This window comes from Taudactylus pleione, unplaced genomic scaffold (assembly GCF_031769625.1).
Source record: "Taudactylus pleione unplaced genomic scaffold, aTauple2 ptg000314l, whole genome shotgun sequence".
Classification (NCBI taxonomy): domain Eukaryota; kingdom Metazoa; phylum Chordata; class Amphibia; order Anura; family Myobatrachidae; genus Taudactylus; species Taudactylus pleione.
Window position 1 is genome coordinate 1598817 of NW_028284715.1, and position 72089 is coordinate 1670905.

General features: G+C 44.9%; 1 protein-coding gene across 1 annotated transcript; it reads right to left on the minus strand.

The window, feature by feature from the left end:
* Positions 1-9503: 9503 nt before the first annotated feature.
* On the minus strand, positions 9504-41930 carry AQP1 (aquaporin 1 (Colton blood group)). The gene is made up of 4 exons (XM_088442628.1): positions 41456-41930; positions 18868-19032; positions 14686-14766; positions 9504-10989 (listed from the first exon to the last, which is right to left on the minus strand). The coding sequence occupies exons 1-4, from the start codon at positions 41843-41845 to the stop codon at positions 10813-10815; spliced, it is 813 nt and encodes a 270-aa protein (XP_088298754.1). The 5' UTR covers positions 41846-41930; the 3' UTR covers positions 9504-10812.
* Between the last annotated feature and the right edge of the window lie 30159 nt (positions 41931-72089).

Below are 72089 nucleotides of genomic sequence, written 5' to 3' on the forward strand. Positions count from 1 at the left end.
GTCCACTCCAAAGTCCTGTGCAGTGTCCCAGTCCTAAAGGGGTGCTGTAGAGTTGTCCAGGGGGTGCTCTGTCCATCAGGGGTGCTCCCCCCAAGTGCTAAAAAAATAATATATTTTCTGTGTTTGTGAATTGTGTGCGCAGTAGCCGCACGTGCATCAACAAAGTAGTGCCAAGCGTGCGCCTGTGTCATAAGTAAAGGGCCGGCTGGCTTGACCGTTAAAGGGTGCTGTAACCCCCAAAGTACACTCCAGTCCAAACCCCCAAAAAAATTATTTTCTGTGTTTGTGAATTGTGTGCGCAGTAGCCGCACGTGCATCAACAAAGTAGTGCCAAGCGTGCGCCTGTGTCATAAGTAAAGGGCCAGCTGGCTTGACCATTAAAGGGTGCTGTAACCCCCGAAAGTGCACTACAGTCCAAACCAAAAAAAAATTATTTTCTATGTTTGTGAATTGTGTGCGCAGTAGCCGCACGTGCATCAACAAAGTAGTGCCAAGCGTGCGCCTGTGTCATAAGTAAAGGGCCGGCTGGCTTGACCGTTAAAGGGTGCTGTAACCCCCAAAGTACACTCCAGTCCAAACCAAAAAAAAAAATATTTTCTGTGTTTGTGAATTGTGTGCGCAGTAGCCGCACGTGCATCAACAAAGTAGTGCCAAGCGTGCGCCTGTGTCATAAGTAAAGGGCCGGCTGGCTTGACCGTTAAAGGGTGCTGTAACCCCCGAAAGTACACTCCAGTCCAAACCAAAAAAAAAATTATTTTCTGTGTTTGTGAATTGTGTGCGCAGTAGCCGCACGTGCATCAACAAAGTAGTGCCAAGCGTGCGCCTGTGTCATAAGTAAAGGGCCGGCTGGCTTGACCGTTAAAGGGTGCTGTAACCCCCGAAAGTACACTCCAGTCCAAACCAAAAAAAAAATTATTTTCTGTGTTTGTGAATTGTGTGCGCAGTAGCCGCACGTGCATCAACAAAGTAGTGCCAAGCGTGCGCCTGTGTCATAAGTAAAGGGCCGGCTGGCTTGACCGTTAAAGGTGCTGTAACCCCCGAAAGTACACTCCAGTCCAAACCAAAAAAAAATTATTTTCTGTGTTTGTGAATTGTGTGCGCAGTAGCCGCACGTGCATCAACAAAGTAGTGCCAAGCGTGCGCCTGTGTCATAAGTAAAGGGCCAGCTTGCTTGACCGTTAAAGGGTGCTGTAACCCCTGAAAGTACTCTCCAGTCCAAACCAAAAAAAAAATTATTTTCTGTGTTTGTGAATTGTGTGCGCAGTAGCCGCACGTGCATCAACAAAGTAGTGCCAAGCGTGCGCCTGTGTCATAAGTAAAGGGCCGGCTGGCTTGACCGTTAAAGGGTGCTGTAACCCCCGAAAGTACACTCCAGTCCAAACCAAAAAAAAAATTATTTTCTGTGTTTGTGAATTGTGTGCGCAGTAGCCGCACGTGCATCAACAAAGTAGTGCCAAGCGTGCGCCTGTGTCATAAGTAAAGGGACGGCTGGCTTGACCATTAAAGGGTGCTGTAACCCCCGAAAGTACACTCCAGTCCAAACCAAAAAAAAAATTATTTTCTGTGTTTGTGAATTGTGTGCGCAGTAGCCGCACGTGCATCAACAAAGTAGTACCAAGCGTGCGCCTGTGTCATAAGTAAAGGGCCGGCTGGCTTGACCCTTAAAGGGTGCTGTAACCCCCAAAAGTACACTCCAAACCAAAAAGAAAAAAAATTTCTGTGTTTGTGAATTGTGTGCGCAGTAGCCGGACGTGCATCAACAAAGTAGTGCCAAGCGTGCGCCTGTGTCATAAGTAAAGGGCCGGCTGGCTTGACCGTTAAAGGGTGCTGTAACCCCCGAAAGTACACTCCAGTCCAAACCACAAAAAAAATTATTTTCTGTGTTTGTGAATTGTGTGCGCAGTAGCCGCACGTGCATCAACAAAGTAGTGCCAAGCGTGCGCCTGTGTCATAAGTAAAGGGCCAGCTGGCTTGACCATTAAAGGGTGCTGTAACCCCCGAAAGTACACTCCAGTCCAAACCAAAAAAAAAATTATTTTCTGTGTTTGTGAATTGTGTGCGCAGTAGCCGCACGTGCATCAACAAAGGAGCAGCGCCAAGCGTGCGCCTGTGTCATAAGTAAAGGGCCGGCTGGCTTGACCGTTAAAGGGTGCTGTAACCCCCGAAAGTACACTCCAGTCCAAACCAAAAAAAAAATTATTTTCTGTGTTTGTGAATTGTGTGTGCAGTAGCCGCACGTGCATCAACAAAGTAGTGCCAAGCGTGCGCCTGTGTCATAAGTAAAGGGCCGACTGGCTTGACCGTTAAAGGGTGCTGTAACCCCCGAAAGTACACTCCAGTCCAAACCAAAAAAAAAAAAAATGTCTGTGTTTGTGAATTGTGTGCGCAGTAGCTGCACGTGCATCAACAAAGTAGTGCCAAGCGTGCGCCTGTGTCATAAGTAAAGGGCCGGCTGGCTTGACCGTTAAAGGGTGCTGTAACCTCTGAAAGTACACTCCAGTCCAAACCAAAAAAAAAATTATTTTCTGTGTTTGTGAATTGTGTGCGCAGTAGCCGCACGTGCATCAACAAAGGAGCAGCGCCAAGCGTGCGCCTGTGTCCCATAAGTAAAGAGCCGGCTGGCTCATTTCTTAAAGGCTGGTGTAACCCACAAAGTGCTCTACTCTCCAGCAAAAATAAAAAAATATTTTCTGTGTTTAGCCGCACGTATATATCAAATCGATATAACATAAATGGAGGACCAAACTTTCTCCGATAAAAATAAAATAGTGAAAGATCAAGAACCACTTCCTCCTAGTGCTGAAGCTGCTGCCACTAGTCATGACATAGACGATAACATGCCATCAACGTCGTCTGCCAAGGCCGATGCCCAATGTCATAGTAGAGGGCACATACAATCCCAAATGACAAAGTTCAGGAAAATTACCTTGAAAAAAACATTTAAATCATCTGAAGAGAAACGTAAACTTGCCAATATGCCATTTACGACACGGAGTGGCAAGGAACGGCTAAGGTCGATCCCTAGTATGTTCATGACTAGTGGTTCAGCTTCACATGACGATGGAAGCCCTCCTCCCACTAAAAAAATTAAAAGAGTTAAGCTGGCAAAAGCACAGCGAAGAACTGTGCTTTCTAAGAAGATATCACAAATCCCCAAGGAGAGTCCAAGTGTGGTGGTGGTTGCGATGCCTGACCTTCCCAGCACTGGACGGGAAGAGGTGGCTCTTTCCACCATTTGCACGCCCCCTGCAAGTGCTGAAAGGAGCACCCACAGTCCACTTGCTGATATGCAAATTGAAGATGTCACTGTTGAAGTACAACAGGATGAGGATACTGGTGTAGCTGGCGCTGAGGAGGAAGTTGGCGAGGAGGATTCTGATGGTGATGTGGTTTGTTTAAATCAGGCTCCGGGGGAGACAGTTGTTGTCCGTGGGATGAAAAAGCCCATCACGGTCATGCCTGGGCAGAAGACCAAACATTCCACCTCTTTGGTCTGGCAATATTTCTATCCAAATCCGGACAACAACTGTCTTGCCATATGTACCATATGTAAAGGTGAAATAAGTAGGGGTAGGGACGTCAACCACCTAGGAACATCCTCCCTTATACGGCACCTGCAGCACGTTCATAAAAAGTTACTGTCAAGTTCAGAAACTTTGGCTAAGACCGTAAGCAGTCCAGGGACACCTAAATCCCGTTGTCCTGTTGTATCCAAGCGCCTGCAAACCACACCGTCAACTCCCTCCTCGTCAATTTCCTCCTTAGTCAGGATCGGAAGTAGTCCTGCAGGCCATGTCACTGGCATGACTGACTCTCCTATCCCGTATTCCTCCGGAGGATCCTGCATTGCTACGCCTACTGCTGCTGCTGCTGCTGTTGCTGCTGCTGGGAGTCGTTCATCATCCCAGAGAGGAAGTAGGAACACCACTACTTTTACTAAACAATTGACGCTCCAACAGTCCTTAGCAAGGAGGATGAAGTACGACAGCAGTCATCCTGAAGCAAAACGCATAACTGAGGCCTTGACTGCTATGTTGGTGTTAGACGTGCATCCGGTATCCGCCATTAGTGCAGTGGGATTTAGACAATTGATGGAGGTAGTGTGTCCCCGGTTCCAAATCCCGTCTAGATTCCACTTCACAAGGCAGGCGATACCGAGACTGTACAGAAACGTCAGAAAAAGTGTCCTCAGTGTCCTGAAAAATGCCGTTGTACACAATGTCCACTTAACCACGGACATGTGGACAAGTGGAACAGGGCAGACTAAGGACTATATGACTGTGACAGCCCACTGGGTAGATGTATCACCTTACGCAGCAACAGCAGCAGCGTCACCAGTAGCAGCATCTCAGAAACGCCAGCTCGTTCCAAGGCAGGCTACGCTGTGTATCACCGGTTTCAGTAAGAGGCACACCGCCGACAACCTCTTAGAGAAACTGAGGGAAATCATCGCCCAGTGGCTTACCCCACTTAGACTCTCCTGGGGATTTGTGATATCTGACAACGCCACCAATATTGTGCGGGCATTACATCTGGGCAAATTCCAGCACGTCCCATGTTTTGCTCACACAATAAACTTGGTGGTGCAGAATTTTCTTAAAAGCGACAGGGGCGTGCAGAAGACGCTTTGGGTGGCCCGAAAAATTTCTGGCCACTTTCGCCATTCAGCGACTGCGTGCTGAAGACTGGAGCGCCAGCAAACACTCTTGAACCTGCCCCGCCATCACCTGAAGCAAGAGGTTGTGACGCGGTGGAACTCAACCCTCTATATGCTTCAGAGGATGGAGGAGCAGCAAAAGGCCATACAAGCCTATACATCCACCTATGACATAGGCAAAGGAGGGGGTATGCACCTGACTCAAGCGCAGTGGAGAATGATTTCCGTGTTGTGCAAGGTTCTCCAGCCCTTCGAACTTGCCACACGTGAAGTCAGTTCAGACACTGCCAGCTTGAGTCAGGTCATTCCCCTCATCAGGCTTTTGCAGAAGCAGCTGGAGAAAGTGAAGGAGGAGCTAAGACGGAGCGATTCCGCTCGGCATGTGGGACTTGTGGATGAAGCCCTTCATTCGCTTTGCCAGGATTCCAGGGTGGTCAATCTGTTGAAATCAGACCACTACATTTTGGCCACCGTGCTCAATCCTAGGTTTAAAGCCTATGTGGTGTCTCTCTTTCCGGCCGACACAAGCCTGCAGAGGTGCAAAGACCTGCTGGTGAACACACTGTCAGCTGAAGCGGAACGTGACACGTCAACGGCTCCTTCTTCATTTTCTCCCGCAACTGGGGCTGCCATGAAAAAACTTAGGTATCCTAAGCAACCCGCTGGCGGTGATGCAGGGCAGGCAGGACCAAGTTTGGACATCTGGTCCGGACTGAAGGACCTGGCAACAATTTCTGACATGTCTACTGTCACTGCATATGATACTGTCACCAATGACAGAATGGTGGAGGATTACATCGGTGACAGCATCCAAGTAGGCATGTCAGACAGTCCATACCTGTACTGGCAGGAAAAAGAGGCAATTTGGAGGCCCCTGTACAAACTGGCTCTATTTTACCTGAGTTGCCCCCCCTCCAGTGTGTACTCCGAAAGAGTGTTTAGTGCAGCCGGGAACCTTGTCAGCGAAAGGCGTAGGAGGTTGCTTCCACAGAATGTGGAGAAGATGATGTTCATCAAAAGGAATTATCAGCTCTTCCAGGGAGACCAGCCTCCAGAAGGTACAGAGGGACCTGTGGTGGTGGATTCAAGTGGGGACGAGTTAATACTTTGTGAGGATGAGGATGTACACACTGAAGAGGGTGAGGAATCGGTGGATGAGGAGGATGAGGATGACATCTTGCCTCCGTAGAGCCAGTTTGTGCAGGGACACATTAATTGCCAGCTTGTTTTGTGGGGGCCCAAACGAACCAATCATTTCAGCCACAGTTGTGTGGCAGACCCTGGCGCTGAAATGATTGGTTTGTTAAAGTGTGCATGTCCTGTTTATACAACATAAGGGTGGGTGGGAGGGCCCAAGGACAATTCCATCTTGCACCTCTTTTTTTTCGTTGCATTATGTACAGTTTGGGGCCTAGTTTTTCAAACTGCCATCCTGTCTGCCACTGCAGTTTCACGCCTAGATGGGTCACGTGTTTGTGCCGCCCACTCGTGTCGCTTAGCATAGTCATCCAGCTACCTCGGTGCAACCTTTTGGACATAAAAACACTATTGTGAGGTGTGAGGTGTTCAGAATAGACTGGAAATGAGTGGAAATTAAGGTTATTGAGGTTAATAATAGCATAGGAGCAGAAAAACCTACAAATTCTGTGATTTTAGCTGTTTTTATGCTTTTTTTCAAAAAAATACAGATCCAAAACACAAAACCCAGAACCCAAAACACGGAAGGGTGGTTTTGGCAAAACCAATCCAGATCCAAAACACGAAGAAAGATCCAGATCCAAAACCAAAACACAAAACACGAAAAGTGGCCGGTGCACACCCCTAATATATATATATATATATATATATATATATATACAAACATGAAGGCAGAGACTCCTTCAATCTGGACTAGCACCCCGCCCACCTGCCTCTGATGTTTTTAATTAGGGACCTATTATTTACTGACTGCACAGTCTGTATAACAAAGCCACAGGTAAGACCTAATGCGTTTAGTACCATGTAGCAAGTTAGTTAAGAGGTGAATTTTGGGGCGTGGGGCCCCTTGTACTGCTCTGGCTGGACTTCTTTGGGGCATCACCACTTAACACTTATTTTTAACACTTTATATCACTCTATGTTTGTTTTTTGTTTATGTTACATTTTCACACATTTATTTTATTTTTTTTCTAACACTTCCAACACTAAGCAGCCACTTTCACTTACCTAACACGTCACACTTGACTGCTATTTTACATTTTTTTTGTCTGGTGCCCTGGGGTGGTTTGGCTGGTGTGGATTGGGGGTGCCCCACACCCCAGACATGAACCCCCATTGTGTTAGGGACTTACCCGATGAGGTTTACCTTGACGATGGTGGGTGAGCTCATAATTTTGGCAAAATTTATGCCAAAAACCTCGCATATTATGCATAATTATTAATGGTTGTATGGTGCATCTGGTTTCTCTGTTTCCTATGTAGGTCCAAGAGTAACCTGATGATGTAGGAAACCAAGCGCTACAGATAGGAATCCTCGTTGGCGCCTTATAAATATAGGATATTAATATTTATTTGTATTATTTATTTATTAACATTTTATTATATAGCGCAACATATTCCATTGCGCTTCACATTTGGAAACTTTAATAGAACAAAACTGGGTAATAACAGACAGACAAAGGTAGGAAGGTCCTGCGCAAGCTTACAATCTATAAGGAAATAGATACACAAGGATAGGTGCTATATTGCATTTTGGTCCAAGGTTCTTGGTGGGCTGTATAATCCAGTCACACAGGAATGTTGGACAAAGGTCAGGAGGGTGTGAAAGAATGAATATGTGTGGGGTTATGTGTGGACTGTGAGAGGGGATGTAATTACATATGGAAGCTATGAAGGTTATGTGGGCGGTTCTGGATATCTGATAAGCTTGTCTGAAGAGGTGAGTTTTCAGGGAACACTTGAAAGTTTGGAGACTAGAGGAAAGTCTTATTGTGTGTGAGAGGGGATTCCACAGAGTGGGTGCAGCCCGAAAAAAGTCCTGTAACCAGTGGGAGCAAGTAATGTGTGTGGGTGAGAGACACAGATCTTGTGCTGAGTGGAGAGGTCGGGTTGGCAGATATTTTGAGATAAGTGAAGAGATGTACGTTGGTGTGGTATGGTTAATAACCTTATGTGTAAGTAAAAGAAATTTGTATTGAATACGGTAGAAAAACAGTAACCAATGAAGGGACCGACAGAGCAGAGCAGCAGATGATGAACGTTTGGCAAAGAAGATTAGCCCCACAGCTGCATTCATAATGGATTGTAGTGGTGAGCAGAGCCGTAACTAGATTTTTTGGTGCTCTGTGCCAGAGAGAGCATTGGTACCCCCCATTTTTTAAATAGAGACATAAGATAGTGCACCTGAAAAAGGGCCATAACCTCATAGGGAAGGGCCAGGGAAGAGATAGGGGTACTCCTGGGGCAGCCAGAAGATGCTGGGGATAAAAGAAGAGAAAGCTACCAGTGAGAATTATAATAAACAGGACAGGAAAATTGACAGCCCCAAACAGCGCCCCCTGCCCTGCGGTGCCATGGCACAGGCCGCACTACCCTAGTTACGGCCCTGGTGGTGAGAGCCTGTTTTTGGGAAGACCAGTAAGGAGAGTATTGCAATAATCAATGCTGGAAATAATGAGTGCATGGATTAGAGTTGTTACAGTGTCTTGTATAAGATATGCACAAATTTTGTATATGTTTTTTATATGTATGTAACATAATTTTGAGACAGATTGAATGTGGGGAACAAAGGACAGTTCAGAGTCAAGGATGTGGGGTAGGGTGGATTGTCGAGTTACCAACAGAGATTGAGAGATCAGGTTGGTAGCTGTTATTGGCTGGTGGAAATATAATTAATTCTGTTTTAGAAATATTAAGTTTGAGGTGGCGAGATGACATCCAAGATGAAATGGCAGAAAGACATTCATCGACATGGACCAATACAGATGGGGACAAATCTGGGGAGGATAGGTAGATCCATGTACAGATGATACTGGTATCCAAAAGAGCTGATTAGTTTACAGAGAGGTGGTGTAGATTGAGAAAAGCATATACACATCTATTTCTATGCAAGCAATACAGGAGCACACATGGCAAATTTGTCCCCAAATCAGACCAATTTGCGGACGGTTTGTCCTATCATGGCATAGGGCGTGCCACTTGGACCATTGTTAAGACCTCGCACCTGCACTCTGGAGTACTGTAGCTTTTCCCAGGCTGCAGCAGTATGGAGCTACAGTATAATAGAATGGTTAACAGTGTCAGGCAGCTTAATATGTCCACCACAAGGGGGAACTCTTTAGTTGTCAACTCCTGTGCAGAAATCCAATTTTATTTGTACCTATACCAAGGGAAGTCTACCACCTACATATAACATGAAGCCTTGGATAAGACAAAGTTGTTGTTCTAAAAAATATATTTTCAAACCACACACCTTCCCGTTGTGTGCTCCACTTCTATGTACACCAAGGGTAAAAGCAGGGTTTCCAAATCCTTGATTCTAGAGCGAGTGTGGCCAGCCTATGACGGGGGCATAATTGTCACACAATAAGCTATTGTCTGCCTCATACAAAGTGTAGTGTATGTAATACGGTACTTCAGACATATACTCTTTAGCCTGCTCAGATCCACACACATCAGACTTGGTAGAAGAATCTGCTGCCACTGGGCATGTGCTGGAGCTCCGTGCCTATACTGCATGCCGTGCCTCTTGGCTGGGCTGAGTGGGAGAGGGGTTTCTGGGCAACTGGAAATCCCCCCTGTGTTTTTATATGTATATATATGTATAATAGTTTTATTTATCAGAGGAGAATAAACAAGAGGCCAGAGGTGTGTTAGTAAAAGCTTATTTTATTCTGAAATCCAATTTATTTACAATACTGAAATGTTTGATAATGCAAGATAACGCAGCTAAGAAAAAAAATGTGTAGTGTACTGTATAAGGTTTAGTCATTTTATGTGTTAGAGACTTTTTATTCATATAACACCTACTGTAAAATTGACCGACAAATGATTAAATATATTAATTCTGATCAAATCCTGAGTTTATTTTTAATTTTTATTTATTAATATTTGATTTTTCACCCTTTAAGGGACAATGGTTCCTGTCGCTCAAAGGGTTACACAAAGCAAATTTAAAAAGAAATTCCTACAGGATATGTACAGATAGAAAGCTAGATGGAGAGCTTAGTGTTAGAGTAACTGGGGCCGGATGACGCCGTCATGTGATTCAGTAACGTCCTCTCGGGTTAGTGCATTTGTCTTCACAACACAGACATATAAACATTTAGTTCTAATGCATTCTTGTTAATATCTGTCCTCCTAACCTACAGCTGATGTTTCTTCTTCTTCTTCACCTGGGTAGAAAATGTCTGAATAGAGCGACTATTACAAATTTTTTATGTTGAATCTACAGTACTTGTTGTTAGATCTCATCCAATATCCTTACATTTCCTGTTAGTTCCGTCAGTTAATTATTTTTTCCTGCTTCATATTAAATACAAACCTGTTTCTTTCGTAACTTTTGTTGTACTTTTTGTTATTTCTTCTATAGCAACGTACGATCGCCACCTGGATGAAAAAATTCATCAAATTTCGGCAAAAGCATTCTTAAGTCCCAGCTATTTTTTTTTTTTTGTCAATCAAATTTAAGGGTCTGGAATTGCAGGGAACAGTGGTGGCCTATATCGATAAACCCTTTGTCCAGACATTTATTAATACAACGAAAAATTATTTTGTTTTTTTAATCCTATTTTTTTCTGCTTATTGATTTAGAGGGGGCGCTGTGTTTGTTTAATGTTCTTAAATAATTTTTCTTTTGTGTAACGGTCAACTCACCCCCTGAGTTTGCATTGAAACACTGTAAAGTTTAAAATAGTTTCAGGGTGGACTAGCAAACTTTTATTGGTAACGCAATGTCAGTGATATGGAAAATTGCATGCGGTTGTCTATAAAAAGTATAAAATATTACAGTACATCTTCTGTATGCGTCATGAGGTTAGGAAATACATCGCAATAGGCATAAAAGCAAAAATTAAAAAAAAAAACTGCAAATAAACCCATTTTGGATTATTTTTTCTTTACAAGTAAGTCCGTAATACTGATATCTCTCCATAAGTTTTTTTTTGTTGTTTCTTTCTTTATTTTGGTTTCATTTCCATCCTGGCATTGTCATCTCCATCCAGCTCGTACTCCTCCACCTGTCCGTTGGTCCACACCTTTAAGCGGTCTGTTAAGTCGCTGGTCCTCGGCGCCAAGATGAAGTCATAAATAATGGCAGCAGCTGCTCCTCCAATCATGGGTCCCACCCAAAAGATCTGATTGGGAGTAGAAAAAAACAAAAACATGAGCGATGTGTTGTTCAGATTTATATCCATTTTTACGCATTTGCACAATTAACAAAAATAATGAAATCTATAACACAGAATTGTCCAGTTAGACATGGGCCTGAGCCAGGGCGGTATTAAGAGAGGAGGGGGCCAATGTGCATTCACCATCCAGGGACCCCCTCCTCTCTCCCCGGCGGCCGGAAGTCCACTGACCGCAGCAGTAGATTCTGGGCACTAGTCTGTACCCAGAGTCTACTGCGCCATTTTCACGGCGATTTCCCCACTGCGCATGCGCAAAACACTGGCGGCCATTTTCCAGGCGTTTAGTGCAGCGCTGCTACAGCCAACATGGGACTTTGGAGAGATAAGTATTAAAAAATATGGGTGCAGGGTGTGTGGTGTGGGCCCCTCCTGGACCCCCCAGAGGCCCATGTGCACTGCACACCCTGCACCCATTATAAGTACGCCCCTGGCCTGAGCGATCTGGAAGTGATAGTGTTAAAAGATGGGGAGTGGGGGGGGATAATTGTGCAGGGTTGCACTGAACAGCTTCTCTGAGTGCAGCTTAGCATTTGGCTAATGATTTAAGGGCCTGATTCAGCACGGATTGCAGCTGCGTAATCTGTGAAAATATGTAATGCTTGCCACATCGCAGCCAACGTATAGACGAGCCACTGCTGCTTTCTCACATCCGTAATACCTCGCAATCGACGGACATGGGCCCCTCACGCACAATTACAGCAGGTCTGACCCATCTCTGAAACTGCAAGTTGCATGCAGTGAGTACTCAAGCTGTGTATGCCATCGCAGTGGCTAATTTATGCACGCCCATGTAACGGTGTTCCAACGGCAAGGCACTGCTGGGTTTTTCCGACCACTCTCCCGTCACCACCCCCACATGCTCACAGCCTGTCGCTCATTCTGCGATGGATTCCTATCTGTCTATAAGTCTTTGCACTTCCAAACTATTGTCCTGTAGAATTTCTTTCTCAGGCACAAGTCCACTGATTTTATTTTTTATTATTTTTTAATTGTTAAAATTAAATAGGGCTCATTGAATAGGAAACAGGTTAAGGAACATTTATGAAAAATAGTGCAAAAGGAAAAATGTTGTCTATTACCTGTCAGCCAATCAGATTGCAATCGCCATTTTTGGGGGGCAAAGAAGGAAAGCCTCGATTTTATGTTATAGGCAGCATTTTTAATGTATCCTAATGCATGTCTCTTATTTTGTTAGAACCTAAATTTTTTACATTCCCTCCTATGTCCAGTTACACATATGGAAATCATAGTTATACGATGTTGTTTCTAAACATAGTATATTGATTACTATGCTGCAGCAGTGCCCCAAGTGGCTAAAATGAAGAATGGCTTTGTAATATTGACAACAGCAGTTATACTGTAAATATTCTCTCAAGAACAGATAGGTTTTAGAATAGTTTGTACGTTTTTATGTGAGACTTTTCTCCTCAAGCTGTCCTCATTGCCAATTATTGCAGAGCAAATGTTCATCCATTCTTCATTTCAACCACTTGGGGCACTGTTGTTGCATTTGGATGATATTTACGTTCACCTTGGCAGGATAATGGTTGATCTTGTTTGTAATAATAATCAATCTATGTCTAGAAACAACATTGTATAAAAATTATATTCATATGTTTAACTGAATATAGGAGGGAAACTAGTGACATTGCTGAGTCACAAAGAACCTGACACAGCTTCGCTAGTTCCCAGGCTGAGGTTACACACACCTGCCATTGTGATTAGATGATAACTCTGCTCTTTAAAGCCAAATAGACACAGAAACTTTAATATTTGACAGAAGTCTTTTTGATTTTTAGTTATTAAACAGCTTATTGGCTAGGACATAATTATATAAAGTTGTCAGTTTAAGGACATATGATTCAGTTTTGGATAATGCTTTCCTGTAGCACTAAGTTATGACTGTCCTATAGTAAGCAGCCATATGTTTTATATTAAGGTTATGAGAAATGACAGTATCTCCAGTCACCTGCTTACAGTAGTTCTTCTGTTCCCCCCCCCCGTCACCACTTACCTGGTCAAAGTGGCTGGGTCGGGGTGCTGTTGACGCGATTCGCGCTGATTCGCGTCATCGTGGCCCTGCCCCCGGCTACACAACGCCGATAATATATGCGTTGTGAAGGGGGACGGGCCCGCGATGACACGATGATGCAGCCACGCCCCCTGTTCCACCCCCAAAATGGGTCACGCCCCCTTTCCCCCCCCACTGCAGTGCCGAGCTGGCTGCCTCCTCCCGGAAGAGATAGCCAGTTTATCGGCAAGTATGCCTTTATTTATATAGTGTGGCCAACATATTACACAGCTTTACCGAATGTTTGCTCATCATCATCAGTCCCTGCAACAGTGGAGCTTACAATCCAATTTCTACCACAGAAACACACACTCTGGCCCCCATTTATCAATGAAGCATAACTCCTCTAGCGCTCGCCACCCTTTCTGGATTTATCTAAAATTACCGCTGCTTGTTAAGCATCACTCTCGTCATCTTTAGATGGCGAGAGAGATGCGCTCCCCATTGCCGGCAATGGAGAACCGGCGGTGCCATTCCAGCTTCAGCGAAGCCTTCCAGGCACTGCTGGGTCCCCGTGTCATGCACATGCGCAGACAGACCATCGCTCATACGCATTTCACAAGACCCCTGTCGCTGCCAGCAGCCCAGAGGAGGACCTTGCAGAGGAGGAGGACCGCGTCAGAGGGGTAAGTATTGGTAAATACCAGTAAATTTTTCATTTGTATCACAGTGATACTAAAGAAAAATTGCACCGGTGTTTACCATCGTTGATAAATGGGGGCTTCAGACTCTAGGGCCATTGTAGTTAGAGTGGGAAGAAACCGGATCACATAGAGGGAACCAGCATGGGCACATGGAACACATATAAACTCTACACAGAGAGCGTCTTGATTGGAATGAAACACAAAACCCCTGCTGAGCTCCCGCAATACTGTGACACCGTGCCAACATACCTCAGTAGTTTACAGGCAATGCTTTGTATGTTATGCTGTGGCACTTCCGTCTCCAGACCTACACTACTTTCCATTCTGTTGCAAATCCAAATACTGTAACCAGTGGAGGGAGACCAGGGGCTTTGGCCACTAAAGTACCTGCAGTCAATTGTATCTGGGCACATGGTCAATAGTAACCATGTCAACATTCAACGGTTAGGGTTAGGCACCGCCAGGAGGATTCGGGTAGGCACTATGGGGTGCTTAAGGTTATGCTGCGGAAAGGGGGGGGTGGATAGGCTGTGGTGGGGGCAGGAGGTTAGGCCCTATGGGGAGGGTTAGCGGGAAAATACCATAATGCCGATGAGTCACGTGTCTGTGCCTGAACTGCTGATCACATGACCATCGGGACACCAAAGACGACGCTGGAGATGCCACTTCTGCCGGGACCAGGTAAGTGACCGATGGGCCACCAGGGACATTAGGTCAACATTCTATTAAGTCAACATATCATCCATGTAGACATTCTTATGTCGACCATATGCATGTTGTAGTGAGAACTGTTGAAATATCATGCCACACCAAGAACCAAGTCACAACCCCACCTCCACCACAAAGGTCCCTCGCTCTTCTTTTCCTCTTAAAACCCTTAATTTAAACCGCAATATAGTTTCCGAGGGGACACATGTGGCTTCTTACCCAATGATATTGGAAATTATTAGCAACCACTGCAGAACCGAAAGACCTTGCAGGGTTCATTCCGCAGCCAGTGTAATCGATCTGGAAAAATAAACAAAGCAGTGAATGTTACATGTCAGTATTGCTCTAGTGACTTTAGGGTTCTATTATTATTATTAGCGATTATTTATATGGCGCCACAAGTGTTCCGCAGCGCCTTACAAGGTACATAACCAAAAAGTGACTTACAGTACAATACAATGAAGGACAAGGACATGGATAATATACTTTGATACATAGGTGGCCATAACACCCAATTAAGCAACAAAGCATAGGCACCAAGTGTTAGGTGACCTAGTGGTGAGTAAGAAGTAGATGAACATAAAGTAAGGAGAAGCACAAGGGGGTAGAGGGCCCTGCTCGCAAGAGCTTACATTCTCAAGGGGAGGGGCAGACAGACGGGCATGATACAGATGGAGAAGACAGGGAGGAAGGAGCATGTAGTAGCAAGTTAGGATGAGAGCTGGAACGCATTGATGAAGTAGTGGGTCTTGAGAGCCCGTTTGAAGGATTGTAGAGAGGTGCAGAGTCTGATGGGGATAGGGAGAGAGCTCCAAAAGGTGGGGAGCAGCGCGGGCAAAAGTCTTGAAGGTGGGAGTGGGAGGAAGTAATCAGTTGGCATGAGAGGTGGTGTGCATTTGTTGAATGAAGAGGGCGGACAGGAGAGTGAAGGGAGATGAGGTCAGAGATGTAAATGGGAGAGGAGTGTGTGAGGGCTTTGTAAGCGAGTGTGAGAAACTTGTATTGGGTTCTGAAGGAGAAGGGGAGCCAGTGTAGGTCTTGTAAGAGAGGGGAGGCAGATGAAGAGCGTTTGGAGAGAAAGATGAGTCGAGTGGCAGCATTGAGGACAGACTGGAGCGGAGAGAGATGGGAGTTAGGGAGGCCAGATAGGAGAAGGTTACAGTAATCCAATCTGGAGATGACCAGTGAGTGTATTAAGGTCTTAGTAGCATCCTGGGTGAGAAAGGGTCTGATCCTGGAAATATTTTAAGATGGAAGTGACAGGACTGTGAGAGGTTCTGGATATGTGGTTTGAAGGAGAGGGAGGAGTCCAGGCTGACTCCAAGACAACGCACTTTGGGTCTAGAGGAGATAGTTGTGCCATCAATTGATAAAGAAATAGTGGTAGGGGAGGTTATGTTAAAAGAGAGAGGGTGATGGTCAGAGAGGGGGAATGGGGAATTGGAATAATCAGAAATATCACAACGGTGAGTAAAGAGATGTACTAAGCCTTGGAGAGAGATAAAGTGGACGGAGATAAAGTACCAACCAAACAGCACCTAACTGTCACTTAACAGGCTGTGTTTGAAAAATGACACAAGCTGATTGGTTGGTACTTTATCTTCATCCACTTTATCTCTCCCCAAGGCTTAGTACATAGACCCCATCTGCAGGTTCAATGATTTCTGTGTTTTATAGATGAGTAAAGAAATCTAATGACTTTAAACATTTTATGGACCATTCACTGGTTGCAATAGAATAGACTGACCACGTGGTAAGTTGTACTGTATGTGCCAGTTTAAACCAGTGGCTTTCCAGTTATCTGAAACTACAAGTCCCAGCAAACCTGGACAGTCAGTGATCCAAAGCAGCTGGAGAGCCACAGGCTATAGTAACAATTTCCTAACTCTCAATATTTTAATTAAGCACAATAGTGGCCAAATTAAGATCACACTCTACCTGATAGTAGACCATGCCCCTTTTGGTTTCTGTAAATCAAGACAGACTTGCTACAATTGGAACAGACATTGGAGCAGCCATACCGTAGGCTCATCCAATAGTCACAAGTGTACGAGATTGCAGTCTCTCAGTTTGGTAGAACCTAGTGATCATTGAGTCCCTTCACGACAAAACAGGAGACATCTGTCCTGAGTGACTGATTGATTGCATTAACCTCAATATTGGTTCAGCCCACAAAATGGCGCTCTCACTGGGATAGTTGCAGAGTCAGCCTCTTCAAAACAAGTTTGTTTCTAACATTGAAAGTGCATGATAACTAACATTCAACTCGGGAGACAGAAGTTTGGAAAAATAGCATAATGACTAGTTGGAGACTCTGGTTCCATAACCTGACTTATGGCATTTTAATTCATATATAGGCTGAGACTTATCAATGAGTGATATGCTTGTACTCACTTGTTAGTCCTTGCTAATCTTAAATGGTGCTTCAACCAATCAGCTCCTGTCATTTTTCAAACAGGTGACAGTTATGCGGTGATTGGTTGGAGCACCATTTAAGATTAGTAACGAGTAACAAGAATAAAACTCATTGATAAATCTGGAACTAAGCTTGTCGTTTCTGATTCATACATGATTAATGGACGACTGAACGATAACGATGTCGTTATGTGTCATTTTTCAAACAGATGCAGTTGGGAGCTGATTGCCTGGAGCACTATTGTGGATAAATGGCTGGCATCTGAGATAATATAACCTGACTTATGGCATTTGGAGGTCTATTTATTATGCCATATTTGTGTTCAAACTTCAAACCTCTGAAAAAGGGATAATTTATTATGAGGGTACCGAGCAAATATCAAAGATAACTGCTGCGGTCCCCCTGCTATCTGTCACAAAACCAGTCCCCATACCATAACTGTATATGGGGACTGTGATAATTGTTAATTTACCAAGCTCCGAAAAACGTAGCTTTTCAGAGTTTGGCCACAGTAGTTAATGCCATTTGTAGATGGCGTTAGCTCATTGTAGCCCACTATCAACAGTTCCGCAATTATTTATTTTTTTGCAGAGGACTGGATCCCTTTCCGTCAGCCCGTACTTGCCGATGGTAACTTATGCATTTTAGCCATGCTGGGTCTGCAGAGATACCTATGACTTTACTGCTGGGCACACACTGGGCCTGATTCAGAGCTGAACACTCTGATCAGAGTGCTCGCTCTGAATCAGGGCCCTCCTACCTGTTTTTGGAGCGTCCTCATAGACGCTCGCATAGCTGTGGGTTACCACCCACAGCTATAGCGAGCGTCCATGATGATGGTCGCGATGGTCAAGACCATCGCGACCATCGGGCTTGCGACGAGACCCTGCGGTAGGGTCTCGCTTCCGCAAGCCCAGGAGTGATTTTGGCTCTATCAGAGCCAAAATCACTCCCACTGACATCATTACTGATGTCAGTGGGGCCGGACTCAGATGGCGGGAACGCCTCCGTCTGGCAGCCACGCCCCCGGAACGCCCCTTTGGTGCGAGACCCCGAGCGACGTATTTCTCATCGCTCGCCGGGTCTCGCGCATGCGCACAACATAGACCCGCTAGCGAGCGACCTTCGCTCGCGAGCGGGTCTGAATGACCCCCACTATGCGATATGTCAATTCGTACAGCCGACGAACGACATATTGCATAGTAGTGCATCGGTGGGTGTGTACAGATGATATGTCGGTGAACTACAGTACGTTATTCACAGACATACCGCATCTGCCCTTCAGTACAGCCGATGCCCATATATCTTGCAGATATATTGGTACATCTGCCTGTATGTATGGGTGACCCTCTGACCATCTATGGAACCGCGGACACTGACACCACAACAGCTGTGATGTCTGGCCAGACATATTGAGCGGCAAAGTGTTCCGCTGGGTCGCTTAATTGTATACCCAGCTTTACTCTTTGCCAGGCCTGGAGCCCATGTCCAAACAAGAGACACGTGATTAATGCCAGGCTAACCTAATTTCTCATTCCTGCAATATTCGCTGATAAGAAATTATATGTGGCCGGGGGAATTTTATAATATTAATAAATAAATATGCCACTTGGTGAACGCAATTTCCCCTATTGTTCTACTTTCTCATGGTCAAGAGGACACAATACTGACCTATCAGAGTGTACATGCCCAACTGTAGCTTATTCAAGTCCCTGTCACTCTCTGGAAGGTTTCATTACCCTGAGCTTGACATAGAAGACTGTGCGGTCTATTTACTAAGCAGTGTTAGGAAACAGAGTGAAAAGTGATAAGAAAGTGATAAGGTGCCAGCCAATCAGCTCCTAACTGTCATTTTTAAAACACAGCCTTTGAGATGACAGTTGGGAGCTGATTGGCTGGCACCTAATCGCTTTCTTATCACTTTTCATTCTGTCTCCTAACACTGCTAAGTAAATAGCCCCCTATAAGAGAATATGATGTCTTACAGCAATCAGATGCCCCAGGGCCACTGAGAGTCCTATTGCTAGAGGAATGGATCCGGAGATATCATGTCTTCTCCTGTCTGTGACGGCAACAACACACAGGACCAACTGGAAAGTGATGATGATCTCAATCCCTAAGCCTTGCCCCGCTGACACGCCATCGTTGAGCTGTAAAATAGAAGAACACATCCAGATCTTTCAATATTTTCTCAAAGTGGGAAAACTGCAGACGACAAAATGCAAACATTTCATAGACATTGTATTTCAGAAAGAGTATTTCTCTTAAAAAGAAATAAGCAAAAGACAATCATCAGCCATTGAATACGTGTTAGATGTCTAAACTTTCATAGAGAGGTGTATTGACAGCACAATCTTCCTGCATCAGTATGATAGGTGCCTTACATAATTATATTCAACTGTTGGGTCACCCTGCTCCTTCCACTATATAACTCTCAGTCTGTAGCTTCCGGCTGTCTTCGTTCCATCCTCACATCATGATGTCACTGCCCCTGTCACATACAGCCCTGTCCTCACTGACACATCACTCATCTCCTGATATACTCTGTACTGCTGGGAATCCTGCTCCTGCCACTGTGACTTCCTGCTGCCTCCATAACCCCTCTTCACATTATGTTACGACCCCTGTCAAATGCAGCCCTGTCTTCACTAACACATCACTCATCTCCTGATATACTCTGTACTGCTGGGGACCCTGCTCCTGCCACTACGGTATATGACTCTCAGTCTGTGACTTCCTGCTACTTCCATTCCCTACTCACATCGTGTCACTGCCCCTGTCATCTGCATCCGTCCTCACTAACACATAACTCATCACCTGAAATACTCTGTGCTGCTGAGGACACGACTAAGGCCCTCATTCAGAGCCGGACGCTCTGAGCAGAGCGCACGCTCTGAATGAGGGCCGTCCTCCATAATTATGGAGCGTCCTCCTGGACGCTCGTATAGCTGTGGGTCGCCACCCACAGCCTATACGAGCGTGCAGGTTGATGGCCGCGATGGTCTTCACCATCGCGACCATCGCCACTGCGAGCCGCCCCCGGCACGCCCACCAAAGGGGGCGTGCTGTCAAACAACATCGACAGCACGCCCCCTTTGATCAGACACAACGAGCGAAGGAAAGTCCTTCGCTCGTCGCGTCTGGCGCATGCGCACAACGGAGCTCCCGCCGTCGTGCGCATGCGCAGTGCACACCATCGACCCACTTGCGAGCGGACAGCCGCTTGCGAGTGGGTCTGAATCAGGGCCTAGTTCCGCTAAAGAACTCTCAGTCTGTGGCTTCCTGCTGCCTCCATTCCCCTCTTCTCATCATGTCAATGTCCCTGTCACCCTGTCCTCACTAACACGTCACTCACCTCATGATATATTCTGTGCTGTTGAGGACTCTGGGCCTGATTCAGACCCGCTCGCGAGCGCTGAGCGCTCGCAAGCAGGTCAAAGTTGCCCAAGTGCGCATGCGCACGACGGAGGCGGCTCCATCGTGCGCATGCGCGAGACCCGAATAACGACAGCCAAGCCGTCGTTATGGGTCTCGCACCAAAGGGGGTGTGCTGTGTATGGTGATTGACAGCACGCCGCCTTTGGTGGGCGTGCCGGGGGCATGGCTGCCCAGACGGAGGCGTTCCCATGGCAACGTCTACCGTCTGGCGCCTACCGTCTGTGGTCACACACAGCTATGCGAGCGGCCAGGAGGCCGCTCCAAAAATTAGGAGGGACGGCCCTGATTCAGAGCGAGCGCTTTGTCAGAGCGTCCGGCTCTGAATCAGGGCCTCTGCTCCTTTCACTATATAACTCTTCAGCAGAACTGCATATTCCTCTCCTTAGTATTTTGTGCTGCTGTAACACTTCTAATGATCTGAATGGCTACAGGCTATTCTATTTTTCTATTCTTTTTGAAACTGAAGATAATTTTCACACGCAGTAGTCAAAAATGGTATACAGTACAAATGTAAAATGTGCTTAAATAATGTAAGCAGGACAGGTCTGTGTAAAGGAATAGGGGACCTCATTCAGATGTGGTCGTTAGTTGCAAGCGGTCGCTCTGAATCAGGGCGGCCGCTTGCATCCTGAACGGCCGCCTCCTTGTCGATCGTTAAGCTGTGGGTTACCACCCACAGCTTAACGACCGACCAGGTTGATGGTCGCGATGGTGATCACCATCGCGACCATCGGGGCTTACGACCAGACCCTAAGGTTGGGTTTGGGCACTCGTGAGCCCCAGGGAGCTTCCTGCTCTGATGGAGCAGGAAGCTCCCCACTGACATCACTGAAGATGTTAGTGCGGCCGTCCCACAAAACGGTAGGCGTTCGTTAAGGAACGCCTCCGTTTTGGAAACCACCCCCCTGGCCCGCCTACCAAACGGGGGCAGCTGTCGATCAACATCAACAGCCGCCCCTTTGGTAACGAGCTCCGGAGCGACAGATTTTCTCTGTCGCTCCGGGGCTTGCGCACGCGCAGTGCGGCCGCTGCACGTGCGCAGGCCAAACCATCGAGTCGGTTACGAGCGCATCAGCGCTTGCGACCGACTCTGTATGAGGTCCAGGGTGTCTTGCTAAGTACAATTCAGTATATGCTGGAAGAAGAGCATGTAGTTTAAGGTTTCTGTTATTACTGATGAAATTCACTATAAAACCTTGTCCCACAATACAAATTCTTGTGTATGGATTGTTGTGCAGTATTGCAGCCATGTCAAATCCTGAATGAAATGTACAGTAGGTTTATTGCCATCTTATAAATACTGTAACACTCTTTACATGGATTGGACAGTACTGTATAATTATTTAAAAATAAAGCCTTGGAGGGTGGAGAGAGATAAAGTACCGCCAATCAGCTCCTGTCATTTTTCAAACACAGCCTGTAACATGGCAGTTAGGAGCTGCTTGGTTGGTACTTTATCTCTCTCCCCTTTATCTCTCCCCAAGGCTTAGTACATCTCCCTTGTGTCAGCACAGATAACAACTTTTGTGAATGTTGGCATCTATAAAAATCCTCCCATCGTACTCAGCAGCCAGAGGCTCCTGGTGACCCCACAAAACTAACTTTCTAGGTACTTTTTATTTGTTTCTATTCATTTTGTTTTCTTAATAGAGCGGAAGATTTTTTTTTTATATGCACAAACTTTCCCCAGAGAACCTAATGGTGTCAATAGGGGACAATAGCCGCAATAAGGGACAATAGCTGAGCGGAAGAGACAATATGAAGATACAGAAAAGGTCAGGATCTCAGTTCCTGCAATAAATTACATTTAGGAATGTAGTTTCCTTAAAGAACTAATAAAACCTAATACACACAATAAATACCAGTTACTTTCCGAGTGCACATTTCAATACGTTACTGGAACTGAAGATATATAAGATAAAGTTAGGTTGTGGAAGACCTGTTTCCCTATGCACACTAGGCTTCCTGTCTTTGGGTCTGATTCAGACTTGCACTCAATTGGAACACAATATAAATGTTCCCGTAGGTGAGCTATCATTTGCTACTGCTCATGCGCAAAGAGTCCTGAAAACCCGTACCGTACATGCGACGATGGTGTTATGATTGTGACAGATGGTATCAGATATGGGGCGGCAAAGTGATGGGCATTTCTGGGTGCTGGCTGGGTCGTGGCCTGAAGTGAATGCAAAAAAAAAAGGTCCATCTCAAGGCATGTTACGAGCGTGTCCCGGGCATATCCGTGAAGGTGCAGATACAGAGCCACAACCGCAGAGGCCATGTACAGATACTACCGTAAGGCTGGAGCAAGTGTCGATGGCGCACCGATGGTGGCATGTCAAGAATCTCCGGCGATGTTACAGCATGCCGATACACAGAAAGTGCTAATTACAGTCCTTGTACAGTCAGACACCGGCTACTACACCAGGGGAAGGATGAAACTGGCATTTGTATATTATCACAGCCGCAGCTTGGCAACAGACAAGAGCAGACTCAGCAGCGTCCACCACTAAATCAGGCCCTTTGAGTCAGTTAAAGGACATGTCATATGACTGAGAACAAAAGCCGGCAAATACCAATTTGGAAATATAAATACAATTGCAATCATCTAAAACTCTTTCAAGGTATGTAACTTTTTGATCTATGGAATTTATGTCATAAAGACCATTTTTTTACCTGTGCCTCCTGGGAGAAGTTGTAGGGTGGGAAGGTGTAGGAGCTCCTTTGAATGGAGGTTGCAGTAATGCAGTTATGGTCAGCCAGGAATCTCTTCACGCATTTCGCGGCTCAGTTTCTGAGGTAACTGAGAGGTACTACCTCAGCGAAATGCGTTGAGCGATTCCTGGCTGACTGTGATGCTTTTACTGTAACCTCTATTCATATGTCGGTCCAATCTCAGGACTTCTTCAATACACACCAGTTAAATGGACAACCAGCAGACAAATCGAGGACTTATTGCTAAAGGACTGATTGGCAACTTGACGCCATCAACTGGTAATATACCTTTAACCCTGACTGGAATATCTTGATTGACTTTTTATTTCAGTTTTATACCCCAAGTCCATACACTTGAGACTGTACTTTCAGCTGAATCAGGGCTCCACATTCTTATTGGGGATATTTTATTGGGATGCAGTTTAGGTGGATCAGCTGTATATACCCAGTGCATATGTTTATTCTTAATTTTTTGTTATCAATCTTGTGTATATTGCTGTTTTGATAATAACTAAATTAAATGTGTGATCAATTTTATCCACAAGCCATTCTCATTATTTAATGTTTATTCATATATTTTCACTGAACACCTTTGAGCACTGTCTTTGCTGATTGTTAGCTGATTTAGAGGTGGGCGCAGTGCTGATACCCCTCGCAGTTGCTGGGTGTTGTAAGTCTGTGCATGCGTTTTCTGCGCTTGCGTTTTCTCTGAGCGCTTCCTGATTGTTAGCGCTCAGGGAGGCAGTGTAGATATAGATGCAGGGTCAGTGGTTTTTAGTGACCATTCATGGGCGGTAACATGGGAGTGGCTAAGATGGCGCCGGTGTGTCCCTGAAATCGTCTGCATACAAAGGCACACAACCGCTCGCAAAGCACGCCATACTCAGACGGAGAGACTGTGCCAGTTTCAATGGCGCGATCGGCGGGAAATTACTGTCTGTAAGTTGGCATCTCAGTCTAGAGGAAATCGGCCGCATCATAAGCATAATACGCGGCTGCGGCAAAAGACGTGACCGCATCTGTGTACGACTCAGAATCAGACCCACAAAGTGCTACTGTAAGCAACTTTTGGGATCATTGATCCCTACATTAATGTATCTTTTTGTGGGGTCTATTTACTAAGCAGTGTTAGGAGACAGAGTGAAAAGTGATAAGGTGCCAGCCAATCAGCTCCCAACTGTCAACTGTGTTTGAAAAATGACAGTTGGGAGCGGATTGTCTGGCACCTTATCACTTTTCACTCTGGGCCTGATTCAGAGCCGGACGCTCTTTCAGAGCGCTCGCTCTGAATCAGGGCCCTCCCTCTCTTTTTTTAGAGCAGCCTCCTGGCTGCTCGCATAGCTGTGGGTGACCGCTATAGCGAGCGGCCAAAAAGATGGTCGCGATGGTCAAGACCATCGCGACCATCAGGCTTGCGACGAGACCCTTGTGGTAGGGTCTTGTTGCCGCAAGCCCTGGAGTGCTTTTGGCCTTATCAGAGCCAAAAGCACTCCCACTGACATCATTTGTGATGTAAGTGGGGCCGGCCCCAGACGGTAGGCGTTCCCATGGGCAGGTAGGCGTTCCCGTCTGGACAGCAACGCCCCGGCACGCCCACCAAAGGGGGCGTGCTGTCACTCAACATCGACAGCACGCCCCCTTTGTAGCGAGACCCATAGCGACGGCTTGCCCGTCGCTATGCGGGTACGCGCATGCGCACGATGGAGTCGGCTCCCTCGTGCGCATGCGCACTTGGCCAACATCAACCCGCTTACGAGCGCTCAGCGCTCGCGAGCGGGTCTGAATCAGGCCCTCTGTCTCCTAACACTGCTTAGTATATAGACCCCTGTATCTTGCAAGATAGTACCTACCACACAGGGACTATGAGGGACTGGATAGTGCACATTTATACTATTGTAACGGCTTTATCGCTTTTACTCTAAACAGAATATGTTGATTAAAGACATAAAGGTTAAAGCAAATGAATCTAAACTAAATTTATGAGCATTTAAATTCTCGGCCAAGACACATAATTTACTCTCATGTCAGCAACCGAGCCATAATCACACAGACAGTCCACTGTTTCACCTACACGATATTCTGTAAGCACATTTATTGGGCAGTCAGATACCTCTCAAAGTGCTCCGTCTCCATGGTTTCTATTATGCTGACTGTCCGCATATCCCCAGCTCATTAATAATCAACCCTTTATTTGCTCTTGTGTGCGAGGTAAAGCAGCTATTTTATTTATAACTCCATCGCATCCCTCCAGTTATTACAATAATCACTACAGTCTCAATGTACGCTGGAAAATCTTCCCAAAAGATTAAGAGTGTCCGCCCCTGTCCCTGCAAACGACTGGGTGTCATAGCGACTGCATCAAAATGTTTATCGGTTTTAGGCACTTTTTGTTGTGATTTCATGAATAGCTTTTTCCCCCCACTTATTCTGAGCAAATTTTCCACTGCAGATAGAGTAACGCAGCCCCAATTCCATGGGGTTTTGTGTGTAAAATAAAAGTCTCATGATTTCACAGGGGACATTTTTTTTTTATTTAAAGCCTTGGCCCTGTTGTTTATAATGTGCACGAGGACTGAATCATTATAAGCCACTCTTTCATCCCCAATGCCAGCTCGCTCTCTACAGACGCACTAAAGCGCACGTCCAGGCACAGCGAGACTCCCAGAGAATGTGCCACCGAGATGTCTATTCATGGTCTGCATTCCCCAGTTCTAACCTTTACAAAGCAGTACAAGCTATAGGTATTCCAGCGTGCCATTTATCACCGAAATATCACAGTTTAAGCATATTACAAGGTGATGTTCTGGCATTAAGGATTTTAACGAACATTTTCAAAATGGATTTATTTTTACACACAAGGTTTGGGTTTCTTCTGAACTCCTTCCAGCTTTATATTTGCTTTTTCAATATTTTTTTTTTTTGGAAGTGCCAAATATTTATTTGTTACTGGTTCATTAAAGTCAACTCATCCTAATTATTATTATTTTTTTTTAAAATCATGCTTAAAATTAAATATACAGTAGTTAATATTTGCAATGTATCAAAAAAAAATACTTGTGCTCTATTTTAGTTATTAGTCAGTGCACATATGTTGCCTGTGTGTGGATCAAAGGTTTACAGTAAAAAGGTAGACAATGTTTAGGTAAACACCTCAAGTTGAACAGGCAATATCGACAGGGACACAAGGTCAGGGCCGGCTCTAGAGGTGTTCGACCAGTGCTTTCGCACAGGGGCGCCACCCCAACATCCCGATTTCAGCGGGACAGTACTGTCCCGCTGTCCCACCCGTGGGCTGAAGTGACCTGCGGGTGGTCAAAGCGGGAGGTTGGGGACCAGACCCCGGAGTCTAAATGGATGCTGCGAGCATGCGCGTGGCATCCATTCAGTGACGGGAGGGGGATGGGGGAAGCCCAGCTAGTGAGGCTCCCCACAGTCTGACGTTATTTGGAGGCGTGCCATGTGGACACGCCTCTAAATAACTTTACATAGGGGACATGGCCTATTGTAATTAGGCCACGCCCCCCATTCTGGCTTAGCTGCGCGCAATGTAAGGGTGCCCGCTTAAGAGCCGGCACAGGGTGCTCCGACCCCTGGAGCCGTCCCTGCACAAGGTCGACAGGGTTAATAGCTCGACACACTGAAGTTCGACAGCTTCAAATGGTCGACATGGTCAAAAGGTCGACCCAATAAGGGTTGACACAAAAAAATGGTCGACGCACATTTTTTTTCTAGCCCTAATCTTCACTCTAACCCTCCCCTTGGTGCCTAACCCTAAACGTCGGGGTAGGTGCCTAACCCTAACAGTCCCTTCTAGTCTTTAACCCTAACCCTAACCAACACCATTTGTACCCGTCCCACCTTCTTACATGTCGACCTTTAGTGTATCGACTGATTGACCCTGTCAACCTTGTGTCCCTGTTGACCTATTGCCTGTCTAACTTGTGGTGCCTACCTAAACATTGTCTACCGTTTTATTGTAGATCTAAAGACCGGATACTGTTGCCTGTGATACAGGGAAAATAATCTTTAAACAAGTATATTCTCAAAAAACGTGTCTAAGGTGTGTTCTCCTTTTTATACATTAAGCCCCACTTTTGACAAGGAATGGGACAACTTGCAGCAAATCCAATCAACAGTATGTTCACAGCAGCACAGACTATTTCAGGAAATGTGTGAACTGATTAGGGACCTGTTCACTTGTATTATGTTAGGGAAGGCAGGACTGCACGTGACAGGGGCAGTGTCTACAACATAGTTACAGACCTTTGTTTCTTCTTAATATATTAATAGAGTCACATGTAACTTGCATTATGGGTCAGATCATTTAGTGATGGTTGGTAACTATTGTGAATAGTAAATAATAATAATAATCATAATAATAATAATAATAATAATAATAATAATAATAATACTAATAATAGTAAACAGATGAAAAGCAGCTTAGATAAATGTTCTCACTAAGAGATGTTAGCGCATATTGAAGCAGAGTGTCTATCCAGCAGCCCATGGACCACAGATGGGCCACCATATCATACACAGGGGCCTCTGTCATGTTTGGCAGCAATTCACACCGAAGCAAATTGGTTATTGTCCGTTTCAGCTTCACTCTCCCCTCACAGTAAGAAGTTGCTGGTGATGTTTTAGAAATACTGTAGAACCTCCTGGTTTGATTGAGAACCAGCGGCGACGTCTCTGCTATACATCCTAGTGACCTCTTGTAATGTCATTGGATGGCATTGAGGGTCTTTTCTTTCCACAGTAGATGGTTGGAATATAGTGGAAGGGTGATGAGGGGGGAAGTATTCAACTATGGTGGGCAGGAGACTGGTTATGCTGGGCGCAGGCTATGTAAGGTTGGCATGAGGTTCTTAAGCTGGACATTATACTGTATGCGCGGACATGGCCCAGAGGAAGGCAGGAGACTGGTTATGCTGGGCATAGGCTATGTAAGGTTGGCATGAGGTTGTTATGCTGGACATTATACTGTATTTGCGGGCATGGTACAGAGGAAGGCAGTCGACTGGTTATGCTGGGCGCAGGCTATGTAAGGTTGTCATGAGGTTATTAAGCTGGACATTATACTGTATGCGCGGACATGGCACCGAGGGAGGCAGGAGACTGGTTATGCTGGGCACATGCTATGAAATGTTGGCTTGAGGCTATTATGCTGGACATTATACTGTATGCGGTGTGCATGCAACAGAGGTAGGCACGAAGCTGGTTAAGCCGGGTACAGGCTATGCAAGATGAGCATGATGTTATTATGCTGAACAATATACTGTAAGTGGCAGACATGAAACATTGGTGGGTACAAGGCAGGGTAAGCTCGACATAATGTATTTGGTGGATGTGGAACAGAGGTGGGCATGAGGAAGGATATGCTGGGCACAGCCTATGCAAGGTGGGCACGAGGCTACTATGCTGGACATTATACTGTATGTTGTGGGCATGGAACAGAGGTTGGGCATGAGGTAGATTATGCTGGGCACAGGCTATGCAAGGTGGGCATGAGGTTATTAGAAATTATACTGTATGTTGTGGGCTTGGGACAGTGGTGGGCATGAGGCGGGTTATGGTGGGCACAGCTATGTAAGATGGGTGTGAGGCTATTGTGCTGGAATTATACTGTATGTGGCCGGCATGGGACAGTGGTGGACATGAGGCATGTTATGCTGGACTATGGCTGCATGTAGAGGGCATGAAACTGAACATAAGACATGTGATGACAGCACTGTGGTAGATTATATATTGCTATTTTGCACATACTATTCACAACCATATCTTTTATGGGAAGTATTTACTTATATAAACGTAAGGCTGTCATGACCCTGGCGTGGCTTAAACCACAAGGCTGAAGGCTGGATTATGTTTTATAGTTGTTTTTGAGCCTGTAGAAGGGAGGGAGGGTTAGGTTTAGGGGTAGGGTTAGGATTCTTACCTGCAGCTGTTGGTATCTTAACCCTGTTGAGGGGCTGGCATCAGGAATCTGACCGCCGTGATCCTGAGGGCCGGCATCCCATACCCAACCCTTATAGAATAGTTTGGGGTCTGACTATGCTAAATTGTATCAATTTGCCTTTTTAGGTTTCAGCCTCTTTCATCTGGTGAATTTCCCACTCTCTGTTCCTTAATTTTTATTTACCTTGGAGTCAGAGTTTTGTGGAGGGAAACAATGGCAGATCAGCGGACCGAGTGCAGTTAGTTGTTTGGGTGCAGTAACATTCATTGTAATGTATATAAAGACTGTATCATCCTAACAGGAAGAGCACACTACCTGACTGGGTGGGTTTTGTGTACTGTTGGAAGGTAAAGTTGGATACCCATTTTTGTTTGGTTATAAAAGCACCAAAATAAGGTTGTCACTGGGCAAACTGCTGTCCTTTCTTTGCCATTATACAGTTTCAAAGGACTTCTGTCTGATGATGACAAATCATGTCTAGAATTTGTTTGATGGTTACAAAATGATCATCTGCTGATCTGTAAAGTAATCCTGTGTGCCCGGGGACAACACAGAAGAGAGATTGCATAGCATTGTCTGGTTTTATTGATGGCACCAAAATGACGGGTAGAGACATTTGCCTAACCAAGTAGTTCTCAAACTTTTTTTAATCACGCTGCCCTAGATTATCAGCATTTTTTCCATGGTACCCCTAGGAAAAAAGTTTCTTATTAAGAAACTCAGCAAACATTATTAAAGTACGTAAATTGTGCTTACCTGTCATTCAGTTCCTTGGTGGTGGACAGGGTTGCGCTTCCCTTTGTCCATATATGTTACGAATGGCAATCAGCAGCATTGGTTTTGCCTATTACATTTACCATGCATATTTTTATTGGATACTGGATAACCAATCCGTGACACCCCTGTAAGTGCCCTGCGGCACCCCAGGAACCACTGTCCTAATCAATTGAAATAATTTCGGGCAGCCACGGCACCTGTCCAAGCTTCTCTGTCTCTTCTTATGAAATCCCAAACTTTGTTTATTTATTAACAGTTCTTTTTATAGCGCACACATACTGTACTCTGTAGCACTTTACCTAGATTATTTCAGTCATTCACATCTGTCCCTGTACCAGTGCAGCTTAGGATCTATGGGCCTGATTCAGAGCCGCTCGTAAGCGGCCGCTCGTTCATTCCGAGCGATGTTTGCACAACTGCGCATGCGTACGGATCGTAATACGCATGCGTGAACCAGTCAGTGCGGCCGAAAATCGTTTGTTTGCTAAATAGCGAATGCCTGCTATTTTGAGTGACAGGAGGAGGCGTATGTGGGTGGTAACAGGTGAAGGTGCTTGAAAACGGGAAGTGGAGATCAGACCGCAGGCGTGCTTAAAGGTCAAAACGGGTGTTTTATGGGTGTGCATAATTAATACAGCAGCGTCATTGACCACGTCACTGGGTTATTTTATAGTCAGAACTGCTCGCAAGATTGCGGTAGGAAAAACCAACCACAAGAATAGCGAGCAGTTCATACACTGGTCGATGTACTCGATTAATCTAATAAATAGCGGCAATGACGTAGGATGCGAGCGGCCAGGGGGCGTAGTTTCCCAAAAAACGACCGCAAGTTTTGTTCACTCATTCAGACATAGAGGCGTGAAAAGACTGCAAAGAGCGAATGGTTCATTTGAATAGCCACCCCTATTTTCTGAACGAGCGAGCGCAAATAGCGTCTGGCTCTGAATCAGGCCCTAAATTCCCTATCATGTGGCCACAAACACTAGGTTTAATTTTTTAGGCAGAAGTCAAGTAACCTACCAGTATGTTTTTGGAGTGTGGAAGGACACCGGAGCACCCAGAGGAAAGCCACACAAACATAGGGGGGACAAACAAACTCCACACAGATAGTGCCTTGCTCGGAACGTAAACTCATGATCTTGGGGAGGTGAGGCAGTAATGCTAACCACTATGCCAACCTTATATAAGAAGATCTCAAATATTCCCCATATTACAAGGGCAGGAGACTTTACTGCAGTCATTTAGGTGCCAGTTGAAATGGTCTGCAATAAAGTTTTCTGTCCTCAAAAATATGGGGAATATTTGGGATCTTCCTATATATGGTTGGTACTGCCCTACCGCCAATGATAGTTAATTTCACAGAATGGGGTGGTGTCCTCAGCTCACCAGAGTCTAACCAGCTACACCACCAATGTTTGACCTGATTGGAGGGTGAACTCTCTATCTACCCATGTTGTATCACCTTATGAATGGTGAACGCTGAATGAACTGGATACAATAGCAAGCAACATAGATCCCAGTGGAGGAAGCTGTTAACAATACTCTCAGAGCTTTTATCAATGTTCGACGGAGAACAAGTGCAACAAGTGGTGTTACAATGAATTAAAATGGGTACTATGAGCTTTGCCAATAACTTTCTGTATGGTGGTCTATATGCACTGTAATAAGATACACATCTCGGCGCTGGGGGTATATATCCTAAATTAGAAACCAAGGAAGGTGCAGATATACCATACTAAAATCTCCTTATGCCCCGGTCCCACCCAGCCACAGAATTACTTCATCCACCTCTAGAGCTATCCAGGTTCTGAGAGGTGAATGGAGAGAAAATTAATAATTATGGATCCCTGTATAGAAATGGATTAATAGAGCGCACAAGGCTCATAGCAGGGAGATAACAGAGTATGTATTCCTGCTTAAATTGTATTATAAACCATTTGCAATTTCTGTCTTATTCTACAACAGGGTCGTAACTAGGGTAGTGCGACCAGTGCCATGGCACAGGGCACCGCAGGGCAGGGGGGCGCTATTTGGGCCTGTCCATTTTCCTGTTTTATTATAATTCTCACATGTAGCTTCCTCTTCTTTTATCCCCAGCATCTCCTGGCCTCCCTATCTCTTCCCTGGCCCTTCCCCATGAGGCCATGGCCCTCGTTCAGGTGCACTATCATGTCCTTATTTAATAAATGGGGGGGCTCCAATGCTTTCTGGCACAGGGCACCAAAAAGTCTAGTTACGGCTCTGTCTACATATTGATAAATCATCTCCCCCCTGTCATACTTATATATAGAGCTGGCTATCACTATATAACTGTGGGTATCTTAAACCCCAGCACTACAGAAGTAACTGGTAACCTATTAATACCACATAATAAACATTGTTATCCTACTGGTTATAGATGAAGTTCAGCAATTCTATTGCATAGGAGACGAAACGCGTTGGGACATTGCGCTGTACTGGTACTCTGATGTTGTCCATGCAAGAATCCTTCTTGCTTTTTATTGTGTATCTAAGTGGTGTGTTGTAAGTCAATTTGAAAATACTACACCATGGGAGCCATTCTCTCTTGCTTCCACATGGGAACTATGCAATATTGCTCCAAATTCTAAAGGGGTGCATAAGAAACCATTGAGGATGATCACTGAAGCCTTTAAAATACCTTCTTTGATAACTATTTGATCTGGTGCGCAAATTATTTACCTTCTACCATTTGATGCTTCTGGATTTATTACACTAGAAGGTGCATGTCTCTCACTCTTTTTTAGTATCAACGTCAAGTTGAGACGACTGTATCCAAGTAGAATTTATTGCAGCCACCTGAAACCTGGGGGAGGGTATTCCGAGGAATCAATATTAAGGACACCTATATACACAGATTACTCTGGGTGTATAGCTATATTAATACCACTGTATACATATATATATATATATATATATATATAAAACTATGTATATATAAACCACACCCTTTACCTGCTTCCAGCATATACAGTGTTATTACTATGTAGTGTACACAGAGAGTTGCAGCTGTTACAGACTGCACCCGGTGTCATGGCACAGTAATACCTTCAGTGACTTATCAGTGTTCCAGCTCAGCACTACCCTAATGTTTAACTGCGACCTTCACCCCCTGGCTGCTTTCGCTACAGAATGAAAACATCTGTTATGTTTCCAGAGCTGAATTTGGCAGTATCTACACAGAAGAAAATACTACATAGACTATATTCACATAATGTCAATTTCAACCATGTAGCAATAAAACAAACTATCCGTGCACACAATAAATGATATTTTGCTACATTTTTCTGAATTTTATAAGCGGTAATATGTTCTCGTTACCTAGGGTAATAATACTACACGGTGCATGTTTCCTTTGTGAGCTCTCCTTATAGCTAGTGCATTACGTAACATTTGAATAAATGGGGGTGAAATTGGAGCCCACGTTTTCCGATGCCGCCATACTGTACTTCCATTTGGCAATGTTGCACCTGTATTTGTGCTGCCATGTGGCATGTTTTTTTTTTCAGATAATGCCTACTCCATCAAGTTTCATCTGAATGCAAGAACAATTGTGCATTTTCCACCATATGGCAAACGTGTTCACATTTAGCATGTATTGTCGCTGGCATTTCGCCTATTCTTCAAATACCACTGGACACCCTATCTAATTGGCATTCAAATTCATCACAGGGTACCTCTTGGGCAGTGGCGAAGGCACCCCACAGCGAATTATGTTCACACATTTTATCTCACACCCCATAAAAGTAGTAAATATTTGTAAAAAAAAGAGGTATGTTAATATTTTATAACATATATATATATATATATATATATATATATATATATACCCAGCAACCTCAGCTATAAATGCTTTTTACACTTTGTTTCCTAATTCAGTGTCCCTGACTAAATACATATATCGACAATAAGGGGCCTATGTATTAATAAGTATCCATTTCTACAGGGATATTTTCAGGTTTAATGAAAATATCCCAGCTGTGTACTAAGGGAAACTCGCAGGCACAGCAGTTGAGATAACTGATGTCCCTGCGAGTTACGTCCCAGGACACTCTTCATGCGCACAGTGTCAGTTTCCGCTACCGGCCTCCATAGGCTTGAAGCAGTTCACACCAGAAAAAGCTTTGCTTTTCAGAGTTTTGTACATAGGAATTAGACTGTAGTCCCCACTGATAATAATAAGGACTGCGGTCTGTAGTGCCAATTAGCATTCTGCAGGATAAACTTGGAAAAAAAGCTTGATAAATACTAAATATACCCCTAAAGGTATTTTTTTTATCCAAGTACTTCTGCAACTTGAATGTGAATGAACAAAGCAGGAATATTACCAGCCTCTGACATAACTCCAGCTGGCAGAGATGTCTTACAGAAATATATTGAAGACAAATGAGGTGTTTTAAAGTCTGTTTGGTGAAATAAAGGGCAACGAGACAGCTAAAGGCACTAGGGGTCATTTATAAGCTAAAAACACAAGACTGACATGGTACAGCAGCCTTCTGCCCCTCGTTGTGACTTGTTGTGTCCTTGTAACTGATTTTAGGCACTTTTATTATATATTGTACCCTGGATTAAGAATGGATTGAGAGTTATGGGAAATCCCTTTGGTTTATAATATCTGTCCATAATGTAAATGAGATAAATAAGATGACACATGGAAAAAATAATATTAGTCATCCTAAAGTTTTGGAGGCGTCACAGAGGCGGTTCCACTCTGCTCCAATTTTCAATATATTCAATAGGTCATTCGGGGCTCATTCATGAACCATAAGATAAAGGAAGCTGGTGTTTATAAATATAAAGTCAGCCTGCGTGTACCTTCCCTATTATCAGTTATTTAGTTTCTAAACTTGAACAATTAGTACATGAGGAGAAATCTCCAAAAAGATATAAATAGGGAGGATGAGTACAATTGTACAGATAGATGCCACTGTTTCATTGTTACTTTTTTGTACTCAGCTAACATATTAAAGCTACAAAGCATAATATAAAATGCTAGGAAATCAGAATAAATATATATTACTGGGTAACTACTGTATATTACTCAATGATCTTGTCTCAGAGATCCCAATGCACTATTCCCTGTGTAACTTTTCAAAGTGATGGAGTGTCACGCCCTACTGTATATAGCCTCAATAAATTACTGTTGTCTTAAGCAGCATACACACTAGGCGATCTTTATGAACGATATGGACTATAACGATATCGTTCAACGATATATCGTTCATATCATTCAGTGTGTATGCAGTGAACGACCAACGATGAGCGCTCAGGGGCGCCGAAAGGGGGGGGGAGCAGGTACAGATTACCCGGGCCTGGGCTTCCTGAGGGGCCCGGTGGGGGCCCGAGTTCGGCGCCACTCCCCCCCCTCACAGCAGCCCAGCACACAGCGTGTGCTGAGCCGCAGTTGGAGACTGCTCGTGGCTGCTGGGCAGCAGCCGCAGCAGTCTCCTAAGCCTGTGCAGGGGACCGATCACACTGATCGCGCCCCCCCTGGCTTTGCGCCGGGCTGAGGGGGCTCAGAGCGCCCCCTCTCCCCAGCGAAGCGGCGCTGCAAATCTTTTTATTTTTTTTTGTCTCGGCAAGGGGGCGTGGCCACACCTCCCGTGATTAGGCCACGCCCCCTATTACCAGGGCCCGCCACGGCTCTTGGCGGGCCTGTGCGCGCTCCCGCGGGTCATTAACAATGTCTTTTGTCGTTTGTACATGCAATTCCTGACGATATCGTCAAGAATTGCCTGTTCAGAGATGTGGCAGGATGACTTCACTGAAAGAGATCTTTACACCCAATATCCTTTGTACTACAGAAAGTTGAAGGGAAATCTTGAACCAATATCGTTCATATAGCACATCGTCTAGTGTATACGAGCCTTTACTTAGGTAGTCTTATGTGTGGTACATACCTGGCTGACCCCCCAGCCGGCCGACCCTGCGACTGATTTGGTAAGCAATGCATACACACTTACCAATAGGCTGCTCGATAGGTCTGACCAGACATCACAACTGGGCGGGTATTTTTAATTGGCCGCCGATTTGTGATGTCATTGTCGGCGGTTCTTGAGGCCAGCATAATGGGTTGGTCACCCGTGCACACTAACAGAGGCACATGATATATCTGCAAGACATATCACATCTGCCGTGCTGCGCGGCCAACACGACATATATGTGAGCGCTGTCGTTCACAGATATATCGGGTGTACCTACAGGCCAATGCACAGAGCAATATATGTCATTCATTGGCTGTAGGGACGATATTTTGTACAGTGTGTAACCAGCATTAGTCATTAACTATTGCAAAATTGTTTCCTTCAGATTTTTTCAGTAAGTAATAATAAATACAAATATCTATTTTGGAGGATTTGGTTTAATGGGTTCAATTGTTTCATTAAATGTGTACTGAAAGGCTTATATAACACTGTACAGCAACGTAATATAACCCAAGGGCTGACTGTCAGACATTTATTTTTTATTAGTCTTGGATCTGCTGACATAAATGGTTATTTTAAATTGATAATTCTAATAGTGAGTACCAGTCATTGATTTAGGAATTACACCAATGTAGCTTTAAACCAGATATGCATTGTAAACATATATAAATAATTTACAATACGTAATAGGAAACATATTGTCCTAAACCCAGTTACACATTTGGGACAGTACTCATTCCATTTCTCTTTCATTAGGCATTGCTCTATTGCACACCTTCAAAACGAAGTGTATTACGTAAAGAAGCCATGATTACTTAAATTAAATGGTTTGTGCATACCTCCTGCAACTTTTACTAAATGGAACATTTTGTTTCTGCCTTACTTCTGTAGTTTTCAGCCATGCATTTATGTCATCTGGCAGAGTATCTTATTTACCATACCGTATCTGGGGATAGGACACAGAAACAAGAAACGATAGATAGATAGATAGATAGATAGATAGATAGATAGATAGATAGATAGATAGATAGATAGATAGATAGATAGGTAGATAGATAGATATGAGATAGATAGACAGACAGATAGATAGATAGATAGATAGATAGATAGATAGATAGATATTGTTGTTATAAAGATATAGCTGAAAAACCCAGAAGGTAACCAGGAATATAAAACAATGTTTTATTCTTTAAAAAAATACACGAGGCAATATGTAAACTGTTAAATCAAAAAACGAATACAAAAAAACAATTAAAAAAACAAACAAACAAACAGACATTGATCTATGTTCACTGGGCACACAGGGTGAAACATGTTTCCTAAGTTAACACAATAGTTGAATCACACATACTTGGCTATATAACACTCACCACCTTGCGTCAGGTAGCTTATTTTGACACGGTGGAAGATGTAACATTAGACTACAATGATTGCTTGTGATCAGTATTTAAACCACAACCATTATATACCCCATTGCTTGGGCAACGCATAAACTACAAATACATTTTATAAAATCCAGTCAGGTACAGCACCCCATTCCTGTAGCTGACGGCATCACTGCCTGGATCCAATGCGGAAATTGTTGTGTTTCCATCATCTGCCCACCACAATGCTCTGAAACAATAGGAAATTGTAGCGGGCAATATGTTTCCGTGGATGGTGAAAGACAACCAGCCAGGAAAAGGAATACATACAGTTTAGGTTAGTTTGTCTATAGAAGGCTTAGGCAACTTTTTGCTCCCCTGATGCTGTGGAACTGTAAGTCCCAGCATGCTCTGTTAACCTCTGGCTGGATGTGATGATGCCATGATGGGTCCTATACTTTCATAGTAGCTGAAGCACCATAGTAACCTGCGGTCGGAAGTAATTAGGAGATGATGTAAAGTTAAGTAGAAGTCGGTCATAATTGCGTCCGCATTGTGTGCACAGAACTAAGGGCCTGATTCAGACCCGTTCGCTAGGATGCGTTCACACGCAGCCATCAGCAGCCAGAGTATGCAAGACATTAGCACGCCCACTATGTCTTGCCGTGCGATCGCGTTATGTATTTAGCCGCCCACCAGCCTGACACAAGACAGCCACTTTCCCTTAGTAACATACGTCATGTCCAGGAAGTGTATTAACAATCGGTAATATCAAGTAACATCGGACCCATATGCAGCTCTTGTGGCTGACCATACCCTACCACAAGCCCTGCGAGTGCTTCAGTCTGTATGTCAGCCATGTGACGTGTATGCTGACAATGCGTCTTATTTATGCAAGCCCCTGAAATGGCGTTCAGATGCACAGACACGTCTGCGTTCACACCACCACACCCCTTTTCCATTGACCACCCCCTGTTACCACCCACAAAAACGGCACGTCCTGTCACTCATTCTAGCGGAGCGTCTGTATTTGTGATTGCATGGACTAGTTTGTGCACGCGCACTGCATCTTATACGCATGCGCAGATTGCAAACATCGGCAGGCTACGTGCGAACGTATCCTAGTGAACGGGTCTGAATCGGGCCCTAAATGCGCATAATCTCACATATGCAGAGTTGTATGCCGTATCTGTGTTCTGGGCTGCCCCTATCCGTATGCTTGGTTTCATACCGGTCATCATTGCCCGGGCGCACTTGCGCTAACCCTGCCCCAGGTCCAGGCAATATCAGGTGTAATAATACATATGAACAATTCCATATAGCTGCAGTTCGTTTAACGCGCCTTCTCTGTACATAGCCTATGTGCGAATGCTGTGTTACCACTTAATTACGCCCCTTCAGACACAAGGCGTGACTGAGTTACACTCCTCTGCAACACCCATAGAGGTGTACACCCAGCTACGGAACATACTAGCGCAAAATCGTGCAAGATGCACCTGCAAAACTGACTTGCTTTCAAGACTACATTGCTCATAGTTATGTACGCTCATCCCCAGAGCTTGCACAGTGGTAGAACATGCAAGATGCAACCTCAAAACTGACTTGAGTTCAACTACATCAGCCCCTCAAACAATGACAGCAGCGATGGCCGGATGAGCACAGCCAGAAAGGCTCCAATCAATGATTTTGATTAGCACCTGTGGGTGTTTACGTGGCAGTACGACCGCCTCTAGACTTGGGATTCCCCACTGAGGACTCATGGCATGTGACATTAAAGCTGCACTACCACCAACACAAGGGATTTTATGAACGACTCCACCCTTAGAAGCTACATGGAGATGTTCTTCTCTAAAGTTCTGTATTACAGAGCCAGCAAATCAATATAGTTCACCACTGTTAAATGGAATTTAAGGAGTGGGAGGACCATTCACAGGCTGGAAATTGGGGCTTGAGACTGGTCTTCCATCTTACATCCCAGCACCCTGGATATTGTCATGTTTTGCAAGAGGAACAATGTTTAAGGTCTGGAAAATGGGACTCCATGTACTGTAGCAGTCCCGGAGCTCAGCCAAGGGGGAGAACGTGTTGGCAAAATCTTGTACCTCAGAGGAGCTTTAAACTTTCTACTTCCATATTCAGAAAAATTGTGTTTGGATCCAAATCCAATTCATTCTGGCAATTCAGCCAAATCAGGAGGATGAAATGCAGTATACTTTAGCAAGTTACAGCATTCCAGCAGCTCAAACTAGGACTGTCCTGGGATCATCCGGCCATTGCTGCTGGCTGACCTAATGACTGTTAGGGCAGTGTTTGTGCTTCTACACTTGGATACAGTGGTGCTTCTCCCTACTGATGCAATGGAATTATACAGCATGTGTATTGGTGCTTGGGACTACAACTTCATTGCATCTAGTGCTTACAAATGTTGTCACCGATATTAGTGCTAGTGATTATACAATTTCAGTAAATCTAGTGTTTCCACAACTAGTGCCTATACAGTAGGTATGTTGTTACCTGTGCCTATGGATAAAGCATTAGTTTTATGGTACCTACAGATGCAAAAGCAACAATCAAACATTCTGTAGCATCCTCAACTGTCCTATAGGCAGACAACACACTTTCTCACCTCCTAGAGACCTAGACAGAAACAATTACACGTTTCATTCTCAGTGCTGACCTCCTGTAATGCACACATGTAGTTTGTTTAAATTACATCACAAACCCACAATTTGTTAGACTTTTTGAATGTGCAAACTATTTGACATACTCTCCTCCTTTTTCCTCTCTTTTTGATAGCTGGAGATTGTAAAGACACAAACCTCAGATTACTTGCACTTAATAGCATACAGTATGTGTCTTTTTCTGTGCCAGGAAAATGTTAGTGTATCACCTGAAAGCAAGTTACTATTGGCTTGTGTACTTAATGAGGTTCATTTGAATTCATGAATGTACCACCATGATTCTCAATGCTGCACTTTGTAACTGACCAAGACTAAACCTCATCTTTTCTGTTCCATCGGTTAATATGCATAACGTTCCTTTAACATTCCACAAACAAATATTAGTGTCCGTCATCCTTTCCTTATTTATTTCATAAGCAATGAGTTTCTTCTATGCGATAATTTGCTATACGTTATATTTTGGACATTTTGTTTCTCTGCTGCAATTTCTGCAAAGAAATTCTATTACATTTACATTTCAGTAATCTTCTGCTAGAGGTAGATGAAGCCACTTTAGAATACGGATAATATATAGGGCAGCAATTTTTGGGATAAGGAAGACAGTGCGGCAGATATATATACTGGCTGCTTTTGCCTGTAGCCTACAAATACTGGACAGGTTATATTTACACTGCAATTTACATTTGACACGCCCCTCTCAGAGGTAAATCTCTCTGCCCAATTTACATCTGCCCCACCTGCAGTGCAGTATGGTTATACCCAGGTATACAGTACAGTAACTTGCTCTTTTAGCGCCATGGCCCCAAATCTGTATCAACCCCATAATGTCAGTCACAGACTGTAAGTCAAAACCAAGTTATAGTCACTTATCACGTCCATCGCCTGTAAAACGAGATATTAATGAGGGATTGGTGCACGTCGGGAACGTGTTGTGTGATAAGTAAGTAAGCAGCACTGACATTCTTCCCTAGAGAACTGGCAACGGTCATCAAGGCATGGACCAGCTGACGTGAATACTAATATAGGTTTTGCATACTCAAGTGTAAAGCAGCCTTGGATGTTCTTATCTAAACTAGCACACGTCTCACTGAGAAGGGGGTCACTTGCTGTAAAAGGTGATTTCCCAATGATAGGTGACTAAACTATTCCAATATGTGTAGGTGGGTTCTAAAGTCCAAACGTTACAATTCTCAAAAATAGAGGAATAAATCTATGCTAATGGTGAGAACTTATGCAGATGTTTATGATTCACATATAATGGACCGATTGCCTCAGATTAACCGGGAATTTTAGGGCAACATCATATAAAATAAAAGTTATCATGGTGAGGTTAGTGTCAATAGTTGGTCCTAATTAGTGTTTTTTTAGTTATTTTCTAATGAGTCCAAATAATGTAGCCTTCCGCAGACTCTATCCCAAATATTGGTACCTACAGCAGTTTGGAGTAATTATTACCCAACACATTTGGTAATATGAGGCTACATTTGACATTATCCAAAAATGTCTGGATATTGTCCACATTATCCAGAATATGGACCCAATTGTTAAATTTTCCAACACATGTCTAAAAAGTATAATGTTAAGCATTGTACAATATGTGGATAGAGTGGGGAATATAAATACCCATCCAGAAACACATTGTTTATGTCATTAAAAGTACATGATAATGTGTGCAATTAGTAGAATAATTATTAACTTACCCCGTTGAGTCCAAGAGAATTTACTGGAACTTCAGATGTAACGCCCAAAAGGATGGCGGTGGCCACCACGGCACCCAGGCACTGGGCGATGATGTACATGACAGCCTTCAGGATGCTGATCTGGCAGCTGAGAAGGCACCCCAGGGTCACCGCAGGGTTCAAGTGGGCACCGCTGATGTGACCCACGCTCTGCGCCATGGTGGCAATGGACAGCCCGAACGCCAACGACACCTTCACGTTGTCTTGCTGCCGGGTGATGGTTTGGTTTTTTGGCGAGGGAAAGTTTAACCCAAGAGCAGCACCGATACTGATAAAAACAAAAATTATCATGGCCAAAAATTCAGCTATCACTGCCCTCCAGAAAGCTTTCTTCTTGAATTCACTTGCCATTTTTTTTTTTTTTAAATCTTTCTTCTAATTTTTAAAAATTTTGTTTTCTAAGAAAAAAAAAAAAGTTCTGACCTAACAAAGTTTGAGTGGGGTTCTGAGGGAAAAAGTTATACTGATGTGTTATTTATAGGGGTTGGGTGGTCTGTTGAAGGAAAGGGGTGTTTCACAAAAGAAGGAAGGAAAATTTACATAGATGCCGTTGCAAGCTACCACCAGCCTGCCAATTCCTCCCAGCTCCTATTTTCCATCAATTCTTCTCCCTGTCTCTCTCTCAGCTACACCAAGTAAAAAAATGCATTCAGTCAGCTGCAGTTCATAATGAAATCACACTGTACTAACTCCAGCACCATAGGAATCCCACAGCACATTGTGTTATCTTTGTGTTTTTGTTTTTTTTGTTTTTTTCAATTGTGTTTCATTTTACGTTGTGTGTTCTAAACAGATTACATTTTCTTTTTTTCTCCATATACCTGGCACTTTATTTTCAAAATTTTTCTAAGTAAACAATTAATTCAGACAGACAGACAGACAGACAGAAATCTGTAGTATACAGTTACATATCTTCCCGGTTAAAAATAAAAAAATACTTTTATTTTAAAAAACTATAATTACAGTTTATAATAAAATTCTATTTACAAAAAAAAACGAGATTTTAAATATTGTACATACAAAAAAAAGAATAGCAAAAAAAATCTTCTGAAATGGCAAAAAACTTTGCAGGCACCAGAAATGGTTATTTTTGCTCTAGGCAGGTGGGCAAAGTTTTACATAGCTGCAACGTACAGTGCTCGACACGTTTTAAATGGTTTTCGAGGGCTCCCCTGTTTAGCTGTGATGTGTTAATGCTATTTCTAGAAGCTGACAGAAATGAAATTGGGCTCCTTGACTAATTCACCGCAGTTTGTTCCATCCACTGGAAAGGCATACATGCCAAGTGTCTGGGGCCTTCCCACAGACAGATGTCACTATATGGAGACTTGACAAAAACAATTTTTTTATTTTTTTTTTAAAGGACAGAATGTCAAAGACTGAGCTTGAGTTCATTTATGCCAAGAACTTATTCAAATCTGCACATGTAATCTCATTTTTATGTATCATTTATTTCCCTGAGATCATTTATTTAAGTTTATGGCTTGCCTATGCAAAAATTAAATTAGCTTTAATGTATATTTTTTTAAAGGCTATATCGAAAAGAACAGCGTGTTTTCAGTGTCATTTAGTTACACCCATCCAGAACTTTTTTTTACATAATGCATGGGTGGAATTGAGTCATATAGATGTAAAAATAGATATATTTTAATTTAAGTCCAACGGTAGGAAATGTTTCGGCAAGAAAGTGCAGTATTCAGTTACACGTTCTTCTTACTCAGATATTACTGATGCTTTCCAGATTAGTAGGTATTAGTCCATCATGGCCAGCAGTAGGGTAGGGGACAGAGGGCAATTGTCTGAGGTCAGAGACTTCTGGTGCTGATAAGTATATGGGCAGGTGCAGTTTCCAGAGAATAAATCAGCTGTTTATACCTTGTGTGTAGATCTAATAATGTTTAAAACTAAAATATTTGTTGTTTATTGCTCACGGTTCAATAAGTGTCATGTAAGTTACAAGCCTAGACATCAGAATACAGTAGGTTACAGATGGAGCAGACTGTATTGCACATAATGTTAAACTGGATCACAGACAGACTTTGTAGTAATGTTATCAGCTATTGGCCTGATTCAGAGATTTACACCAATGTAAACGCAACTGCGATCTCTTACGGATTAGCGAAAATATGCTACTGTCTTCCAAAGCTTACCCAAGCCTAGGGACACCCACTGCTGCCTTCTCCTATCCATCCGATGATGTGCACCAACATCGGTAACATCGACGCAGATCGGGCAGCCACGCAAGTGAAGACTGACCAGTCTCAAACACTGCGTCTCTCCTAACTTGCAGAGAGCTCTCATGCTGCGAATGAGATCTGCTAATTTATGCACGCCCATAAAACGGAGTTAAACAGTCCCGAGACTATGTGTCACTCACTGTGCAAATGAATCCCTTTGAGCAGGCCCGCCATCAGGGGGGGACTGCCAGGACTCCAGTATCGGGCCCGGAGAGAGAGAGGGGGCCAGTGTGGTAGCGTCAAGGAATGCACTGGGAGGTAGGCAGGGAGAAAAAGCATTGGTGCTGTGGCATTCCAACTATGGACTGGAGCGAGCAACGAGCCAATCATAACTCGCGGAACGGCAGCCAATCAGGAGCGTCTGCTCCTGATTGGCTGCCATTCCACACGCTGTGATTGGCTCGAGACCGCCTCCGTAGTTCCAAAGCTGCAGCGCCAATGCTCTTTATCCCTGCCTGCCGCCTGGTGCATTCCTTGCTACTGACACCTGGGCCCCTCTCTTTCAGGAAAACTATGAAGACAGCAGGTATGCTGACCCTGCCCTGTGTCACCCCCCTCTAGTCCAACCAGGCTTCCCTGCAATGTCCTCCCCCAGTCCAGCCAGCCTTACCTGCAATGTCCTCCCCCAGTCCAGCTAGCCTTCCCCGCACTGTCCTCCCCCAGTCCAGCCAGCCTGCCCCGCACTGTCCTTCCCCAGTCCAGCCAGCCTACCCTGCACTGTCTCCCTCAGTCCCAGCCAGCCTTCCCTGCACTGTACTCCACTAGTCCAGCCAGCCTTCCCCTCCCTCCACCATGTCTAGCCATCCCTGGTTTACACAACAATTCATGCACCACCCCTGGAACAGCTCCACCCACATTATCCACAGCTCCGTTCGACTCTGCCCCATACCGGGTGGGGAGGGGGGGCTGCCTATTTTGTGAGTGACGGACCCTACAATATCTGATGGCAGCCCTGCCTTTGTGCGAGCGTAATCGCAAACCAATGGCTGTGCGTGCACAGTACAACTTTCATGCATTCGCATTGCTCGATCTGTGTAAATATTGGCATTGTGTGAAACTCTGAATCAGGCCCTATATGTTATACAGTAGCACAACTAAACCTGATTAACATCTAAAAGGTACTGAGAAGTATACAAGGTGAGCAGTGTAGGGCCCCTGGACTGAGGGTTTATAGATCCCCAGCTTCCACGCCCTCTTCTGAGAATTAGGGGTAAATTTACTAAAGTGAGAGTTTTTAGAAGTGAGTTTTAAAAGTGATGTTGCCCATAGCAACCAATCAGATTCTACTTAACATTTAACTAGCACCTTCTAGAAGATAATAGCTAGAATCTGATTGGTTGCAATGGGCAACATCACTTTTAAAACTCACTTCTAAAAACTCTCACTTTAGTAAATTTACCCCTTAGTAACATTTGGAGCTACTATTATTTTTGCACCTATTGGTCAAATAGGTTAATCTGGGCTTAGGGCCACCAAGGTGCTCAACATGGACCTTCCGAAAGAATACACTCACCGCCTGCTTATTGGTAAAGAATCGGTCCAGCTATGCCAGTCTACATTGACCAATGAAATATGGTGCTAAATTTACTTATATAAATATATTTAGCAGCGTTTTTCTGTGGCTTTCCAATCCGCCGCTTGATAAATATGGTGGTTTGAATTGTTTTCAGAACGGCTACGTGTGTTATGGCATTTTCTAAGCTGGTGGTTTTCCAATGTTTTTTTGGCATTTTGAATCATAGTAAATACTCTATGCACGGACGAAAAACCGCCGGGAAAAAAACTCTGTAGCGTCTGAAATCCTCCTGCCAATTAGACACTTGGGGGTAAATTTACTAAAATGCGGGTTTTTAGAGGTGGAGATGTTGCCCATAGCAGCCGATCAGATTCTAGCTATTATCTCATAGAAGGTGCTAGATAAATGTTAAGTAGAATCTGATTGGTTGCTATGGGCAGCATCTCCACTTTAGTAAATATACACCTTGGACAGTCTTTTGCAGGCCATACATCAGGCATCAAAATCCATGACTCACCGAGCTGATCAGTGATTCGATTCGCCTTTCAGTGGACTCCGATGATCGCCAATTTCTCAGGGGAAAGGCAAAATACAACATGTTAAAACTCGCCCACTCGCCAGTTCCGATCGGAATCGCCATCTTCATTTTAGATTTTATTTCTAGTTTAAAATGTCAACTTTTTGTTTATTGGGTTTATTGAGCACATAAAATTGCTGCCACTGTGAAAAAAAATTTGAATTGCTTCAAAATGTACCATTTACAGTAATACAGATATACCCAGCTAGTGTGCTGCTGATGGCGTGGCTAATCGCGCCACGCATAGCGTGAGGTACACTCCCACGACCGGAGACACGCACTGCGTATGTGAGTGCGCCTCCATAGAAATGAATGGTGCAATCGCAGTACGCACCATAGTGTAACGTGGCACAGGGAATCACATGGCATGATGCGCGCGCACCTTTAGGGCGCGATCAGCCACCATGAACCTGGACGCATCTGTAGATGGCTACTGATTGCTGTCAACTCCAACTTCCAGTACTGACAGTACTGAAGAGCTATAAAGCTCTGCAGAGACCTCCTAATTCGGGAAGGCCTTTATAGACAACCCTTTCAAATAATTTTAATGCAACTTCCCAAAATTAAATCTTATTTTTGTAGATGTACTGTAAGCAATACATATGGTGCATTACTGCAGGTATCTAACATTCTGTAGTATAAGGAGTAACAAACTTTCACAAGATTTTTCTTATAGTTGGAAAAGGCTAATGGTGGGTACACACTACACGATATGCTCCCTGAGCGATATCGTGTAGTGTGTCCCCGGCAGGCTGTGCTCAATGTCGTTCATGACATTGAGCACAGCCGCTGAACGATATCATTAACGATATCGTTCAGCGCCGGGCTCTCTCCCCCATTCCTTGACATGCAGCAACCTGACGAGATCATCAGGTTGGCCTGCATGTCAGCCCGATGAACGATGATGACGAACGACCCGCGGGAACGCGCGTCGTCGTCATCGTTCATCTTTTTGGTGTTAAAAATGGACGATAAAGTGGACGACTGAACAATAACAATATCGTTATCGTTCAGTCGTCCACTTTATCGCCCAGTGTGTACCCACCATAAGTGGTAAATTTACTAAAGTCTTGGTTTTTAGAAGTTGAGATGTTGCCCATAGCAACCAATCACAGTCTAGCTGTTATTTTCTAGAAGGTGCTAGATAAATGATAAGGAGAATCTGATAGGTTGCTATGGACAACAACTTTATTTTTTTTAAAAACCCTGCACTTTAGTAAATATACCCTTAAGGTAAATTCATGTCTACCACTGCCAATATTAGCCTGGGAGTAATTATGAATTTCTAAGAACACTGTATAGCTAAAAATATAAAAATTAAAATTCAGTTACACATTAACAGTGATTTCAGAATGCTAAAGCAAATGATACAACTCTGAGGAGCTGTAGAATATATTAAGCTTTCTTAATTGTAATACCACTCAAAAAACAGGATTCTCTAAGTAAAATGACTATGCTAGGTACTGCATTTTAGAGGCTACCTCATAATACTTGAAATAAGATATCTGGCTGAAAACTGAGAAGCACAGTGTTGTTGAAAATAAGTATTAAGGCTTTGCATTCCCTAACAGTGGCGTAACTAGGGGAAGGTCGATTAGCGCTCGTGCCCTGGGCGCCATGGGACCGGCGACGCGGTGGGTGCCGCCTGCCGTGGTCCAAGGCACTGGTCAGTGTAGTGCAGACAGCACTCTGTGAGGTCCGCACTACACAGTAACAAACACCGCCGCCGGGTAGTACTCTCGTACTGTGCGTACTACCCGGCGGCAGTGTGTTTGTTTTGGCAGCCAATGAGAGTCAGACAGACTCTCATTGACTGCTGCGTCCACTGCCAGAGCCGGGCTGGAGCTCACACATGAGCTCCATCTTTCGGCTCCCGCAATGGGTGATGGGAGAGACGTCATGAGGCCATGATGTCTATCCCATAGTGCAGAGTGGGCCGGCCCAGGAGGACGGAGGAGAGGACCGCGGCAGGCGCAGGAGCTGGGATTAAGGTAAGTGTTTTGGGGATTTTTGTGTGTCTTTGTCTGGCACTGCAGGGGGGAGGAGGGTGACACAGCATAGGGGGACTGCTACTGGAGTGGAGACACTATATAAGGGGCACTGCATAGGGGTGACCACTACTGGGGGCACTGCATGGGGGGGGCTACTACTTGGGGTATTATATAAAAGGCACTGCATAGGGGGACTATTACTGGATTGGGGGCACTGCATAGGGGGGACCACTACTGGGGCCACTGCATAGGGGGGGACTACTACTAGGGGCACTATATAAAGGGGCACTACATAGGGGGCACTTCTACTGGGGGCACAATATAAGTAGCACTACTGGGGCACTGCATAGTGGGAACTGGGGGCACTATATAAGGCAGGGCCGAAACTAGGATATCTGTCACCCAGTGCAAGGCAGCAATTTTGCGCCCCCTCCCTTCCCGTACCTGGATTTTGTCCTTGCTCCTCGATAAGGCAGTGCACTACTCTGACATCCCTGGTATAGTGACTTACATTATTCCACACATCATAATGCCCATTACACATTATGCCACACACTGCAATGCCTATTACCAAAGTGCCACTTACATATTTGCCCGACACCATTTTATGCCCCACAGTAATGCTTCTAATTACTTTAAAATTACCTGCTCGTTGCCAGGGGGTTTATGCTCGTTGCCAGGGGTTACATGCTCGTTGCCATGGGGTTTCATGCTCGTTGCCATGGGGTTTCATGCCCGTTGCCAGGGGTTACATGCTTGTTGCCAGGGGGTTTCATGCTTATTGTCAGGGTATTTATGCTTGTTACCAGGGGTTACATGCTCGTTGCCATGGGGTTTCATGCTCGTTGCCAGGAGTTACATGCTCGTTGCCATGGGGTTTATGCTCGTTGCCAGGGGGTTTCATGCTTGCTGTCAGGGGATTTCATGCTTGTTACCAGGGGTTCCATGCTCCTTGCCATGGGGTTTCATGCTCGTTGCCAGGAGTTACATGCTCGTTGCCATGGGGTTTATGCTCGTTTCCAGGGGGGTTTGAAGGGAGAAGATGCAGCTCTCGGCATCCTCTCCCTGCAGCGCCAGCATTCCCGGCACTTCCGGGAACGCTGTGTGCATTGTGCTCTGCTAACAGACACTAGAGGTCCAGTAGGACCTCTAGCATCTGTCTCTTCTTTGGCGGCGGCCATTTTTGGATGGCCGTTTTCAGCAGAATCCATGCGGACGGCTAGTCCGCATGGAATCTGCTGAAAATGGCCATCCAAAAATGGCCGCCGCCAAGGAGGAGACAGACACTAGAGGTCCAGTAAGGACCTCTAGCATTTGTCTCCTCTTTGGCGGCGGCCATTTTCAGATGGCCGAGTCAGATTTTTCACCCCCCCGCAATACCCACCCGGTGCACGTGCACCTTTAACCCCCCCTAGTTGCGGCCCTGTATAAGGGGCACTACTGGGGGCACTGCATAGGGAGGACTACTACTAGGGGCACTATATAAGGGGCACTGCTTACGGTGGACCACTACTGGGGGAACTGCATAGGAGGGACTACTACTGGGGCACTGTATAAGGGGCACTGCATAGGGGGGACCACTACTGAGGGCACTGTAAAAGAGCCACTACTGGGAGCACTGCATAAAGGGGACCACTACTAAGGCACTGCATAAGGGGGACCACTACTGGGAGCACTGTATAAGGGGCACTACTGGGACCACTGCATAAGGGGGACCACTACTAAGGCACTGCATAAGGGGGACCACTACTGGTGGTACTGTGTAAGGGACACTACTGGGTGCTCTGCATAAGGGGGCACTACTGGGGGCACTGTATAAGGTGCACTACTGTGAGCACTGCATAGGGAGGACCACTACTGGTGGCACTGCATAAGGGGCACTTCTTGGGGCACTGCATAGGGGGGACCACTACTGGGGGCACTGCATAGGAGGACCACTACTAGCGGCACTGTATAAGGGGCATAGCTGGAGGCACTATATAAGGGGCACTACTGGGGGCACTGTATAAGGGGCACTACTGGGGGCACTGCATAGGGGGGACCACTACTGGGGGCACTGCATAGGAGGACCACTACTAGCGGCACTGTATAAGGGGCATAGCTGGAGGCACTATATAAGGGGCACTACTGGGGGCACTGTATAAGTGTCACTACTGGGGGCACTGCATAAGGGGCACTGTATAAGGGTGCATTACTGGGGGCACTGTATAAGGGTGCACTACTAAGGGCACTATATAAGGGGCATTACTAGGGGCACTGTATAGGGGCACTACTACAGGGGGTACTGCATAAGGGGCACTGCTACTGTGGATATTGCATAAGGGGCACTACTACAGTGGGCAATTGCAAGAGGGGCACTACTACTTGTGGCATTAAGGTGCATACAGAATGGAAAAGAATGTTCCCAGAGTGTCATGTTGCCACTCCCCCATTTGCCAGTGGCCACACCTCTTGTGGCATGTGACCAGGGTGTTAGGGGGAAAAAATGGCCCTTGCCTTCCCTTACACACACACATACACACACATTTAAGCAGTATGTGATTTCCACTCATAGGGCTCTATTTACTACAATCCGCATATTGAATGTAGATTGTAGTGTGATATTACTGACTGAATTTGCTTTTGCAAAATCAGCCAATATCACAGGGATTTACTAAAAATGCAGGGACAGAGCTTGCGATAAAGCTCTGTTCCTGCGAATCCCCTCCGCACACTTTTTTCGCAAAAAATACCGTGACAAGTGCCCGCGCATGCGCCGACCGGCCGCCGGCTAAGACACGCCCCATCATTAAGCCCTGCCCCCCATAATCGCGACCCCCTCTTTCCCTCAATTACACTTACCTCCGCTGATTGGTGCTCCAGTGATGTCCTCTGTGACTCCAGTAAGCTGATCTCCAACCCTGCACTGGGACCCGGTCAGCTGACTGGGTCCCAGTGCAGGATGGGAGACCAGCTGACTGGAGGGAGGACATCACCGGACACCGGAGTCCCGATCTCTGGTCCCTGGACTCTGGTAAGATTTTTGGTTTTATTATTTTTTTTTATTTATTTTTTTACAGTGTACTGCATCAGCGTGTTTAGACCACACAGCTGATCACTGGGGCCGGCTTCGGGCTCTGCTCTGCCTTTTAGAGCAGAACAGGAGTCCGGTAACTGGGGGAGACCCTGGATAAAGCCACCTCCAGATTTATTTTTAGTAACTTGCACACAGATCGTATTTCCCATTACAATTATGGGAAATGCGATCTGTTTACTAAAAATAAGTGATAATTAGGGCTAGAGTAGAGTTTTATGAATTCTACTCCAATTGCCCTTTAGTAACTTTAGGTGATACTAAAATAATGTGAAAAGGGTGTGAACACACCCTTTTTCACTTTATTTTAGTACAAATAATGTTAATAAATAGAGCCCTTAGCCATTTATATCCACAAGGATTCCTCTGAGGGTGGATTGTTCCATCTAGGTATGATAAGCCTAAACCTCCTAACGGCTGACGTGTGTTTTGTACTTACTGTAGGTCACAATAACATAAAACTTATATAAAATAATGACACGGAGACAGAAATGGCATTAAATAATGTTAGCTATTTATTGAAAAGATCACAAAATAAAAAACTATGGTGGCCAGATAGGAGAGCCAATAATCATCGCAGCCCAGCAATGCACCAATGCAAACACAAAACATGCAGTCCGTCATATGGGTGCTTACAAAACACAACTAACAAAAAGGGGTATCCAGCTCAACCTTGCAACATAAGAAAACTCACGCAGATAGGTGTACTGCTGCACCTGGTGGGGTGGTTCAGAATTGAGTGTACCCAAATACAAATCAACTGCACCCGAGCTGAATGACTTGCTGTTCTTACCCGCCCATGAAAAATAGCCAACAACCAAACAAAACCTAACAAAAGGGCGGGCGGGATGGAAAATACTTCACAAAGAGGCTTGTACCATGTGACTACAAGCCTTAAATACTCTAACCTTTAGCCCAACCCACTAACACCTAACTGGCTAAAATTCACCCATGTGACCTCACATAAACCACCCATAGCCTTGTGGTTTAACCCACGACAGGCATAGTCTACCTTCTGTTCTTTTTCTGTACATATGTAGGGACAGTGATTTCCATCCAGCACCACCTGACTTTTATTTTATTTTCATTTTTATTTGTTATTTATTGTACATATTTGGCTGTCAGCCTGCTATATACTGTACAATTATACATATACCTTTTTTTATGAAAGAGTAGTCTATATGAATGTTCAATCTAGCTTAAAGAATAAAATAGTTGGTTCCTGGATCTTAGATTTATTTTATGTGTATATTTTATAGAATAATACATTTGTATAATTTTGATTCAAATTTGATAGTTTTTCATGTTATTCAGCCCCATATTGTTTCATATAATTGATTTTCCAGTAAGTGATAGTTCCAGCCAGGTATAATGTGTTGAACCTGTCTGACCCTCCCCTTTAAAATGTAAGTTCTCATGAGGGTATACAATCGGGAAGCTTCCCGACTGTTATATCCCGGCGAGGGATGAAATGTCGGGCGTCTAGATGTAGACGCCTGACATTTCCCCGACGCCGGGAGACCGGCGCCAGGCATCCCAATCGAAGGGATGCCGGCGCCGCAAGCAGACAGCCACAGGGGTGGTGGGTTAGGTTTAGGACACCCGGGGGGGACTTAGGGTTAGGCACCCCCCCAAGGAGGGTTAGGCTAGGGGGAGGGAGGTTTAGGGTTTGGCACCCCCGGGGGGGACTTAGGTTTAGGCAGCGGGGAAGGTGGGGGTTAGGGTTAGGCACTTAGAGGGGGGATTAGGGTAAGGCACTTGGGGGGAGGTTAGGGTTAGGCCCCCCTAAGGAGGGTTAGGGTTAGGGGGTTAGGTTAGGTTAGTTAGTACTTACCTATCCACGATTTCATACCGATTCCCTCATGAGCAGGGTCCTCTTTCCTCACATGCTTCTCCTTACCCTACTTATACTATCATTTACTCCTAACTCCCCAAACGGCACCTAACACTTGGTTGCTGATGCCCGGCTGTTGTGTTATGCAGCAATGCTTATAAACCATGCCCTTGTCCAGCATTGTTTTATATTGTAAATAACTTGTGTTATCAGTTGTGTTATCATTTGTAAGGAAACTTTGTGGCACCGTATAAATAAAGGATAATAATAATAATAATGATTTTAATTAGGCATGGGCCATCCCATGTGACGGAATGGGACATTTGGATACATTTAAAATTAAGTCCCATTCCATGAATAAGCTTGAATAATGAATCTAGAACTTTCTTTCTTTTATTATAAATTAGTTAAAGCTTAAAGTTGATTCTAGTAAAATTAAAGTTAAAAAACAGTTAGTAACTGTTGCAAAAAAAAAATTACAATGTACATGTGACGGAACGGGACAAAATAAAAAGTAATATACAAGGTAACATAACATTAAACTTCTCTGAAATTAGACCGGGCTGGGCTCTGATTTTTCCTGTGCAGGGTAAGCAGACCCAACGGTTTAATAATATATTGATCTAAATATTTTTGCATTTGTTCTTTGTACAAAAAAACCCCAATTGTTTTGGTGATGGAGTGGGACATCCAGTGTGACAAAAAGAAACATGTGCAGTATCATTGTCTAATGTAGCATGAACGTAAATCATACAGTTAATTATTTTATATATATATATTAGTAGTAAATGTACTAAAGTAGGTGTAGAAAAATTTATATTATTATTAAGTCATAACAAACCTTTTAAACTTTCTCTTGAAATACTGCTATTCATGTGCATTTGTTTCCAATAGTAGCTAGCTTCAGGATTAGCATTTACAGAAATACTAGTGTCACATATCGCTTCACCAGTAAAGGGATCACTGATGTTTTTTACACCAAATTTACCTTGAAAAAGCAGTGATTTTGCTAAATAATTTTTTGTCAGTTTGGCTTCACTTTCTATGGAATGGCCCTGCATCATTATTTTTGAATAGATTTGCCCTTTACAAACTCACGATAACAGTATACTGGGTTAGTACAGAATTAGGGTGAGCAGGATAATACATGCTGTAGGCTTATTAAAGGGCAAACTATTTACACCATTTTTTATTAGTTTAAAAATACTATAGTTAAAAGCTGATGTTAAGGGGATAAAGTGAAAAATTTTAGTTTCCAATGCAAATGTCTTCAGTGTGTGATCTTTGAATGTTGTTCACATAATTTTAAAACACAATCCTGTTAACAATTCGATTTTTATTTTAGGTGAAACAGGTTGGCCAGATGTTAAATAAATATTTTAAACATCTGAGTTACCGATTATGTGATTATATATTTTTTAAGAAAAGCTGGAAAATCAGTAATAGACACTAGGGGCCAAATGTAATAGGATGAGAGTTTAGAAAAGTGAGAGTTTCTGACACTTTTTAAACTTTGCCAATGTAATAGAGTCCAAAAACAAAGTAACAGCGAACTTGCATGTTTTTTTAGACTTAAAAAACTCTCACCATTTAAAATCTCATTCAGATGTTTTCCCATTTTGAAGATAAAACTCAACCAATGTGAGAGGTTACTGCTAAACTCTCACATTTTCTAAACTCTCACCCTATTACATTTGGCCCTAGGTCACTGTAAATACCAATTACTAGGGATAAGGTCTTTGGAATTTGGCTTTAAGTGTTCCCACTTCTACCCAGGGGCGCCAAGAGCTGTCACGGGCCCGGGTACTGGGGAAGGGGGCATGGCCAAACCCATGGGGAGGCGTGACAACTACCTCTCAAAAGAAAAGTAGGGGAGGAACTAAGCCGGCCACCGCATATGGGGCGCTGGCGGCCGCACAGGGGGACATTTGTCCCCTCAGCAGCCCTGCAAAGAGGGACAATGATAATTAGTACCCGCTCCTCCCCCCACTCGGTGCCAATGCTTCTATCTCAGTGTTGCCACTCAGCAGAATTAATTAATCATCATTGAGACAAGTAGATTCAGTTCAACGTGAGGTGCCATTTTTGATGGTCGGCTGCACATATTGAGCCTGATTCTGAGTTGGGAGTAAAGCAAAAAAGAGCAAGAACTTTATCCCTTGGTAAAACCATGCTGCACTGCAGGTGGGGAAGATGTAGAGGCGCAGAGAGCTTTAGATTTTGGAGAGCCGTGTCCAAACTCATATCTAAATTGCAGTGTAAAAGTAAAGAAGCCCAGCACTTGAGAGCTACATGCAACAGCAGCCAGTATTTACCCTGCATGCAAAACAATAAATGTATTTACTCCCCTTGTATTGCAACATAGTTTGTTCCTTATGCAAAGGAACAAAGTAAAATTAGCGATGTCACTGGCTGTGAAGAGCCTTCGTCTGACCTTCATAAAGCACTATCTGCCCAACACGCTGGATGTAATTCTTCCATAAACTAAAAGCAGGTATTATATTGCATTATCTCCCTACGGCTGCAAAATAGCATGTACCACCGCAAAACGTGGTGCTAACTTTCGGCGTAACTTCAACTAATGACATCACTATGCTTTATTACTTCTGAATGAAAGTTATTATATTTACAACAAGCGCTGATTACACTTTCATATTAGTAATAAGACAGATAGTAGATCATCAGCCTGGTTTATGCCGAAATTGTTTGCTTGTGACTGCTGTGTCTCAGCTATCATGTGAGGAAGATGTTATAACTCCCATGAATGAGGCTGCCAGCTGCTTCCACTTCAGAGCATTCTGGGACAATTCATGCATCCTTTTTCTGTATTTCAATATAAGATGTTTTTCATGTACGAAGTACGAGAGTCAAAATTGATCCGCAATCCAGTTACATTAAAACTTCTGTTGGCCGCACTGTCTTATCAATGCATTCCGTAATAGGTCGCTATCTCCCCAGTCACTGCTGGGCAGGTTTGAACGTGTTATGTCAGTTCATTTGTGACTGCAGTGCAAACAAAAATGGCTGCCCAACTTGTGATTTGCACGAAGAAGAGCAGCGTGCAGTGAGTGGTTTTTCTGTATTCTGAGGGTGTGGCTGGTGCCGATATTTATCGAAGACTTTGTGCACAGTATGGAGAAAGCGTTTTGTTGAGAAGAAGTCTTTATGAATGGATAGAGAAGTTCAAAGAGGGTCGCACGAGTTTCAGCCATGAAGGTGGAGAATAATATTTTGCATATGATTAAAATGTAATATCACAAATGCATAATGGTTAAAAATCAGACTTTGCTGCAGTATAAACTGTAAACTCCCTTACTCAACACACATGATGTTACTGGGTAGAAGATCGATAGGTAACAGTCTTCCATAGTGTTCTTTTATGAAGAGATATTGACTGAGTATGGTTCCAATGCAGGGAATTTATATGCCACCTGCAAGTACTTGAAGCAGATGCCACCCTATTGCTTACCCATTCACACTACCCCCCATGGCCTCTTCACTATCCAATGGAGGCAGAGATCAAAGAGATGGAGATGGATGGGGAAGGTGGCAGACATGTGAGGGAGATGGTGGAACAGAGATGAGAGGGGGATGGGGGTGAGAGATGAGGGGAGTGTGACACAGGTAAAGAGAAACAGACACAAGGGTCATGAGGATGGAGAGACAGGGGTGGCATGAGGCTGAAGAGATACAGGTGGCATGAGTCTGGAGAGACACAGGTGGTATTAGGCTGGAGAGATACAGGTGGCATGAAGTCAGAGAGAATCGAGAGGCATGATGCCAAAGAGACACGGGAGGCATGAGGCTGGAGAGACAAATGGGGGGCATGAGGCTGGAGAGACAAATGGGGGGCATAAGTTGGAGAGACACAGGGGGAATGAAGCTGGGGAGACAGAATGGTCATGACGCTGAAGAAATACGGGGAGGGCATGAAGCTTGAGAGACACAGGTGGCATGAGGCTGGAGAAACATGGGTAGCATGAGGCTGGAAAGACACATGGAGAGCATGAGACATGGATAGACATAAGAGGCATAAGGCTGGAGAGACAAAGTTGCAAGCAGGACCCTCTTACCCTTATGTATGTCTTTTATGTATGTATGTATGTATGTATGTCTTTTACAACCCAGTATAATGTTAATGTTGATTCAAATTGTAAAGCGCGACGGAATTTGCTGCACTATATAAGAAACTGTTAATAAATAAATGAAGCTAGAGTGACATAGGTGGCATAAAGCTGAAGAGACACATGGGGCTAGGGGCTGTAGAGACACATGTGGGGCCATAGGCTGGAGGGACACATTTGGCATGAGGCTGGAGAGATACAGTGGGGCATAAGGCTGTGGAGACACAGATGGTTTGAGGCTGAAGAGACATGTACATGGGTGGCATAAGTCTGGAGAGACACATGGGTGCATGAGGCTGGAGAGGCACATGGAGGACATGAGGCTCAATAGAAACAAGTGGCAAGAGGCTGAAAAGACACATGGTGCATCAGGCTGGATAGACATGGGTGGCATGAGGCTGGAGAGATGCAAGGGGGGCATGAGGCTGGAGAGACAGATGGGGATAAGGCTAGAGTAGGAGTGGGCAATAGGTGGCCCCCCAGATGTTGCAGAACTACACATCACAACATGTCCTGCCAGTTTTACTATTTGGCCATGCTAAAACTGTTGCAAGGCATGTTGGGACTTCTGTTCAACAGCAACTGGAGGCCTGCTTATTGCGCACCCCTGGGCTAGAGAGACACATGGGGGCAAGAGCCTGGAGAGACACGGGTTGCATGAGGCTAGAAAGACACATGGGGAGCATAAGGCTGGAGAAACAAGGGTGGGTGAAACTAGAGAGACACATGGGGGCATGAGTCTGGTGAGACATGGGGGGCATGAGGCTGGAGAGACACATGGGGGTATGAGGTTGGAGAAACAAGTGGGGATGAGGCTGGAGAGAACAGGTATTGTGAGGCTTGAGAGTCAAGGAGGGCCTGAAGCTGTATTTGACCCTTGTAGTTTACCACAAAATAATGAAATATAATAAGTTAAATAAACTTTACATAAAAATGTAAATGTTTCTCATATTTTTGCACTAATAAATTGTTATTCTGTTATGAAGCTTTGATATGTTATTCACTACTATTTCAATTGGAAAAAAAAAGTTTTTTTGTACGTTTTTATAGGAATGCAGAATAGAATATCACCAGCATGGGCAGTTCTGCATGAGTTTTACTCAGTGTATTATTATAAACAATATTGCCTCTGAATGTTGTGTAAGGAGAAAGTGCCTGGCAGAACCATCAAGCACATACTGTAGGATAGAAGATAAAGTGAGGATTGATCTCTCACAGAACCATTCAGGAAGTTCACATTCTGAAACATGGAAAACAAATGATGTTCCAAAATATTCAACACAGATATGTAAAAAATAGTTTAATAGCCTACAATTATCGTCTCGCAGGTTTTGGATCCTATATAAGGTACCCGCATCGGCGCCATTTTCTCACTCGGCTGTGGACAGTGAAGAGGGAGGGTGGGAGTTAGGGCTGGCTGGGCTGTGTAGTGTAGTGTAGTGCAGTGTAGTGTTGTGCTGTGCTGTGCTGCGCTGTGCTGCTGTTGTCCATAGGGGCTGTGTCCACTCCTTCAAAGTCCATAGGGGCTGGCTGGAATGTGTTGTGCAGTCAGTTGTCCATAGGGGCTGTGTCCACTCCAAAGTCCTGTGCATTGTCCCAGTCCTAAAGGGGTGCTGTAGTGTTGTCCAGGGGGTGCTCTGTCCATCAGGGGTGCTCCCCCCAAGTGCAAAAAAAATAAATATTTTTTTCTGTGTTTGTGAATTGTGTGCACTGTGGCTGCACGTGCATCAACAAAGGAGCAGTGCCAAGCGTGCACCTGTGTCCCATAAGTAAAAGGCCGGCTGGCTTGTCAGTTAAAGGGTGCTGTAACCCACAAAGTGCACTCCAAACAAAATAAAAAAATATATTTTTCTGTGTTCGTGAATTGTGTGCGCAGTAGCCGCACGTGCATCAACAAAGTAGTGCCAAGCGTGCGCCTGTGTCTCATAAATAAAGGGCCAGCTGGATTGACCGCTAAAGGGTGCTATAACCCCCAAAGGGCACTCCAAACAAAATAAAAAAAATTTTTCTGTGTTTGTGAATTGTGTGCACTGTGGCTCCACGTGCATCAACAAAGGAGCAGCGCCAAGCGTGCGCTTGTGTCCCATAAGTAAAAGGCCGGCTGGCTTGTCCATTAAAGGGTGCTGTAACCCCCAAAGGGCACTCCAAACAAAATAAAAAAATGTATTTTTTTGTGTTTGTGAATTGTGTGTGCAGTAGCCGCACGTGCATCAACAAAGTAGTGCCAAGCGTGCGCCTGTGTCCCATAAATAAAGGGCCGGCTGGATTGACCACTAAAGGGTGCTGTAACCCCCAAAGGGCACTCCAAACAAAATAAAAATTTTTTTTCTGTGTTTGTGAATTGTGTGCACTGTGGCTGCACATGCATCAACAAAGGAGCAGCGCCAAGCGTGCGCCTGTGTCCCATAAGTAAAAGGCCGGCTGGCTTGTCCATTAAAGGGTGCTGTAACCCCCAAAGGGCACTCCAAACAAAATAAAAATATATATTTTTTTGTGTTTGTGAATTGTGTGGGCTGTAGCTGCACGTGCATCAACAAAGGAACAGCGCCAAGCGTGCGCCTGTGTCCCATAAGTAAAGGGCCGGCTGGCTCATTTCTTAAAGGGTGGTGTAACCCACAAAGTGCACTACTCTCCAACAAAAATTAAAAATTATTTTCTGTGTTTGTGTGCGCCTTAGCCGCACATATATATCAATATAACATAAATGGAGGACCAAACTTTCTCCGATAAAAATAAAATAGGGAAAGATCAAGAACCACTTCCTCCTAGTGCTGAAGCTGCTGCCACTAGTCATGACATAGATGATAACATGCCATCAACGTCGTCTGCCAAGGCCGATGCCCAATGTCATAGTAGAGGGCACATACAATCCCAAATGACAAAGTTCAGGAAAATGACCTTAAAAAAAACATTTAAATCATCTGAAGAGAAACGTAAACTTGCCAATATGCCATTTATGACACGGTGGCAAGGAACGGCTAAGGTCTTTTCCTATGTTCATGACTAGTGGTTCAGCTTCACATGACGATGGAAGCCCTCCTCCCGCTAAAAAAATCAATCGAGTTAAGCTGGCAAAAGCACAGCGAAGAACTGTGCGTTCTAAGAAGATATCACAAATCCCCAAGGAGAGTCCAAGTGTGGTGGCGGTTGCGATGCCTGACCTTCCCAGCACTGGACGGGAAGAGGTGGCTCTTTCCACCATTTGAATGCCCCCTGCAAGTGCTGAAAGGAGCACCCACAGTCCACTTGCTGATATGCAAATTGAAGATGTCACTGTTGAAGTACAACAGGATGAGGATACTGGTGTAGCTGGCGCTGAGGAGGAAGTTGGCGAGGAGGATTCTGATGGTGATGTGGTTTGTTTAAATCAGGCTCCGGGGGAGACAGTTGTTGTCCGTGGGATGAAAAAGCCCATCACGGTCATGCCTGGGCAGAAGACCAAACATTCCACCTCTTTGGTCTGGCAATATTTCTATCCAAATCCGGACAACAACTGTCTTGCCATATGTACCATATGTAAAGGTGAAATAAGTAGGGGTAGGGACGTTAACCACCTAGGAACATCCTCCCTTATACGGCACCTGCAGCGCGTTTTAAAAGTTACTGTCAAGTTCAGAAACTTTGGCTAAGACCGTAAGCAGTCCAGGGACACCTAAATCACTTTTTCCTGTTTTATCCAAGGAATCGGTGGATGAGGAGAATGAGGACGACATCTTGCCTCCGTAGAGCCAGTTTGTGCAGGGACACATTAATTGCCAGCTTGTTTTGTGGGGGCCCAAACGAACCAATCATTTCAGCCACAGTCATGTGGCAGACCATGGCGCTGAAATTATTGGTTTGTTAAAGTGTGCATGTCCTATTTATACAACCATAAGGGTGGGTGGGAGGGCCCAAGGACAATTCCATCTTGCACCTCTTTTTTTTCTTTGCAGTATGTACTGTTTGGGGCCTAGTTTTTCAAACTGCTATCCTGTCTGCCACTGCAGTGTCACTCCTAGATGGGCCACGTGTTTGTGCCGCCCACTCGTGTCTCTTAGCATAGTCATCCAGCTACCTCGGTGCAACCTTTTGGACATAAAAACAATATTGTGAGGTGTGATGTGTTCAGAATAGACTGGAAATGAGTGGAAATGAAGGTTATTGCGGTTAATAATTGAATAGGAGCATAAAAACCCACAAATTCTGTGATTTTAGCTGTTTTTATGCTTTTTTTCAAAAAAATACAGATCCAAAACACAAAACCCAGAACCCAAAACACGGAAGGGTGATTTTGGCAAAACCAATCCAGATCCAAAACACGAAGAAAGATCCAGATCCAAAACCAAAACACAAAACACGAAAAGTGGCCGGTGCACACCCTTAGCCGGAAGTGTTAAATGTTGGATCATAGGAAGACCCTTTCAGGCATTCTGTTTGATGGGCAGTGTCACCCACATGTCAGTGTAATACTGGCCGTGCTAGTTTTGATGTAGGCAGGACATCTATATTACATAATTGTTTTGTTTAATTGCATTTGTGGCTAAGTGTGTCACACTGGTGCTGTGAGTAACTTAACTGAGCAGCAATAACCCTTGGTGGTGCACAACCACACACTGTTGCTGGTTTTTGGTTCTTGTGTGTTCAAAAAAACTTCAGCCAGTGATACTGTGTTTAATAAGAACACTAGCGGTCAGTAGGTAAAGGGCCACCGCCTTAATATCTGCGCAATGCGTCACAGTTGGTGGGCAGTTGTTTGTTATTTTATAAATTAAAAATCAAACATTTTTGTGTGTTCAAAAAACTTCAGGCTGTGATACTTTGTTTAATAACGGTCAGTAGGTCAAAGGCCACCGGCTTTAATATATGTGCAGTGCGTAGCAGATATCACGTCCGGTGCACTATAACTCCCAGTAATACCATTAGCTCTAGGCTGCCACAAACAGTGTATTACATCTACCGCTGTTACACCTGTGTAATTCGGGATGCAGTCAGGAAGCTGACGGTCGAAATGCCGACCGCTGGCTTCCAGACTGTCAAATCCCGGCAGGGTACTAATGACAGGCGTCGAAATCCCAATGCCTGTCATTAGACCTACGCCGGGAGCCCGACGTCTGGCATACTGAACGAAAGTAAGCCGGGCGTGGACAACTGCGGGGGGGAGGGTTAGGTTTCAGGGCTTCGGGGGGGCTTAAGGTTAAGCACCCCCCCGGGAGGGTTAGTGCTACGCTAGGGAAAGGGAGGGTTAGGGTTAGGCACCCCCGGGTGAGGTTAGGGTTATGCACACCCCCGGGAGACTAAGGTTTAGGCTGCAGGGACGGGACGGGGGTAGGTTTAGCCACTTAGGGTGGGTTTAGGGTTAGGCACTAGGGGGGGATTTTAGGGTTAGGCACCCCTAAGGGATGGTTAGGGGAGGGTAGGGTTAGTATTACTTACCAAAATTCGCTGTCGGGATCTTCACCCCTGCCGGGCATCCAGCGTCAGGATTTGAACCGGCCATACGGCTGGCGGTAATACATACTGATTCCGTGTAATTCCCTGTGTCACATTATACTTGTTGTTCAACCTGATCTATAATAAATCTAAGACCTGGTTAAGCTGTACCATGTGTGGACTAACCGCCACCATCACCAACTACTGCGTTATACACCTAACAATAACACTCACACTCTGGCCAGTATGTTATACTCTGCTGCATCAATTCATTGTGATAGTTTTATACTATTGCCTGCTGTCACCACCATCTCTGCTAAAAGGTTATGGGCCTGGTAACCATGTGCTAATTCGGCTGCCGAAAGTCCACATACCTCTGGTGTGGTAGACGGCGATACCAAGATCAACAAAGTCACAGATGACATGGAATACTGTAGGAGTATCTGAGTGAGTATGGACAGACCCTTATTCACCTGTTTGACAAATGTATGGTGCAGGGAGCAGTGGCCCTGATTCAGAGCCGGACGCTCTGACAGAGCGCTCGCTCTGAATCAGGGCGTCTTTCTTTTTTTATGGAGTGGCCTCCCGGCCGCTCGCATTGCTGTGGGTTGCCACCCACAGCTAATGCGAGCGGCCAGGATGATGGTCGCAATGGTCAAGACCACCGCGACCATCGGGCTTGCAACGTGACCCTTGTGGTAGGGTCTCGTGGCCGCAAGCCCCAGAGAGCTTTTGGCTCTAACAGAGCCGAATGCTCTCCCACTGACATCACTTGTGATGTCAGTGGGACCGCCCTCAGACGGTAGGCGTTCTCATGGGAACGCCTCCGTCTGGGCAGCCACACCCCCGGCCCACCCACCAAAGGGGGCGTGCTGTCACTCAACATCGATAGCACGCCCCCTTTGGTGCGAGACCCAGAGCGACGGATTGCCCGTTGTTATCCGGGTCTCGCGCAAGCGCACGACAGAGCCGGCTCCGTGGTGCGCATGTGCTCTGGGCCACCATCGACACGGTTGCAAGCGCTCAGCGCTTGCGACCGGGAATGAATCAAGCCCTGTGTGTCTTTTGAAAAGCTGACAGGTGCTGAAAACTACTTTGCATGGAAGTTTGCCATTAAAGGCCGGACTCAATTAGCCACGAAAAGCTGAGATTGGAGAAAAGCGCAATGTTTTCGCCCTCATGTGCGTGTTTTGAGGCGAAGTTTTCGTCTTACTCAATGGGTGCACCTGCTTTTCGCCCTATTCAATTGTAAAAGAACCAAAAAGGCATATGGGTGAATGCCGGTGAATAGAGGAACTGGCGAAAAGGCCAATTTTTTGGGGGGTAATCAGTCTGTACCCCCAATAAAGCCTACCTCACTCGGGAAATCAATATAGAAATGTATTATTAGCCATAATGAAAGTAAATAGGGATCTAATTTTGAGTCAAAGGGCTGTTATATGCATATTTGCATAATTGTGGAAAAATTATAATAAGCAATTTCTTTTGTGCAAAATAATTGCTGTAGTTAAATTGGGTGTACATGTAAATGAACACAAGTATATTTTGGGGTTTGTGAAGTGCAGAATATTTTTTTTTTAAGTACACCTGCTGCAGCCTCCTGCAATCCTAAAAACACCTGTCCCATCCAAACAGCCCAACAAAATACCTGTCCCAGTACTTTAGCCCAATTTTCCAACACTTTTACATTTTCACCCCAAAAATGACATGTATTTTTTGGGGTTAATTAAGATAATGGTTTAATTTTTTTTGCCTAATTAGTCATTAGGGTTGGTGTCCAAAGGGTTCTGAACTGAACTGCCTTTTGGAGAAACTCTTTCGCCTGTTTTTGCCTATGGAGTTTTCACCTAAGCGAAAACGTCCTGAAATTGAATAGGGCGATACTTCGGAAATATGTGAAGACTGCACACGCCGATCGCGGTATTTTGCCTCTAATTGAAATTAAAGCAGGAAAATGGTCTAGCAGTGGAATCACATGTTTATTCTATTATTTCTTGGTAGTTGTATTATAAAGTCCAGAACTACGAAGCTGACCACAGAGCCTGTACTTGCAACAATTTTGCAGTTTCAAGAGCTCATACCTATTGTAACAAATATTGAAAATTCTGTCCTAATTATTGAGATTTGACGATTTCCGACGGATCGGAATGACAAATTGTTCAAATCGTCCAGTGTGTACGCACTATTGCACACTCACATGAGTCGTTCGTCGCGTCTGCTAGTCGGCCCTAATTGCTGTTCTATCTGAGGATATTGTTAACCGTTTTTACAACATCGTGCTGTGTGTACACTCTACCGAACAACCAGGCAATTATATAGTTAACGATCTAACCACCAAAAGATGCACATCATATTGTTTCGTCGTTTGTAAGATTGTACAGTGTGTATGTACTATATAGTTTGTCCGGGAGTTCAAGGGAAATCGTTGACGATATTGCATTGTTTGCACATCATTTAATGTGTACCCAGCTTAAGAGTTCAAAGCACAAAAAGTTTAAGATCAGATGTTTCAAGTGTCACAAGTTAGGGCATAAGGCCTCAGATTGCAGACTGAGAGTATCGAAGGGCATTTCATCACTTAAGTGTTGCAACAGGAATGAGTCAGCCTTGAAAGTAACAGACAGTCACCACTCCGCGCGACTAGAGACACAACTGTCATCTCTTACCGGGATATGGACATTCAAATATTTCAAGACCTGGTCCCTTCCACCATTGAGAAACTACGAGACTTACAACCTGTTACTAAAATTCTGAGACAGCACAATGTTAGATATTGTTGGGGCTTCCCCTTTCAGCTACAAGTATTCTCAGCCAATTCCTCGTCCTCCATGAAATCCCTCGAACAGGGTCAAGATTTACTTCTAAAACTGAACATTCTGCCTGAACCATCGTACAATAGACCCTCATCACCTAAACCTCAGCGTTCCCGTCCTCCAGCTCCAGAATGGTCTACAGTCACGAGACGTCATGACTGTGTTACTGCTCCTACATGAGCCACTCACTACCTCCTTTTGATCACTACAATTGCTTCCACCTGAGCCTTCCCCTTGACTGGACGTTACGGTCTATGGCTCGACGGTTGGAAACTCATTCCACTGTTTGAAAATGTTTTTGTTGTGCTGTGATATACGGCTACTTGTTAGGTCACTCATGTCCACTTCAGCTCGTTGTCTGATTTTCATTAAAATGTTTTTGTTTTTCTACTGGTTCTATCTAGATTGTATGTTTTCCTGAAAATATTTACAGATATAAACATATGCAATTAATTTTTTCTGCAAAGTGTTCTTAATTTTTTGCTAAGTGCCCTGGGTCCCCCTTTGGGGTTTCCTCCTCCTATCTTTCTATCGTCCACCCCCCATGCTCCCTGTATTTTTTGTACTTTATGTACATTTATTCATATGTTATATATTTGTCTGTTTTGAACCCCTTCTGGGTTCCTGTGTTTAAGGGTTGTCGCCCGTATGGGCTGTTCTCCCTTTTTTTCTTCTTTCCCCCCTTCCTTTTTCTCTATTTGGTGGCTTCTCTTTTCTTTTCCTTTTTCTACTTTTCCTTTCTGTATTATGTGTCTTTGGGAACAAAGGGCCTGATTCAGAGCCGCTCGTAAGCGGCCGCTCGTTCGCTACGAGCGATGTTCGCACAACTGCGCATGCATATGGGTCGTAATGCACATGCGCCAACCAGTCATTGCGGTCGGAAATCGAGCGAGTGGCAGGATGAGGCGTCTGTGGGTGGTAACAGGGGAAAGTGCTTGAAAACGGGGAGTGGAGATCCAAACTAGGGGTGAGCGGGTTCGGATTTCTGAAATCCGAACCCCCCCGAGCCCCCCCGATCCGAGTCAGATCCGAGTCAGGCTCGACTTTTCCCGCCTGACTCGGATCTGAAATCGAGGCAAAACGTCATCATCCCGCCTTCCGGGTCTCGCGGGTTTTGGATCCTATATAAGGTACCCGCGTCGGCGCCATTTTCTCACTCGGCTGTGGACAGTGAAGAGGGACGGTGGGAGTTAGGGCTGGCTGGGCTGTGTAGTGTAGTGTAGTGCAGAGTAGTGTTGTGCTGTGCTGTGCTGTGCTGCGCTGTGCTGCTGTTGTCCACTACTTCAAAGTCCATAGGGACTGGCTGTGTTGTGCTGTGCTGCTGTTGTTAATAGGGGCTGTGTCCACTACTTCAAAGTCCATAGGGGCTGGCTGGACTGTGTTGTGCAGTCAGTTCTCCATAGGGGCTGTGTCCACTCCAAAGTCCTGTGCAGTGTCCCAGTCCTAAAGGGGTGCTGTAGTGTTGTCCAGGGGGTGCTCTGTCCATCAGGGGTGCTCCCCCCAAGTGCTAAAAAAATAATATTTTTTCTGTGTTTGTGAATTGTGTGCGCAGTAGCCGCACGTGCATCAACAAAGTAGTGCCAAGCGTGCGCCTGTGTCATAAGTAAAGGGCCAGCTGGCTTGACCGTTAAAGGGTGCTGTAACCCCCAAAGTACACTCCAGTCCAAACCAAAAAAAAAATATTTTCTGTGTTTGTGAATTGTGTGCGCAGTAGCCGCATGTGCATCAACAAAGTAGTGCCAAGCGTGCGCCTGTGTCATAAGTAAAGGGCCGGCTGGTTTGACCATTAAAGGGTGCTGTAACCCCCAAAGTACACTCCAAACCAAATAACAAAATATTTTTTCTGTGTTTGTGAATTGTGTGCGCAGTAGCCGCACGTGCATCAACAAAGGAGCAGCCCCAAGCGTGCGCCTGTGTCCCATAAGTAAAGAGTCGCTGGCTCATTTCTTAAAGGGTGGTGTAACCCACAAAGTGCACTACTCTCCAGCAAAAATAAAAAAATATTTTCTGTGTTTAGCCGCACGTATATATCAAATCGATATAACATAAATGGAGGACCAAACTTTCTCCGATAAAAATAAAATAGAGAAAGATCAAGAACCACTTCCTCCTAGTGCTGAAGCTGCTGCCACTAGTCATGACATAGACGATAACATGCCATCAACATCGTCTGCCAAGGCCGATGCCCAATGTCATAGTAGAGGGCACATACAATCCCAAATGACAAAGTTCAGGAAAATGACCTTGAAAAAAACATTTAAATCATCTGAAGAGAAACATAAACTTGCCAATATGCCATTTACGACACGGAGTGGCAAGGAACGGCTAAGGTCGATCCCTAGTATGTTCATGACTAGTGGTTCAGCTTCACATGACGATGGAAGCCCTCCTCCCACTAAAAAAATCAAAAGAGTTAAGCTGGCAAAAGCACAGCGAAGAACTGTGCTTTCTAAGAAGATATCACAAATCCCAAAGGAGAGTCCAAGTGTGGTGGTGGTTGCGATGTCTGACCTTCCCAGCACTGGACGGGAAGAGGTGGCTCTTTCCACCATTTGCACACCCCCTGCAAGTGCTGAAAGGAGCACCCACAGTCCACTTGCTGATATGCAAATTGAAGATGTCACTGTTGAAGTACAACAGGATGAGGATACTGGTGTAGCTGGCGCTGAGGAGGAAGTTGGCGAGGAGGATTCTGATGGTGATGTGGTTTGTTTAAATCAGGCTCCGGGGGAGACAGTTGTTGTCCGTGGGATGAAAAAGCCCATCACGGTCATGCCTGGGCAGAAGACCAAACATTCCACCTCTTTGGTCTGGCAATATTTCTATCCAAATCCGGACAACAACTGTCTTGCCATATGTACCATATGTAAAAGTGGAATAAGTAGGGGTAGGGACGTTAACCACCTAGGAACATCCTCCCTTATACGGCACCTGCAGCGTGTTCATAATAAGTTACTGTCAAGTTCAGAAACTTTGGCTAAGACCGTAAGCAGTCCAGGGACACCTAAATCCCGTTGTCCTGTTGTATCCAAGCGCCTGCAAACCACACCGTCAACTCCCTCCTCGTCAATTTCCTCCTTAGTCAGGATCGGTAGTAGTCCTGCAGATCATGTCACTGGCATGACTGACTCTCCTATCCGGGATTCCTCCGGAGGATCCTGCATTGCTACGCCTCCTGCTGCCGCTGCTGCTGTTGCTGCTGCTGGGAGTCGTTCATCATCCCAGAGAGGAAGTAGGAACACCACTACTTTTACTAAACAATTGACCCTCCAACAGTCCTTAGCGAGGAGGATGAAGTACGACAGCAGTCATCCTGAAGCAAAACGTATAACTGAGGCCTTGACTGCTATGTTGGTGTTAGACGTGCGTCCGGTATCCGCCATTAGTGCAGTGGGATTTAGACAATTGATGGAGGTAGTGTGTCCCCGGTTCCAAATCCCGTCTAGATTCCACTTCACTAGGCAGGCGATACCGAGACTGTACAGAAACGTCAGAAAAAGTGTCCTCAGTGTCCTGAAAAAAGCCGTTGTACCCAATGTCCACTTAACCACGGACATGTGGACAAGTGGAACAGGGCAGACTAAGGACTATATGACTGTGACAGCCCACTGGGTAGATGTATCACCTTACGCAGCAACAGCAGCAGCGTCACCAGTAGCAGCATCTCTGAAACGACAGCTCGTTCCAAGGCAGGCTACGCTGTGTATCACCAGTTTCAGTAAGAGGCACACCGCCGACAACCTCTTAGAGAAACTGAGGGAAATCATCGCCCAGTGGCGTACCCCACTTAGACTCTCCTGGGGATTTGTGATATCTGACAACGCCACCAATATCGTGCGGGCATTACATCTGGGCAAATTCCAGCACGTCCCATGTTTTGCTCACACAATAAACTTGGTAGTGCAGAATTTTCTGAAAAGCGACAGGGGCGTGCAGGAGACGCTTTGGGTGGCCCGAAAAATTTCTGGCCACTTTCGCCATTCAGCGACTGCGTGCGGAAGACTGGAGCGCCAGCAAACACTCTTGAACCTGCCCCGCCATCACCTGAAGCAAGAGGTTGTGACGCGGTGGAACTCAACCCTCTATATGCTTCAGAGGATAGAGGAGCAGCAAAAGGCCATACAAGCCTATACATCCACCTATGACATAGGCAAAGGAGGGGGTATGCACCTGACTCAAGCGCAGTGGAGAATGATTTCCGTGTTGTGCAAGGTTCTCCAGCCCTTCGAACTTGCCACACGTGAAGTCAGTTCAGACACTGCCAGCTTGAGTCAGGTCATTCCCCTCATCAGGCTTTTGCAGAAGCAGCTGGAGAAAGTGAAGGAGGAGCTAAGACGGAGCGATTCCGCTCGGCATGTGGGACTTGTGGATGAAGCCCTTCATTCGCTTTGCCAGGATTCCAGGGTGGTCAATCTGTTGAAATCAGACCACTACATTTTGGCCACCGTGCTCAATCCTAGGTTTAAAGCCTATGTGGTGTCTCTCTTTCCGGCCGACACAAGCCTGCAGAGGTGCAAAGACCTGCTGGTGAACACACTGTCAGCTGAAGCGGAACGTGACACGTCAACAGCTCCTTCTTCATTTTCTCCTGCAACTGGGGCTGCCAGGAAGAAACTTAGCTATCCTAAGCAACCCGCTGGCGGTGATGCAGGGCAGGCAGGACCAAGTTTGGACATCTGGTCCGGACTGAAGGACCTGGCAACAATTTCTGACATGTCTACTGTCACTGCATATGATACTGTCACCATTGACAGAATGGTGGAGGATTACATCGGTGACAGCATCCAATTAGGCATGTCAGACAGTCCATACCTGTACTGGCAGGAAAAAGAGGCAATTTGGAGGCCCCTGTACAAACTGGCTCTATTTTACCTGAGTTGCCCCCCCTCCAGTGTGTACTCCGAAAGAGTGTTTAGTGCAGCCGGGAACCTTGTCAGCGAAAGGCGTAGGAGGTTGCTTCCACAGAATGTGGAGAAGATGATGTTTATCAAAATGAATTATCAGCTCTTCCAGGGAGACCAGCCTCCAGAAGGTACAGAGGGACCTGTGGTGGTGGATTCCAGTGGGGACGAGTTAATACTCTGTGAGGATGAGGATGTACACACTGAAGAGGGTGAGGAATCGGTGGATGAGGAGGATGAGGATGACATCTTGCCTCCGTAGAGCCAGTTTGTGCAGGGACAGATTAATTGCCAGCTTGTTTTGTGGGGGCCCAAACGAACCAATCATTTCAGCCACAGTTGTGTGGCAGACCCTGGCGCTGAAATGATTGGTTTGTTAAAGTGTGCATGTCCTGTTTATACAACATAAGGGTGGGTGGGAGGGCCCAAGGACAATTCCATCTTGCACCTCTTTTTTTTCTTTGCATTATGTACAGTTTGGGGCCTAGTTTTTCAAACTGCCATCCTGTCTGCCACTGCAGTATCACGCCTAGATGGGTCACGTGTTTGTGCCGCCCACTCGTGTCGCTTAGCATAGTCATCCAGCTACCTCGGTGCAACCTTTTGGACATAAAAACACTATTGTGAGGTATGAGGTGTTCAGAATAGACTGGAAATGAGTGGAAATTAAGGTTATTGAGGTTAGTAATAACATAGGAGCAGAAAAACCTACAAATTCTGTGATTTTAGCTGTTTTTATGCTTTTTTTCAAAAAAATACAGATCCAAAACACAAAACCCAGAACCCAAAACACGGAAGGGTGGTTTTGGCAAAACCAATCCAGATCCAAAACACGAAGAAAGATCCAGATCCAAAACCAAAACACAAATCACGAAAAGTGGCCGGTGCACACCCCTAATCCAAAGGCAAACGGGCGTTTTAAGGGTGTGCATAATTAACAAAGCAGCGTCATCGGCCACGTCACTTGGTTGTTTCTTAGCCTGAACTGTTGGCATGATTGCGGTAGGAAAATCCAACCACAAGCACTGCGAGCAGTTCAGACGCCTTTCGATGTACTCGATTAATCTAATAAATAGCGGAGATGACATAGGATGCGAGTGGCCAGGGGGCGTCTTTACAAAATAGCGAGCGCATGTTTCGTTCGCTCGCTCAGACATAGAGGCGTCACAGACCGCAAAGAGCGAGCACTCAATTTAAATAGCCGGCCCCTTTTTCTGAACGAGCGAGCGCAAATAGCGTCCGGCTCTGAATCAGGCCCAAAGTCCTTTAATATTTGTGGCGCTCTCAATGGTTTTTTTATACAGATACGTCCTCTCTGATACCATGGCCTTGAAGTTATTATCAATTAATGTCTACGGCCTCAACTCACCACGTAAACATTCTATCACCCTGAGTGCCTGCAGGAGGGAAAAGGCTGATATTGTGTTCCTTCAGGAAACCCATCTTATAGGTACTCACACTCAATTGCAGGGAAAGCAGTTCTCCTAAACTTTTTTTGCCTCGGCTGATTGCAAGAAACGGGGTGTTGCGATCCTTATTCACAACAGAATCCCTTTCCTGCACTCTTCCACCTTCTCAGACCCCGAGGGTCATTCCCTCATAGTTGTTGGTACGTTACGCTCCACTACAGTTACTTTGGTCTCAGTATATTTCCCAGAACCAGGGATAGGGTTCCTTTTTCTTTAAATTGTTTAGATGCATTGAGCAACGAGTTCAGGGTCACCTCATAATAGCTGGGGATTTTAACGTTACACTTGACCCAACCCTTGATAAATCCCCACCCCCAACCAATAAATCTAATATTTCCCCTAGCAAGGACGCACTGACACTGACACGCACTGTTCCCTCCTTAAACAACATAATTTATATGACTCTTGGCGCCTTAAAAACTCGTCAGCGCGTGACTACACTCATAATTCGGTCCCACATAGTATTTACTCATGCATCGACATGCTGCTTGTATCCAACTCGCTGATTTCTGAGACCTCTCAAGCTGGAATTACCACCCTCTCCTGGACAGATCACGCTGTAGTTTTTATTCTCCTTGATCTTTTACAACTTTACCCTCGCCCCCGTAGATGGCGTCTTGACGATGCGCTTTTAATTAATCTGTCCACTCT

Bases quoted from the DNA above. Each gene is read 5' to 3' on its own strand.
- AQP1 (XM_088442628.1), bottom strand. From the start codon at position 41,845: ATGGCAAGTGAATTCAAGAAGAAAGCTTTCTGGAGGGCAGTGATAGCT. The intron at 19,033-41,455 runs GTAAGTTAATAA...TCTATTTTACAG, and splicing joins ATTCTCTTGGACTCAACGGG to CTCAACGATGGCGTGTCAGC. The intron at 10,990-14,685 runs GTAAGAAGCCAC...ACTCCCAATCAG, and splicing joins ATAATTTCCAATATCATTGG to ATCTTTTGGGTGGGACCCAT.